At 41.5% G+C, this 62,552-nt stretch overlaps 4 protein-coding genes across 4 annotated transcripts; 2 read left to right on the top strand and 2 right to left on the bottom strand.

Moving 5' to 3' along the window:
- Positions 1-4,476: 4,476 nt before the first annotated feature.
- tcimb (transcriptional and immune response regulator b) lies at positions 4,477-5,409 on the top strand (the record flags this gene model as incomplete). Its single annotated transcript, XM_080847830.1, has 1 exon — positions 4,477-5,409. The coding sequence occupies one exon, from the start codon at positions 4,477-4,479 to the stop codon at positions 4,768-4,770; it is 294 nt and encodes a 97-aa protein (XP_080703956.1). The 3' UTR covers positions 4,771-5,409.
- Positions 5,410-21,962: 16,553 nt separating this feature from the next.
- On the bottom strand, positions 21,963-41,220 carry zmat4b (zinc finger, matrin-type 4b; the record flags this gene model as incomplete). Its single annotated transcript, XM_080847782.1, has 6 exons — positions 21,963-22,063; positions 24,496-24,720; positions 30,545-30,701; positions 34,353-34,439; positions 37,504-37,605; positions 41,134-41,220. The coding sequence occupies 6 exons, from the start codon at positions 41,218-41,220 to the stop codon at positions 21,963-21,965; spliced, it is 759 nt and encodes a 252-aa protein (XP_080703908.1).
- A 6,417-nt stretch (positions 41,221-47,637) lies between these two features.
- Positions 47,638-53,577, bottom strand: sfrp1b (secreted frizzled-related protein 1b). Its single transcript, XM_080846913.1, has 3 exons — positions 52,934-53,577; positions 51,501-51,581; positions 47,638-48,599 (listed from the first exon to the last, which is right to left on the bottom strand). Exons 1-3 carry the CDS (start codon positions 53,445-53,447, stop codon positions 48,280-48,282), a joined length of 915 nt encoding a protein of 304 aa, XP_080703039.1. The 5' UTR covers positions 53,448-53,577; the 3' UTR covers positions 47,638-48,279.
- A 4,095-nt stretch (positions 53,578-57,672) lies between these two features.
- golga7 (golgin A7) lies at positions 57,673-62,223 on the top strand. Its single transcript, XM_080847648.1, has 6 exons — positions 57,673-57,698; positions 58,652-58,777; positions 58,955-59,107; positions 59,340-59,441; positions 60,571-60,639; positions 61,117-62,223. The coding sequence occupies exons 1-5, from the start codon at positions 57,690-57,692 to the stop codon at positions 60,613-60,615; spliced, it is 435 nt and encodes a 144-aa protein (XP_080703774.1). The 5' UTR covers positions 57,673-57,689; the 3' UTR covers positions 60,616-60,639; positions 61,117-62,223.
- Positions 62,224-62,552: the final 329 nt, after the last annotated feature.

Raw genomic sequence — 62,552 nt, 5'->3', positions numbered from 1 at the left:
CTGCAACAATATTGGAATGAATGCGGTTACATAGCCAGCTTTACTTAATGTTTATTGTAAGATAGGCCTATATGTTAGACTTAATGCAGTTCTCTCTCAACAGTGATATCTGGCTTGTTATATGTTTTATCCATATAAGGAGGGGGCAGCTAAACTCGAAGACTCTCAGAAAATATCTAAAGTGTAGCTCACTAAACTAGAAATATATTGAAATGCCATGAGATGTAGGCCTACCACTAACCATTTCACATTTACAGACATAAACCTATAGACATGACACAAAACATCTTCCAAAGACTTTATTATCTCAGCTGCATTATTCAGTAGCACAAAGTAGTCTATTACATTCATATTTACTTCATGAAAATCTCTGCTGTCATTTTGCCAATCTGGCTGGCTGAGGTAATCAAGTGATTAGAGAAGGCTACAAAGTGGAATACTAAGCAGTTTGTAGCGGGAAATATTGAGAGTGAAATGTAACAAATTATACTGTATAATTACCAATGTCACAAATAGCTTAGCGGTAATATGAATAGCTTAAATGGGATGGCTACATTAGCCAGCTAGTTAGGAGAATCTCCGCTCTCTTTCTCTTATACCATCCTGTTCTGCAGCGAAGGCACATCACGTAATAACGTTATCATTTCTCAAAATAGTTAAATACAAATATATAGCTTTTAAGATAAAAATATGTTCAATAAGGCTTAAAGAATTAAATCAGGTGTGTAGATGAAGTTCAGCAACAGCATTTCTAGTGTTTATATCCATGATTGTATGCTGGTCGTCGCTGGCTGTCAACGGCCGTTACAGGAGAATACAGAGCTTCGCCTTAGTGGGTGACGTCACAATGGCTCAACCTTCCACCATGTTAGTCAATGAGAGAAAAAGGTGATGAAAAAGAGGAATAAAAAAGGAGTGGCAAGGAGTACCGCCACGAAAAGTCATAGCGGCTTGCACCGGATCGAGCCGGACATTTCGGTGTTTGAATGGCGTCTCTATCTCAAACGGGCGAGGAGTAGTTAGCTGCAAGAAAAACGGGGAGAATAAATAAATAAAGAAAACTTGACGATAACAATACTGTGCTTCCCTTCGGGCAAGCACACTAATAAGGGAAATGTAAGCTGTCTTATCCTGCCAAGAGGAAACACAGGTTGAGAACAGCATAATTAGTGTAATGCTGCTTATGCTTTAACCTTTAGAAAACAGTAAAATTATTATCCATAACATTGATTTATCTCATTCACAAAATTTGCAGCATAATGCCAAAAAAAGACAGACTCAAGAAGCAGAAGGACAGGGAACTGCAGCAAGCAGCTCAGAGTAGCCGCTCCCTTTTAACTTGGAACAGGCCATCAACGAGCCAATCAAATGAGGGAGAATCAGTTACCCAACTAACATATAAGTTGAAAATATCCTTCTGTTTTTTTTTTAATTTATTATTATTATTTTTAATTTCACAAATAATTTTGGTGATGGGTGCCCTTTTTTTTTTTTTGAGCACCTGCCCCCCAAAATGTCTGTGCACGTGCCTGTGTGTAGATATATAAACAAAAGGTATTACATGTACATTAGTACAGTGACATGCTAGCAAGTTATTCTCTTTCTCTCTCTCTCTTCTCAGGATACAGCCGGGAAGGCTGGCCAGCAGCATGGGTGAGAGAATACCAGGATTGACTCTCTGTTCCACGACTGAGGACAGGAGAGAATACCAGGATTGACTCTCTGTTCCACACCCGAGGATGGGAGAGAATACAAGGATTGACTCTCTGTTCCACGACTAAGGACGGGAGAGAATACCAGGATTGACTCTCTGTTCCACACCCGAGGATGGGAAAGAATTAGCCTGACGATGTCATACTCACAATTCTAGTCAGAATATGAGTCTGAGTCTGCTCCATTGAGCTGTGATTATGGGGCGTGTTTCAACTAACCAGGAAAGAAAATGCCTCTTCGCTCTATTGGATACCTAGAACCAATCAGAGCAACGTAGTATGACTATCTGATACATTAAACTTTTACCGGATCCCGTAGGAAGGACGGCAAAAACATCTTTTCAATCAACAAATGCCTTAATCGCGTTTCTCTGTTCCTCTTTCAAAATGAATGCGCCATCAATATCTGTGAGATATGCTTGATTACGTTATAATTAGCAGTGAGGCTAGCTAGCTACTATGTGTTTCAATGGATTTTTGGTGTAAGCCTTAGCAATAACCTAAAAATAATGGTCTAGAGAGCTTTAGTGAAGACCAACAATATTCTGCAACATTCGTGTTTCACATACATAACTAACCAAGTCAATTTAGACATTAAAGAAGTCGTGTAGATAGCTTAATTCACATAAAATATTTCCCACTAACAGGCTCACGAGACGCCGCCATCTTTATTGGATTTCGAATCTACCGCTTGATCATCTATCCATCATCGTATAAAGCCCGCCCTGGCATTTTGATTGGCTGTACTGTTTTCGACCAGGAAAAAATTCTCCCCAACGGTCGCAGAGCCAGACTGAACTTCCCTACCAAATTTTTTTGTGGGCGGGGTTCAGGCTGGTATCCAGGCTAGGAAAGAATACCAGGATTGACTCTCTGTCCCACGACTGAGGACGGGAGAGAATACCAGGATTGACTCTCTGTTCCACACCCGAGGATGGGAAGAACAGGTGTGTGCTAAATGCTTTCAGCAGGACAGAAGACCAAGACTGAGGCCACGGGTTACGGCATAGTTCCCAGACACGAGCTGTCATAACCTACGTAGTTGCCTAAGATTTATGTTAGACAGGGTGCAGGATGATATGACTTTACTTGAATGGATTTCATTACTTTTTATTAAGGAGTTCTGTCAAAGGAATTCATGAGGTGAAAGTCCACTTCCACAGCCTTACTGTCGTCAAGGCTCAGGCGTGTTCCTCCCCTGTGACAGTTTGAGAGTGATAGGACAGGCTTAGGACAGGCGCTCCCCAAAGCTCATTTCCCAGCAACTAGAGAAAAACAACTATTGCGCTAGAGAGTGGAGGGATGTACACATGGGAATTCCATTCTTTTGGAACATTTTTGTGGCTTATGGAGAAGCTGACAAAATGTGTCCCAGAATCCCTCATCAGAACCTTCCTATCAGGACCTTCCATTAAAAGGTTCTGATGAGAGGAGAATTCTACCATTTAAGTCGTTCTGCTATGTGATGTATAGCCTTTAGTCCCAGACAGAAAAGTTGCCTGAGAGAGATAATGTATGAATCAAAGATAGTGAGTGTCTGACTGAAGTAGCCTTGCCCTGGAATACCAGTTCCAGAATGATGGCTATCACTCACTCAAGGGTGGAACACCACAGAGCTCGGGTGGAGCTCTGTAATCACACCCCATATCTTTACCTCCTTATGTTATCACCCCTGTCAGAGACAGATGTCCATCTAAAACTCATCCACACATGGAGAGATGATGTACCCTGCTTAGGGTTCAAGATTGAAACGCAGACTGTGATTATAAAACTATGTTATAAAAATATGTTTAATAAGTACAATCCAATGAACTTAGTTTTAATTTAAATCAGTGATGGAAAGTGTTTTTGTTGTTTGTGTCTTGCAGTGATTTCTTACTGTCTCTCTTTTTACTGGCATGCACAAATTTTAAAATCTCAGACAGACCAAAAACAGTTTTCGCAAGTTAACTTGCCACAAATGTAAGTGTTTTCTTTTTCCTATGATGATAACATGTTAAGATGTTTACACAAAAACATGTTAAGGTGTAACCACAAAAAGCTCATGAGCATCCAACTGTAACCCAGTCAGTATTTACATAACTGTCCCTGAAAAGAGGCAGGGCCTTCAAATATTTACTGCTGCTGAAATATTCAAAGGCTCATGAGGAGTGTGGAGCTCATCGTCAGATTTGCAACACCTTGATGAAACACCTCTTAACACATTTTGGGATAAAAGTAGGAAGAAGTCAAGCTATTTAAGGACTTATTATTTATCTAGGACTTATAATTATCTACAATTGTTTGTGCTTTTATAGTATAAACCTATTTTGCGTAAAGTATGTTTTATTTCACTTTTGTGGGAAACTGTTATAAGAAATGAATGATGAATGATGAAAATGAAAAAGCATGCCATTTGTTATTCAGTTAATTCTAAGTTGAATCACATAGTTCTAAAAACAAGAAAGGGATACCCTGATGGTATCTGAGTAGACCATAGGTAAATCCTACACCGTAAGTTGCTTATCAAGCACTGTTAGTTGCTTGATTTCACATTGCGTCAGCAGTGAAATGCCATGGACCGATATGGGCGGTCCCGGCAGAGGACCGCCGCTACTTGCGTCTGCTGCAACATGATGTCACAGCGTGACAAACTTTTTAGTGCGTGACATCCCTCTCAGTGCCGTATAAAGACGGAGGAACGCAAAAACAGATTACAAACCGCCTGCTGTCTGTTAAGAGGGTAGGCCTACTCGACGACTAACGTTACCTAAGCCATCCGAAAATGTCTTGCTCTTTTGAGAACATCCATTGTGTCAGTCCTTCCATCAATGGATACAAATTTGACACTGCCAATCGCAAGAAAGCGGTTGCCAACATATTCGAAAATGTCAACCAAGATGTCCTGCTCAAACTTTTTGTGAGGACCGGGGACATCAAAGCGATGGAGAGAGTGAGGAGCATCTTTGGCTTCTACCAAGACCCCGAGGGAAAAGCTAAAGCGCTGATGGCGCTTCAAGAGGAAAGGAAGTTCTTCCATATCACAGGGCTGACAAGGCAGTCCATGAAGTTTCATTGACTTTCGCATGCTGTTTCTGCCTCAGATTGAGTAAACAGCCTAAAGCTTTATGCTCCGGTGTGGATGCCGATAACTGCCTTGCAGTGACAGGGAATGATGCTGCCGCGCCACGGTTTGGCTGCAATGGTTGATGTATGTGTAACCCTCTCTCTCCAGTTAGTCAACGGCCCGCTGAAACTCTGCGTTGTGTTTTGGTGATCTATGTTGGCGGGTGGTTGGGCGTCCAAAGTATTTGACACGGGAGACGAGGAGGAGGTTTCGTAATGGTGGCGAGATGTATTGTATTCCGCACAGCAGCTATCTCCTTCATCTAGCACACTCACGGACTCATTCAACGCATCTCCAACATCAGAACTCCTGAAAACTTACGGGTCACCCCGAGGTACAAAACACACCAGCGCAAACAAATTAACAATTACAAAAAACGGCTTCACTACCTTATCTATAATCGAGTTGCTCCTCAGTGAAAACAGATCTGTCAAGGAGTCCAGAGAAAACAGGATGGATGCAGCTCCGAATTCAGATATGCATGCGACGTGAAAGACTGCTTTTGTCCGCCGAAGTGCCGCTTCAATAGCTGGACTGCTAGTTGCCCATTACTTTTGAGATACTGTAAAGGCACTTCTATGTCGACGTGATTTGTGGAACTGCTCGAGCTGACAACGGCTGTAGCTGACCACGGAGTTGAAAAATATGCACTTTCAACAGAGCTGTGTGAAATGAATGAGTTTTGGCGAAGTTCTTCTATTAAATTAAAATTTTACATACCCACTTTTGCTCTGTGTTGTTTTGTTAAGAAGTTACTGTGACATTATTTTAGACATACAAGTGAATACATTTTGCTCTAAATATATTCAGAATGTGGGTCAGAGGCTATGAGCTTGGGGACGATTTTGTACCTACATGTTGGCACAGAGACACATCAGTGTCGAGGGTCAGTTCAGTGCAGGGTTCACACACAGGGTTCAGGATTTCTCCGGGATGCAATGCGAAACCAGATAAGCAACCCTTGAGCACATGGTTTCTACACACTGCACCACTTTAGACTGTGATGACAATGGTTAAGGCTGCAGTTGTATTGAAGGATGTTTGAGCTCCAAAAAGACCTAGGCTAGCCTACTCACTCTCACATATCAACATTCTATGGGCTAAGACTAAGAGCTTTTTTAAATATGTGAGTGACCACCTCCAGATGAACTTCTGGTGGAGGTTGTGTTGGGGGTAAACACCCCCATAGCATCACTCCATATGCTATTATATGAATCACAATAAACAAGAAGTCTTGACGCATAGCACCTCTAGTCTGTTTTGGAACATGGACGCTATATTAATACTTATGCCTGGATATCAATGCTTCCGCCAGTAAGTTTGGAGTTCTTCAGAGTAGAACATATTAAAATTTGATTAGTTCACACATGCCTCAGTCAGTTTGGCCCAATTTTGTGCTGACTACGCAGAGATAAGGACTTATTTACGCTGAGAGGGACACCCCACTCTTATCTAAGACGCAGCATGTCGTACTAGTTTGAGCTGGTTTTGGCTGTTTCAAGGACATTCCACTCACACACATACTCCAGCTCACCACAAAAAAAAACACAGAGATTAAGAGACATGTCTTTTATCAGAATTTCATATCATTCCAAACATCAAAATTTGAGGTTATCCAGTTATTTACTTGTATCATGTATCATATAGGATAACGGCCGACGAGCTGTCCAGTTCTACGCAGTTAATGGACTTCTGCGGAGCAAAGGCCGTTATCCCGCTTATCTCCCGTTTACAACAACCACATTTTTTTTTTTTATTATTATTATTATTATTTAGAATTTCCTTCATCTTTAGGAAATTTAATATGCATAATAACCTGATGAATTCTTGATTTGAAGCCTAGTGCTCCCGTTAGAGAAAGTAGTGCGTGGAACTGGACCTTTAGTTTCCCCCGGCGTTGCTGCAAAGTGACACTCATGAGCTCACCTCTGTAAAGTAAACAGACACACGGACACAGGTATTGTTCATAAGATTTTACTATTTACAGTTGAACTCCACGTTTCTGTTGATGATGAAGTTGGACAGAGCAACAGGGAGGTCAAGTTTAGTAATTTTGGTCGAAGGCTCACAATCGAGCCGGCTAGTTAGCCGTGTGAGCTACCATCTGTTTCAATGGGGTTTTTTTTTCTAAGCGCTAACAGCCGCCTACAAATAATATTCGAGACTTTAAGTTAAGAATTACAATACTCTGCAACATTCGTGTAGAACATAAACAACTAACCGAGTCAATTTAGACATATAAAAAGTCGTGTAGATAGCTTAATTGACATAAAACATTGCCCACTAACTTGTCCCAACACGCCGCCATCTTGGTTCAAATTATCCTAGCTGTCAAAAAACAAACGTTACGTTGGTTGTCAATGGTAACCATTCAAGAGCATTGATATGGAACGGCGATTTAACTTTTCTACTGGGACTACGTCCAAGGTGTGCGGTTCCACGAACTTAATGTACACCCCATTAGCCAATCAGAAAACAGTATTTCGTTCCAGAGGGAGATAATGTATTTTTAATGTAATTTTTCTCTATCTTAGTCTGCCGCTTTAATTTCACACTCTAGAGAATTCAACTCCCCACTTGACGTCAAACGGCATTTGCTACATCAACAAAGTTCTTTGTGATTGAACTTTTATCTGTCCACCCTCTAATTACTGCACCATTGTTTCCAACAGGAAGACCCTGCATATGCTGGAATCATAGGAACCATCTCACACCCTCTTGCTGCCAGGGGACAGGCACATGCACTTTGAAGCCACCCATCAACATGGCAATGGGGTCCCTGGTCACTCTATTTGTTTAGGGCCTGTCACCATGGAGATTGTAGTTTTGAACCTGAGTCAGACCAAAGCAAATGTTTCCTGCTGCAGGAAATCCCGTGTGATTGTAATTCAGACTGGTTTAACCAAAGCGCTTGGCAAAAAATTAAACCCCAACCGCCGTTACTCAGACTTTCATAGGGAATTTAGTCACATGACCTAGAGGAATAACTGGCTTTTCGGGTAAGGGGAATTTGTTCCCCTTTCTTAACATTGATCGAAATATTCTTCAAGGATAGGTGATTTCCTCTCTCATGATTTGCTTTCAAGTGGACTTGAGAAGAGATTGGCAGTATTGCTCCAGTTGTATTTTCTCTCATCACCTCGTCACTCTATTTGTTTAAGGCCTGTCACCGTGGAGATTGTAGTTTTGAACCTGAGTCAGACCAAAGCTAATGTTTCCTCCTCAGGAAATCCCTTGTGATTCTAGTTCAGACTGGTCTAACTAAAGCACTTGGCAAAAAATTAAACCCTAACCGCCGGTTGAGTCACATTCTCTGCTGCTCAGACTTTCATAGGGACTTTAGTCACATGACACATCCAGGTCTCCATAACAACAGCCTGTTTCACCAGATGAAGTATTGACTTTTCGGGTAAGGGGAATTTGACCCCCTTTTTTTAACATTGATCAAAATATTCTTCAAGGATAGGTGAGATCCTCTCTCAAGATTTGCTTTCAAGTGGACTTGAGAAGAGATTGACCTAATGGTTGGTAGGATTGCTCCAGTTGTATTTTTTCTCAGTGATTACATTGTGTCCTGAACATTTGTAGTATTTGAAGTGAAAAATAAGTCAGTTCTGTGTGGGGAGACATGAGTGAGATCTAACACTGTCCTCTTAAATGCCATGGGAGATCATGACATGTTGTTAGTAGTATAAACACTCAAGAGCAATGGCCTATACTGTAGCTATGACTTCCACAGAATTCCCTTAATGTCTGTGAAGTACTGTCCCAGCGTGGAATCCTGGGAGTCTGCCAGTGTTGTGTGGGAGTTTCCTGGCCAGTGGGATTATGCTTAGAACTACATTACCCAACCTGGTAGCAGTTTCCATCAGTCTTTCTCACAACCATCAGTTATACGTTTTTTTTGCCATTTCTTACTGCTCAGAAGCAGCATTGTTCCTGCTGTTCTACTGATCACTCCTTTTTCCTTCATTATCGCATAGAATGAACACCCTTTGGACCAGCCCTTGGCTACATACAATTCCTTTGAGCTACAAAATGTTTAAAAGCTAATTTTTAACACTATATTCCCACTTCCAGTACTGGCAAAATATATAATAAATAATACATTTACTGTTTACATAGTATATTCTGTATTCGGCTGAACTGCCAGTAGTATAATGTGTGGTAGGTCACCTTATGTTGAAGAGGGTAATTGACTCCAAGCCACACTTCCCCTTTCCCTGTGCTGAATTAGTTCTGAGTGTTTCAGGATATCCCCTTAGTAAGAAAGACTTCCTCTTGTAACAAAAAAAGGGCGTTAGTGGCTGATGCAGTAATCCGTCTTTATTCCAGTAAAGAGCAGTAATGAAGCACGTGGAACATGTTCTGGATTCAATTGTGTAGGTATGAACTCCAAGCATCTCAAACTCTAGACATATAAACTGCTACCTTCTGGGCTCTTCATGTAAATTAATTAGGCTTCTAATGCAGTTAGGTCTGGCCACCTTTTGTTGTTCTGTATGATAATAAGTTCCTCTGACCCTTTTTGCCTGAGATTGTTCTCACTAGTCTATCCCCATTACCATACCATATTTGGATGGAGCTCCTCACACCTCAGTTTGCCTCCTGACCTCAGGTCTGAGCGATATCAGGGTGTGGACCTATATTTTGCTACCATGGTAAGATAACCATTTGGAATGTGGTGACCACATGGTTGATGTTCACAGTCATAGACCTATATAGACCTCTAAATATGTCTATGGTCAGAGTAGCTGCTTTGTCATATGCTTAGACAGGATACACTGTAAATCCTTACACTTCCCAGATCAAAGGTTGTGTCTCACAAGAATCAAACTAGCTGATGTTAAGAATTGTACACTGGTGTTATGCAACTGGCCTTTATGGTACAGGACGATACTGTAGTACACGGAACCGATAGTTAGTGACCTCAGTAAAGTCAGCTTAAGAGTTGACTGAGTTCAGCAACATACCGCCCACAGGAAAATATGTAAACACCAAAACTAGCAGTAGAAACATGGCATGAAGCCTTAGGGGTTACTGGTATTGCATATACAAACTTTAAACATTTTATATTTTAAAAATGTTTTTTGTAGATTAAACACACTGTCATGGCTAAATAGGCAGAAATGTATTCTGAATGTATTAAAAGTATAAATGCAGATCTCTGTCTTTTTTTCTTTCTCTCTCTCTCTCTCTCTCTCTCTCTCTCTCTCTCTCTCTCTCTATCATTAAACAAGTTTTGTTTTTGGTATCATGAATAGTTCCTTTGTTGTTGCTTAAAACAACCTTATCTCAAAGTCACAAGCAGGCAAATAACATCTAGACTGTCACAGTGAAGCTATCAGAGGCTCCGACTACAGACAGCGGAGTAACTGGAGCTGATAAGAAAGATTTATATCTGCCTTAGACACTTGTCTTCTTATCTAGACAAAAGTGTGACCCGTATCAGACATCAGATACTTCAGGCCCACGAGTACATTTGCAGCAGCCCACCTCTACTGTCTGTGCAACAGAGTCATTCAATCTTTCAAAAGAGTTTTCAGGGAACAGACTGTACAAAGACTTTGCAACAGATAAGGGTCACTTGGCAGGGAACCTCAGTACAAAAGTTGTTAGTTCACCACAGCCAGGGCAAAGCACCGAGAATGAAAACGACAACTCCCTCCTGTGGTCAATGTGAGTTGAAATGTAACTGGAAGAAGTTATAAATATAAATATCATTGCCTTAATGCCACTGCCACCCAATGGTCAAAATCTGTAGTGCAGATAATCTTTGTGACGATGCCTAGGGGAACGTCACAGAACGTTCACTTTTCAACTCTGTGAACACAAACAAAGACTAGGAAATATAGTGAGAAAGCATTGAACAGATATAGGCTTTTTTGAGCACGTAAAGTGGAATATGTAGTTTTGCGGATTATGCGGATTCATTGTTTTAGATGCTTTTATGTCAAATGACAGGGAGACATTTTTACCAGAGAAATGCAAAAGGCAAATATTATAGCAAACATACAATGCACAAAAATATTGGTAAATGCAGTATTATCTTGCATTCAGAACCAGCTTGTGTTGATTTGTCAATTAAAGAATATTTGTTCTTTTGATAAATAAAGCTACATGTACCTTTACCTCCATTCAATGTAAACTACCATCGGAACTCCTTCACATTGTTCTCTCTGACTGCACTTCGACTAACCCTAGATTGCAACATGCTGCACTGGACACAAACAGAGTTAATCTACGTCCTGTGGTCTCATCGGTTGTGAAGGCTAGTGAGGAAACCACCCCGCCCACCTCTCCTTGGCAGGTGTCTTTACAGTTATCAAACAGGATCAGCAGCGCACACACACACATCACTTATGTGAAGGCATGAATTTTTAATGTCCACATGTGCACCGCTGACAGACTTGCTGTAATGTGGTCAGGCTGGGTGGGGGGGGGTTGGAGGAGAGTGTCAGCTGCCCTTTGCTGGGAGGCAGCCTTATCTCCTGCTCACAGCCTCATGTGCGGCGGGCCAGTGTGGGGACAGGAATCGCGGTGGGGAGAAAGAGTCACTCAGCAATGCTGCTTACTGGTCACTTCAGTGCTTAGAGAGAGAAAAAAATGAAAGCCTGTCAATTACCTCTACAAGTTCTTCTGCTCTGTTTTTGATAAGACTTGTCAAGAGGGTGCAGTTCGTTCAAAACCCCTTTGAGCGTCCACATATGCTTTCATTTTTTTATGCTGAGGTATATACGTAGACTAGGCAGGACAAATATTTCATCTTATTATCATTATTATTATTATTGCTGTTGTTGTGGTGTGAATATTCAAGATGCCAATTTGATGCATGTAGACATACAGTACACACACATTTATATATCTACAGTATACAGATTTGTGTGAGTGTGTCGCACCAAACAAACAAGACAGGGATGGATGTTTGTTGTCAAAACACCACTGGCAAATATGCTCAAGCAAGTCACAGCTCGTCCCCCTGACCTCTCTGTCAAGGCAGGCTGTGGCCCTTCACCCTGCTGTGAACTTGAGCATGACTGCATGTTATCCCACAGGGCACTGGAGCATGACTGCACGTTCACCCACAGGGTGCATCTTGTTAGCAAGGTCTCATCCTCCTGAGGAGCCCACGGGGCCGTCTGCAGCAGCTCACTCCATCTGCGCTTCTGGACGGAAAAACGGAAACCTGAAGGCCAAGCAATTCCTTGTGTGCATCATAGGGCCATCAGTCCCCAGGGCTCTGATGACTGTACACATCTCTTATACGTCAATGATCACACACCCATACAAACACACACACACACACACACACACACACACACACACACACAATATTCTGGAATCTACTGTGCACCCAGCATGCAGATGTGAAGAGAGAGACATTTGTTTCCACTTTCATAAAGTCATATTGTTGTGTTCATAATTATATACAGAACTAAGAATGCGTGATTCCTCCCTGGTACAGTATGTAATCGACTGATGAGAATCAGATCAGAGAGCCTTCAGATATCAGCAGCTCATGGAAATGGATGATTACAGTCAGATGCATTGGCAATTAGGTATCTTACATTAGGCTTGATCATTTACATATTTATTTACGGTATGTGGCAGATGTTATTTTTTTCTAAAGTGAATAGTGATTATTGAGGTAGAATGCTACACAAACCAAGATGACAGAACCAAACAGGAATAATTCACAAGTGCATTAGACATACAAAGAAATAGCAACACATATGCCTTTGTAAACAACAGACACTTTAAAGTACACAGGTTAGAGATGACAACAAATATATATCTCTAAGTATCGGTATGATGGTTGTAGGGTACCCTGTTGTGGAATAATATTCAGGCTGGGTTGTTGGGTGCATGTGACAGTGAGAGGTTTGGCCGCTAAGGGAAGTCCCCAATCAATAACACAAGGCATTTAACATTTCCTGAGTGTAACTAAACTGAATATGGAGGAACTGGACCATCAAATGGAGCTGAGTACTTGACTATTTGACCGCAGAGGAACCACAACAGAGAGGAGTCTGGATGGAACTTCATGCCACACGGTGGTAAGAACAGTAGGCAATATTCCTCTGCTGTATTGTGTGGGACGGGCCCTGGGTCTGTCTGAGGGGCCCATGAGAGCAGGGGTACTGTCTGTTAATATGATATAGGCCCGAGCCATGGCAAAGATTCCATATCTGTGCATACAACAAGCTGACCGTGGCCTTGACCTTTTCTGTGTACTTGTGGTTCACATGCCAAATGTCAAGCCACTCTCTCTGCAGGACGTGAACCAGGCCTTGTACACAAGAAACATAAAACCATTAAGCAGGTGATTAAAACCCGAGACATATCAAGTGTAATGTTATTGTCTCTCGGCAGGGTGCCTGGATAGGGATTAGTGGGCGTTTGAGCCAGTGCAGTTGTGATCAGGATGATACCCATCCTTGGCAGGATCACACTACGCGCAGACTGCACTGGCAGAAAGCTCTTGTTTATCTCTATCAGTGTGGAAGATCTTAGGCTAGTCTTGCGATATTACAAATATATCCCTGAAGATTACAGGGCCATCAGGAGGTTAGCAATGAACAGCGCAGTCACAAAACTATTGAAGTATGTAATAGTGCCTATAAACCTGATCTGTTTACTGACAGAAACGACACCTCTGGTTGGGTTAGATAGTGTGCAACTTCCTATTACAAAATGTGGGCTTGACCCCACTGTTTTGAAAAATTCTCTAAACTGGCTTCAAATCTCTGCAGTTATGAAGAGAGTGGATGACCTTGCGATGCATTTATGCAACTGAGACATTATTGTCAAATCCTGTTGAAGTTTTAGTTACAACAAAGACCAGACACTGCCCTGCTAAGGGACAGAAATGACCTATGTGGCTGACTTTGGGGTGTGCTCTGTCTTGGTCCTGCTAGATTATCTTGCCTAATTAGATACTATTGATCTTAATCAATGGCTGGAATTCGCTGAAAAGAAACACCGGCAAATGCCCTGTTGGCAACCTACGGGTAATGGAATGTTCCGACACAACTGGGTAAAGTGATGAGCCAAGGAATCTGCAACAATACAACCAATCATGTGATATTTGAACCAACTGCACATGGGGAGGGTCTGTGAACCAAGAAGGTGCTGGAGAACGCTTCACTTGATGTCTTCACACACACCACACACTGCTGTGTTCTAAACAGAAAACAACACCTATTTTGCTGTTATCTTTATCTTTATTTATTTTATTTATTTACAGAATTTATTTTTTAATTACTGATTCAAATTCAATCAAAGTTGTTTCCCAACTCTTATGTAAACCAATATTCTACAATTGGTGACAGTTGACTATATTAGTGACTTTCTGAGATTTCTTCAACCTGGTTTCTGCAGCATAACATTGCTGGTGAAGGGATCATTTAGCATTTAGTGTATTTGAAATGTATCATTATAATTACACTTTTTACTTAGTAATAGCAGAAGCAGTCATTATGAGCCTACTACTATTCTTACTATTCATAACCCTAGAGAAAAATGGGGACATGTGAATGTTGCCATGCCATTCAAAGTGCAAATTGGTGTGTACGTATTTGTGTGTGTGTGTGTGTGTGTGTGTGTGTGTGTGTGTGTGTGTGTGTGTGTGTGTGTGTGTGTGTGTGTGTGTGTGTGTGTGTGTGTGTGTGTGTGTGTGTGTGTGTGTGTGTGTGTGTGTGTGTGTGTGTGTGTGTGTGTGTGTGTGTGTGTGTGTGTGTACAAATGCATGTGCCATTCTAATCTGCCTCTCCTTTCCTAAACAAATGCATCCACTTGAGTCCATCCATCCTGAATGAATGCATGAGTCAGACACTTCCAGTTAAATGCAGCCCTCCGTGACAAAGCATAGCCAAAGCCATCCACTTCACCCAGTACGTGAGAGAAGCTGTGAGTTTTTGCCCAGCTGCTACCACGGTTAGAGCCGCAAAAACAAATCACCCAACATGGCTATGCAGCAGGACATCCTAGCAGGGGATTGCATACTGATGACCCTCCGACAGAAATCAGGCAATAGCCTCAAACACAAATACAATTAGCCACTGCCAGACATTTAGATGCTTGTGTGAATTAAACATGCACAGGGGCCTTGGATGTCTTGATTAGAAAAAAAAGTTCAGTGATTTTATATTTGTTTTGGCACTCAGGAGCAAATATACTGCAAATTGAAAAGACAGTGGAATGGAAACACCTGAGACAGTCTGCTACGCTGCTCTCATGCTCTGTGTTGATGCAATTAGAGTCATTAAGGCCATAACAACAACAGTCGTAACACAGTGGGTTGTGTGGGAGTTACTGCTGCTCTATCATGCCTATATGTGTAGCCTTCAAGTGGGTCCCTCCAAGCTACTGGGAAAAGCAATCGCATCAATGGAAATGTGCTGAAGTCAGCTGTGCTTTAGTGCCTTAGCGATCACATTCCTGGAAGTTATTTGCAATCTAATTGTATTGTTCTCCTGGCATGGAAAGACAACTATCTGACAGGCCTATTTCAAAGGCCAACAATAAGGCTTTAAGACCAGATCACAGGACACAACAGGCTAATACATTCTATTTCTCGATCAGATCATGGCACTCTGTTTGTTTCTCACTTTTACAAAAATACTCTCTCACCCTTTTGACTGTTACATTAGTCATACGCTGAGACAGTGAATGCGTCATCAGCTCCTCTTGCGGTGACGCCGTCGAGCGTATTTGCATTGGGCCTGCACAATCACAGTGGGACTAAAATATGCAAGACAAGGTGCTGATAGAAGGTGCCAAATTACAAATTACATTAACCACTGCCTACTAAGCATGCCCTCTGCTGAAGATGCTGCCTATGAGGGTGACATGATAGAACACTGGGGTGCCTGGTTAGGATCGCTGTGTCGTTGATTTCAAATGCGTTTGACCTGAAACTGTTTAAGATATCTGAGTTAGTTCTAAGAGTCTATTGTTTGGTAAAAAAAAACATTAAAATATAATGTGTAATGTGTAAATATACTCTTAAAATCCATGCTGATGTACATATACTCTTAAAATCGAGGAACATTTTTTGTATCACTGTTGACAGTCTAGCAAGAATTTACAGTATATATGCATGTGATACATTTTATTGAAGTGTGTCTCAAGGACTTTGCCATGACTGAAGTGCTGAGTCACTGTGTGACTTCTGAATTCATTTTTCATTTCTAATTGAGAGAAAAAAGGGGCTTCTTTTTGTACTTCCTAGACTCTTTCTTCTCTCCTCCATCTGGGACTTGAAAAGCATCTGTGAGTTATTGCTGGCTGGGTATACACTGCCTGATAAATAACTTGATATTGAGGTCACATGTGTTGTTCATAATGGCAATACTTTGGATTCAATGGCATGAGCTGAAATGAGAGCAGTTTTGTGTAAGCCAGCACTCAATATACAGTACCAAGGAGTCAGAGGTCTGGACAAAGCTACTCCAAGGAGGGTTTGCTTCATTTTGACTTATTTAGACCAAGAACGCTCCTTCCAGCAGTCCCACCGGCCTCCCCACATATGTTAAGCACTGGTTGGCAGCTGTTCCCTTTTTTCTGTGTTCCAAAATCATATTCACTGGGTGTAGGCTAGGTTACTGTGGTAACCAGGCCATCTGATGAGGTACTCCATCACACTCCCTCTCTGTCAAATGTATCTTACACATATCTTACACTTTTAATCACATTACATATACATATGCTTTGTGATATTAGACACAAGTTCAATAATCTTGTAAAATGTAATCTTGGCTCTGAACTCTCTTTGAGGTTATACAAATATATCCGATAAAGTAATGTATTAATTGTGGTAATGTACAGTATATGCAGTGGTCAAAACACCTGATAAATGACTGTAGTCAGATGTTTTTATTATTATTATTATTTTAATCTAACAAACTGTATTCACACCAAAACCTCGAGACATACTGGTATATCCATCAAAATCTCTAAATTATGAAGAAGTGTTAGGAACTGATAGAGCAGTTTATGGGCTGGCCCATTCTGTTTGATGTGCACCAGGCTGCAACAGCCTCTGCCTCTAATGAAGCACATGACAAATAATCTAAAATCTCTACAAACGCCTGCCAAGTGACAGTGTGAATGTGTTGGGTTGTTTTGTGGCTATTAAAACATTTTAAACACAAGAAAAGGGATTCCCTCACATTTGGTTGTCCCAATCTTTTATTTCCAAAGATGTTCTTCAAAAGAGGCAAGACAACATGGTACATAGTCAAAAAAAAAACATAACAGAGGGACTATGGGTTTTTCAACTTTGTTGAATGATGCTTTCTCTTCGACCTAGCATTAGTTGTAGCACCAAATGACATTTACTTCTGGATTTGACTATTACCTGTACCATGGTCCCCCCCCCCCCCCCCCCCCCCCCCAAATTCCCAAACAGATTTTAGTTCTATCTAATAAAGCTGAGAAGCGCATGAAGGCGATTTAAAAGTCATTCACTGAGCTAATACAGTAATTTACCAGCATCCTGTAAGGCCAGCAGACAGAACATATATACAGTATCAGAGCACAGTCCAAGTCAATTACTGAGGCAAAGTATATCATTATATTACTAAGAATTGAGTTGAGAAAAATAAAATCTGTCAGAATAGGACATAGACACAGTGTTCTAGTCCATAAATATAATCTAGTCAGATAAATTAATATAAATGACTGGAATTTCAAACACAGGCTGTAGACTATACAATAGAAGGGAATTCTTCACATTTCCTTGTTAAACAGACATGATTAAACAGCAACTGAATGCCCTTTTCGCTGTCATTGTATGTGATCAATCAGACATCCCTGAGACAAAGAACACATCTGTCACATCAAAATGAAATCAAATGAGAGAAAACATGAATAATTTACATCCGCAAGAGCAAGCACAAAACCCTTCAGGACTGAAATCCAACCAAAACTAATGAATATTATCACATTTAACATAGTATGTACCCTTCAGGGTTAACAAAAGGTGACCATAGAGATAATACGAGCAGTTCATGGTATGGATGTAGCTATCAAAGCTCACACATTAAACATAAACCTTATTCAAACATAGACACAGCACATACCAGTCCCAAGAGCAGCATTTCCTTTTTTAAAGAAAAGAAGCCTCACAAGATGGTTCTGATGCAATGTCCCGGGTACTTTACATATTTGCTACCAACACAGTCTGTATGAAATATGGTTCGCTCCGCAGGATCTCTGCTTGTCTTCACAAAAATCACCCCAGCACTGATCCCATGAAGACGGCGCCAGTGCCACGAGGAATGTTAGTCAAAGTGTGTGTCTTTAGTCACATCTATGGTTTGACATCCGCCAGCAGCCTTTAGTTCTGCCATGAAGTGTTGACATCAGTATCTCAGGATGGTTAAAGGTTTTTTTTCCACAAGGCAAAGAACACCTGAAGTTTTTTTTCTTTTTGTAGGGAAACACAGTGATGGAAGAGGAGAGATCAACACAGGAGGAGACTTAGAGTGAGAACTGGGCAGGCAACAGCTGAGGCAGCCTGACAGGAAATCCAACACTTGGTGAGAATCTGAAATTCACTGGTTCTTCAAGCTGGGAGGATGACAGAGATAGAGAGAGAGAGAGAGAGAGAGAGAGAGAAACATGTTACTCCTTTCTTAGTACACAAGGGTGAGAATGACAAAAGTAATAATGATTAACACCTTTGTGACCAACCCCTTTATTCTGCAGACAGTGAGAGTTATGAAAAAATTCAGTTCAGTTCATTTGAATTCAGTTGTATTTCTAAAGGGCCAAAACAATAACATTGTCTCTAGGCACTTTACAGAGCCCAGGGCCTGAACCCCCTTAGAGCACAATGGCGACAGGGGCAAGGATGAACTCCCTGTTAATCAAAAAGGAACCACAGCACATATAGGGGGGCATCTGCTTGACAGAGATAGAAAAAGAAAGGGAGGGGGAAGAAGGGGAGGGGAATCAATCAGAAACCAAGCAGAAGAAATCATGCATGAATCATGATGAACATGCCAGCATACATGTGGAACATGTACACAGAATACATGGGATAAATGTACAACCGAAGAGGGCACACGTCAACCAACTACTCATTGAGCTCCACTGGCTGCCTGTAGCTGCTCGCATTAAGTTCGAGTCAATTATGCTTGCTTACAGAGTGATTGCTGGTTCTGCTCCCACCTACTTAAATGCTCTTGTAAGGGGATATTTTACCCCCAGGATGCTGCGCTCGTCTAATGAGCGTCGTTTAGCACTGCCGTCTGTGCAAGTACGACAATCCAGACTATTCTTATTCGTAGTTCCACGTTGGTGGAACGAGCTGCCTAGCACTACCAGAGCAGGGGCGTCCCTCTCTACCTTTAAGAAGCTCTTGAAGACCCAACTCTTCAGAGAGCACCTCCTTTCCTAATTTGCACCACTATTACTTAACTTGCACTTACAGCAGTTACATTCCTGCACTTTTTTTCTATTTCTTATGTTAAATAATAGTATTTATTGTTATACTAGGTCTCTATTGCTCGTAGAACTTTTCTCTCTCTCTGTCTCTCGCTCTGGACAAAAGCGTCTGCTAAATGACTCAATGTAAATGTAAATGCAAACATAATACATCAAACATAATATGGTATATACGCGTATATGATGCATACAAAATTGGTAGTGGAAAAGGTGTGGTATTCAAGTATTAGGGAACAGCTAAGTGATATTCAGTGTGCTTGTGAGGGTAACTATGTCGATATTGGCAATTATTTACATTGCAAGAAAAAACTATTATTAAAACATGAAAACACGATGCATTTATGATTATCAACAACAAAATGGGCATGTTTAGTGAACAGTAATGACTCAGACAGGCTATGTTGGTGGGCAGGCTGGGTCACTTGCTGTGATAGATGAGTCCACTGTGTGCCTGTTGTCTGACATGCTAATAATAGGGCTTGCAGCAGGTCACACCCTGACCACAGCAGATCAATAGAGAGCTTCCCCCATGGCGCAAATGATCCATCTCAGAAATGGCATGTTTTTCCTAATGATGATAAATAATACATTACAGGCCTCAGATCTGTGTTCTGCAACCCCCTTCTGAAAGCGTGTGTGGTGTCCTCTAATAAACACACATCTCTAATAATAATGTGGTTATACTGCACACACCTCAGTGGGGTCATTTGGGGGTTGGGGTTATTGGATGTGACGGGCCCATTAGTGAAGTATTGATAACTTACCTCACCAGAGCCCATGCCGTGATTTTCACGTATTGATTCCATAAGGCACAACACACGCTCACTCACAAATACGAGTGTATTGTTGTTTACATGCATGATCTCGTGCATGCACCAGAGTGCTATGCGGAAATGGGTCAACAGGGTCAATGCTTTAGTTTTTTTTTGTATCCCTGGTTGCATGACTAAAGAAGCATGACCTTTTGAAGGCCCCAGAATGAAACCCCTAAATAGCTGGGCAGCCTTCAGGAAGCAGATCAGACTTGATCTCTCGTGACACGACCTCGGCCACCCTCCTTCTCCGATGTGTATGCACAACACACTCACACAGGGCAGAGAAGCTGCTGAAAATTACAAGCCATTAATACAGATGGGGCTTGGATGAGTATGTGTGTGTGTGTGTGTGTGTGTGTGTGTGTGTGTGTGTGTGTGTGTGTGTGTGTGTGTGTGTGTGTGTGCGTGTGCCTGTGCCTGTGTATCAATTAATGCCTATTGCTGTTTTTCCATACAGGCTCAGCTGAGCCCGTCAACCAAGCACAGCCTAAATTCGCATTTCCATACATCAGGGTCTCGCTTGAGGGTGTGTCTTTAAGTAAGGGATAATGTATAGTTAAAATAACCCCCGACAGGACGAACAGGACCCCAACACACAGCGGATGTGGAGGTGTCCCAACAAAATATTTCAAAACATTTGACGAAATGAGACAAAAGAACTCCACAACGCTACGCTAATGTTAGTTTCCTCTGTTTCTGTTGCAATATATGTACACAAAGGAAACATTGCTTAGTTTCAAGGCTAGCACTTCTTTTCTTAGATAGTCTGAAGTTTAAAATTGATTCTAAGCCCAAATCCTTGTTAACATTAATGTTTCTAATTCTATGTGGGCTAGCTTGACAGCTTGCTAGTTCTCCAATATTAACAATTTGGTGGATTTTGGAGGCGGAATGGTGCAGTTTGACTTACCCTTGTAAAGGCTCCATGGCTTGGAACATGGAAAAAGCCCATATTAGTGCAAGTGTGTGTGTGTGTGTGTGTGTGTGTGTGTGTGTATGTGTGTGTGTGTGTGTGTGTGTGTGTGTGCCCACAACATGAAGAAGTGTGATTGTGTAAGAGCCCGTGACTAAAACACACTAAGGAGGCCTGTGCATACGCTGGCATGGCGTGAGGGCAACAGCTGATTTGCATGTTTGCTGCTCCCGGTTTTAACCCACAGTACTAGGGGCATCTGAATATCACCGAGCATGAATCTGTGCATCTCTGCAACCCATGCAGGAAATCCTCTCTCTGCACTCTGAAAGCTGAACCTGTGAGGGAGGTAGGAGGGGGAAGTGGTGTTGGTGGGGGTGGTGGGGGCAGAGGAGGTCTCACGGAACGGACCCAGAGCAGCCCATGGGAATTCCAGTGTGGCCAAGCAGAAGCACGCCTGCCACACGAAATGGCTGGGCCTGTCGCCCGGGTCCCTGCCCACCCGTGCAAAAGTCATCAGAAGCGACGGGGTTGAAGTAATGCTGCCACGTGCTCTGCAAAAGCTCAGACAAGCCGGCCAAATTTGTTAGGCCGCTCACACTCTGACTCTCCTTGCGAAAGCCCGCTGCGTTCACACCTCCCTCTCACCTCCGCTGCACTCTCTCACTCTACACATCAAGGGTACAGGTTGTCTTTGTTTATTTAACACAAAGTTCTCTTCTCAATTTCATCCTTTCACGTGAGAATATTCTACAATAAAACAATGGCATTGTTGGTATTGGACTGTGTTCTATGACACCCTTGTGTACCCTGGCACACCTTTGTATGCCTTGGTAACATTCTTTTGTTTTCTAGTGGTACATGTTATCCACACACTGAGGGTGAATGGCCCCTATAGGTTGACTATGTGAAGTGTGCTAGCGGCAGTGAGTCGACTGAGCGTGTCAGGGTTAGGGGTATACTCACTTATTCTGGTGTTTGGAGCCCTGCAGGTGTGCGTGGTACTGGGCCACTGAGTTGAGGGTGACATGGCAGACATCACATGTGTGGCTTCGCTTCAGGCCTGAGGAGAGAATATACACACAAACACACACACATCCACACACACACACACACACACACACACACACACACACACACACACACACACACACACGCAGTAACACACACACACACACACACACACACACACACACACACACACACACACACACACACAGACACACACACACACACACACACACACACACACACACACACACACACACACACATACACACACACACACACACACACACACACACATACACACACACATACACACACACACACACACACACACATACACACACACACACACACACACACACATACGTTGCACAGGCAGGGATTACAAGGATGCACCATACATAATATAATCTATCAAACAAGCTCAAGTAGAAGCAATATACAGATGCAGCTGTGCCAAATCAATAGTTTTCCCTGTCAGTATATGGGCTGGCGGATATACTATGTTCAAAGAGTATATATGCGGTACGCAGTGCCCATACACACACACTCACACACACTCACTCACGCACACAGAGACACACATGGGAACGTAACCATAACCTCATAATAAAGACTCTAATGCCTCGGGAACCTGAAACATACACAATGCACCCACACCAACACAACGTTGATCTAGTCTTTTGGAACGGAACGGAACAGAACAGAACTGAAGGTGACTCATGTGTTGCTTGCATACATGCGTGCTGAGTCCTTCGTGCAGTGAGATTAGCTGCAGGGCGATGGGACGGCATGGCGTTAAACGCATCCTTCACATCTGTTACACAGGAGCACGTCTGCTGCCTACTGGCGCGCTAATCACTTCACGCAAAGGGGCCGTTCACACTGCACACTTACACATACCACCGCACCATGTTAAAACCCATGGTACAATAAACAATGTAAAACCTCCATCCTCATGCAGTGTCTGATGGGTTCTATCTAGCGTTAACTATACCGAAATAAATGCTCAAAAGCACAAATAGTTGAATCAATGAAGCCTGTCCTTCATCTTGGGTTGTGAATCACCTGTGATCACCTGTGATAAGACCTTGTGTGAGGTACATTATTGTGTAAGAAGCCCCACCTGAGCCAAGGAAAGCGGTTCAATCTGTGTTCACATAACAAATGGGCACTCTGAGGATCATCAATAAAGTTTCACCTGGATCCATCACTAATCAGCACAATAAGCTGCCCTTATCACTAATGGTCCAATTTCTTGCCAAGTGATTAACTGGCCAATTTGTAGCAATTTCTCTCCCTCCTCTCCCCTCCCTCTTATCTCTTTCCTGCCCTCTATCTGAGTGCTCCCATCCCTCTCTCCCTCTCCTTCTCTCTGTTGCTTTTTTACTGCTTTCTTCCCATCCATGCAAAAAGGGCCCCAAACAATCACAGTTTTGTTCATTTTGATTTTTAATTTGGCTTCAATAATGGATCAGCTACACCCTTCCTATCTGTGCACATATGAGGATAAATACTGCAGTGGCTTCAGTCACACACATTTACACGGCATGGAGACTGCTCCAGTTCGGTGCATGTTTTTGGACACCAATAAAGTGGGTCAGTTTCATGTGTGTCAATTCCAAGTGGGGTTTTTTTTTTGGTCAAAATAAATACAGCTGAGCAGTGTGAGCGCTGAGCAGATTAGTAATCATGGGGGAGCGGAACACAAGCCAGGCTTATTTCAACCATCCTGAGAGCAAGAGGAAAGAGGGAGATGAACAGAGAGACAGACAGAGTGGGGGAGAACGAGAGAGACAGACAGATCAGATAGACAGAGGGGGGGGGAGAGAGACAGACAGACAGATCAGATAGACAGAGGGGGGGGGAGAGAGAGACCCTACAGAAAGGGAGTAATGCTGAGAGCCTAGCAATGAGCAATGAGTCACTGGTGAGTCAGAGCCTCGCGCGGTGGCTACATTCACTGCTCATATCACACACACACACACACCACACACACACACACACACACACACACACACACAGCCACTAATGTTCCCTCAGCATGAGCCTGCACCCCTGTCCTTCTGGGCACCTGCCAATTCGTGGAGCTGCTCTGTTTTCCTGACCTTTTTTTTGGTCCAGCCTTTGGTCAATAGTATTCAGGTGGTGCAGATAAGCGTGAGCGCTTCGCCTCGCGGTTAATTACCTCCTGATAATTGCCACGCAGGGAAGTCTCATTTGATCTCTGCTAAATAATGTAAAGTCTTAATGAAATGGCTGCCTTTGTGTGAGCTTTCATGTGTGACTAAAAAGCCTGCACAAGACTTTCCTTCACAAGCAGTGCTGTACAAATTAAACAGCATTTACAATTACCTAAATCTATACTTCGGTCGCTGGGTAGTGACACACGCATGATAACAAAGGTGACTACTCTAAATAATAGCACAAGGGCTCTCCCACAAACATACCCCGCTCCATTTCCATACAGTCTTCCAGTCTGCTCACCATTCAGCTCGTCCGGCTCCAGGCTCTCCCCAAGCTGTTCCAGTAGCTGGGCCCGTGCCGCGTTCTTCTTGTGCTTCTTGCCGTCGTAGTGCTGCTGGGCCATGCCGGGGTTGTTGAACCAGGCCTTGCACAGCTGGCAGTAGCGATGGGACACGCGGCTCTGCCTGGAGGGCACCGGTGGGGGGATCTCCCCAGCTGCCACCTGCTCTGCGCCGGCCGTTACCTCTGCAGAGAGAGAGAGAGAGAGAGAGAGAAGAATCACCTCTTCAGAGAGGGGTCCTGACAGGGAGGGAGAGATACCACTGTAAGATTCAAATGTTGATGCTCTGGCAAGGTTAGGGTTAAGTTTTGATTCTTGGTTACATTATGAGAGATGCACGTGGATATGATGACCACATGCATCTGGATCGGCTATCAGGTCCAGTCTAAGTGATCAGCACTGTGATGAGGAAATGCTCCCCTTATTGTGGCAATCAATATTTGTGTGATTGCTTAAAAAGAGCAATGTAGTGGGCAAATATAGATGGTATGACAGTATATAAATAAAAGAGTCATGACAGGAGGAGATAATTGGACCCGGATGTTTTTCTTGGCAAATTTACCTCACGTGTCAGAGCACTGTCAGAGGAGAGACGCGAGGGTCTGAAAGCCTTTTGTCACTGTGAGCATGTTCTGGTCCACGGTGCACAAATGAGACCTACAGTAAACGCCCCCCTGGGGGGGCAGCATTTAATGAGATGCATTGGGAGAGTGGTGATGCTAATGTGATGAATAGGTTTCCCCAGCAGAGACATGAGGCGATGTGTCTGCAGGTTTCAGGTCCAGGACACACACGTCTGTTAGCAAGATAAATGGGCATCTCATTTCTGGGACACTACAGACAAGCTCCCTCGCTGTTTGTCACTTTAATTACCGTGCATTCCAGCCATTACAACAGACATCAAATGCTACAATGGCCCTGTTGCCTTATAAATGTGATAGACTAAGTGATAGACATTAACTGCAGTCTCAAATGAAAGCAAGAATAAGGGATGAGTCACCAGCTTGATTTTTGTGTTTGAGGGAAAGAAAACTGAATTGCCAAGGATGTGCACTCGTCTCGTTGAGCTTATTAATTGCACTCAAATGAAAATCACCAGCCATTGTGTGACACTCATTTCTTGTGTCTGATAAAAAAAGGCTGTACAAATTTCACATCCCCTCTTTGTCATCACAGTTCAAACGGATTGGAAGGAAACAGCTGCTGTAATCAGAAGTGCATTTGCAGCTTTTTACACAAAGGCATCCGACGGCTAACTGGGATTGGATTTTCCTCAGGGGCTTTCAATTTGCTAATACCCTGCACAAGTGTTAATACAATAACCAGGGGCCAGATTGTCTTATTCAAAGCACTATAAGCCTAAAAACTACTATTTATATTACCCAAAAATTAATATCAGTTTGATTATCATTTTCATTAATATCATCTTTGGGGTCCTGAGGCATTATGTATAATGATCAACATTCATATCAGTTATGATTAAAGGCAATTAGAGATACCGAGGCTCACAAGCCATATGTGTGTACTCAAGATTACAACAGCGATCCATATAACAGGGAACTAGTAAGTGGTTCATTACTGGTGGGCATTTTGCTGATGTAAAGTTATAGAAAAGGAACCCTATGAAAAATGTTGTCTATACTAGAGGCATTATTTTGCATGAAATAGCATACAACCACCCAAAACATTCTGTTTTCTTTCATAGCTGTCTAATGAAATCAAGCATTCAGCCAGGAGGTAGCAGTTGTGCATGTGCACTGTGTAATGTTTTCTGTAGAGATACCTTTTGTGGTTTTTGTTTGAACACATGGGGTCATGTTCATTCTGGGGTTTTTTTTCAGTAAAAGCTCACAAACAGTGACACCTGCTGCAGTCAGATCTGAAATATTCATGGCGTTCTGAATAACTACCAGGCAGTCAGTGCTTTGTAAAACAAGTGAGCAGATTTTGAGACCAGACTTCACACAGCGAGAGGCGAGAGGACAAATCTGTCTGAGGGAGTCCTCAACAGGGGGTCCGTGCTTGGCCATGGAGACAGAGAAAGAGAGAGAGAGAGAGAGAGAGAGAGAGAGAGAGAAGGAGAAAGAGAGAGAGAGAGTGAGAGAGAGTGAGAGAGAGAGAGAGAGAGAGAGAAAAGGAGAGAGAGAGAGAGAGAGAGAATAATGACAGCGGTCTGAGTAAAAAAACAAATCAATGACACTGTCCCTCTGGAATGGTTCACTGCACACTGTGACTGTGAGTAGCCAGTGTGCTAAACCGCTATCTTCTTTTAGACTGAAATTCCCCTGGCAGCTGTAAAACACGGAGATTCCAAGACTGGATGCAAATACATCACAGGATTTTTCCAGGCCCAAGTCATCCATGCCAAGGTCAGCTCACAAGCAAAACACTGTTCTGAGACCTCAAAATGATAACCTCTATGAGGAAACAAATCAAATTGAATGAATTGCCACCCCAGTAAAAACATAATGGAAAGACGTTGTTTTTGGGTTAAGGCCGGACCAGCCAGCAGAGTTGCACTGTGTCGGCAGAAACATCAGCTGTGATGGATTATTAAAGCCCCCGGCTCAAGGTTTCACTACTGGTTTTGGCCAAAGTACACATAAAGAACAAATATATCACCCACGACTGGCAAGAAGACTGGCACAGTGGAAAAAAATGTGGCCATGGCCATTTTGTTCTTTGGTCTGCACCTTCTTTCACGTCTTTGGCTGACAACCTTACTTTTAAAAGTAAACAGAAGTTTGTAGAATGTTCTGCTATGTCAATTCTTTTGACATAACTCTGTATGAGTCCCCTGTGTGAGGCCTACAACCTTGGCCTATAACCTTGGCCTAACAACTCATGCCAAAATGGTTATTGTCAAATTTGTAGTGACTGTTAATGCTGTCTGGCTTTTTCTCATTTTATCTTCAAGCAGACATAAACAGAAAATAGCCTCTTGCAACATTAATGGACACTTAATTCAACCTACCATTATTGTTATCTTGGTGAGAAATATGCTTTTGAGTTTAAGAAAGCTTTCAGAAATGAATAGAGGGCTAAAGTAAAGGGCTTTTACTGAATGTCAGACCCCATTCTAGTAGCATCAGGCAAGTCTCACCATATTCACAGAGTTATCTCAAGGTGATGTTCTACAACCCTCCATGGCAGAGCGTATAAATGGGCAGACAATGGGGAAACATTTCAGCAATATAGCACGAGTGGGAGTGGGGTAGGTAAGGGATAATCCCACGGGTGGTGTTCGGCCGTAGCCACCGAGGCCGCAGGCCAAGTGGCGTAGGCAACAACACCCGTGGGATTATCCCTTACCTACCCCACTCCCACGAGTGCTATATTGCTTTTATAAAACAATTCTACCGTCAACAAATTAACATTTCAACACAAAGTTATTGATTAAAAATGGTTTATTTCGCCATTGTTTCTCCGCAACAAAAAATAGTTCCATTGTCAACGTCTTGGTTTGGAATTTTAAGAATTTTGAATTAACGGTTTATCATCGCGGAGTGATTTATTATTAGCTGTGAAAAGTCCCGTAACTGTTGGTATGTTGACGAATAACCTATAGCATGGAACGTCTCTCTTCCAATCAGAAACAGCTAAATTACGCGAAAGAACCCAATTGTTTTATAATTAAAGACATTCCTCTTCAAACTCAAGCACAAGCACAAGGGGTTCCCATTTCAGATCCCAAAACAGTCTGAGGACAGAGAAGATTTCAGTCTTTGTGTTTTGGACTAAGAATTGTGAGGCAGTCTGCACAAACACACACACATACACACACACCCACACACACACACACACACACACACACACACACACACACACACACACACACACACACACAGCCACATACACACTCATATAAATACACACACAATCCCAAAGATGATGACCCTACTCTTAGCTCATAGTGACCCATCAGTGCACTCTGGGGACCGGGCCTTCTGCACTCCGCTCCCCTCTCATCCCCGGAGGGCTAAAGCAGAGCTCTCTCTCCTGCTCTAACCCAGTCATTCCTTCCTTCTTTTTGGGGTCAATTCTTACCGCAGGCCATCCTGCTCGTGAACACTGATGCGTGCTGAGTAAGTGACTCAGTGTTGCTCCTGCTTGGGCTGAGCCTGTTACCTAAACCCAGCCATGTGCTCCACACCACTGGGACGAGGCCAGGGTTCAGAGAGCTACCCTGCTTTTACACAGGGTAAGCAAATGAGCTTGAGATAATTTAAAAGGGCATCCCACCAAAATGTCCCCTCCTGTTTACTTCACGACTTAAAATGGAATAGCTTTGCGTTTACTACGGCTAAAAATAATGCGTGAAAATGAAACTAAAAATACTATTCTTTTACGATTGTATTTCCATGGCTAACTTAAAATTTGCCATTTGCAATAAAAGCTCCAGGATAGCACCTTCATTTCTATTTTAATCCCTTTATTCCGTCGTTGTGTTATCTGTAGTAAATAGGAACAGGTGTAACAGTCTCACTGAGTTGCTTCAAGGTCATATGCAGGTAATTGGCCCACAATGTTCCCTTTGAGAATTGTATCGGTATGCACCTTCAACAAGACATTCTTGCATCACACAAGCAAAAATCCCTTCGAACTCTAACACATTGCCAGTGTCTGCATTGTGGGTGCGTACACACAAAGGTGTGAGAGTGATGCAAAGGGCACAGTTGATCTCCTCTTCCAGGCCAGAGCTCTCCTGTGCAGCCGGCATGGGTGGCGGAGAGGAGAGGAGCTGGGTATTACAGCAGAGCCTGAAGTCATGTGTCCTCACATGCGCCTCTCTCGGGTGAGTGAGCATCAGGTGTGCAGTCAGGGCCACTCTGTCAGAAGGCTTCGCATATGGGCCTCTCAGTCCCCACGCAGCCTCCTCCACTCCCCCAGCCCCGCCCAGGGGGGCCCCCACCGAGACGAGCTCCGACACTCACAGCTCCAACTGGGGGGCTTAAGGCCTCAATATACTTCTGCATCCTTCTCTGCCCTCGAAAATAAATGGGCGGGTGGTCGGATTCAGAAGGATTTGATCGTACTTACAGGCCCTTTACACTTCTACGACGGCTGTGGGTGTCGAAAGTAATCTACCACGGCAATACAATTATAAGGACGGCAACAGCGCTTTAAAACGACGTTTTACATTATTCAAAGGTGAAAGATTAAAGGCAAGAGAATCGCCAGGTGTAGGCTACCTTCTCATTATGTGTGTGTGTGTTGTCAGTGTTTGTAATACAATGGTGTTGGCTGTAAATAAACTCCACTTCGCGTTTTTGACAATAAAATAAATTGTCCCATTTCCCATGAGGCTTTGCTCCAACTATTCTACATTAAGAAACAAATTAAATCGCTGGCCAATTTATATTTGTGGTCATGAAAGTTATGTAACGTCTCAATAAATGAAATAGATCAAGATATGAGGCTAAACAAAAATCAGTAGGCTGGATTAATGATAGTGAGTTTCGACACACACCGTGAGTGAGATATAGAGAGACAACAAATGTTATATATAGTGTTTGGAATCAGCTGGATTAAGCTGTTGGAGAACTTGGCGATTGCTTTCTTTTATGAGAGACATTCGGTGAGACTCGGTGGGTGATGATGTCGTTGGGAAATAATGTCGTTAGTGGACCAATCACAGCCAAGGGGGTATCCGACTCTCTCCGACTCTCTACGAAAAGTTAGAAAAAAGCGTTCCTCTCCGACCAGCTCTCTGAGGGCTCGTATGGGCGTTAACACCTGGGTGAAGGTGTTGCCAAGGCGTGCCAAAGTGTCCCTCTACGACCGAATCGGAGAAGTAAAAATCGGCCTTTATGGGACAAAAAGGCCACTGCGGATCCACTTTAACCAACTCAGATTGATCTCCCTGTCAGACTGTATTTCTCGATTCATTTTTTCCTTCTTTCTTTTCTTCTTTCTTTCTCTCACTCTCTACCTGTGTGTGTGTGTGTGTGTGTGTGCGTGTGTGTGTGTGTGTGTGTGTGTGTGTGTTGAGGGTTCGAAGAGTCACACCTTTGGAGATGATGGCTGGGGGCTCCCCTAGGAGCAGTCTTAGCCTCTTGGCGTGGATCTTGCCCTGGTAGTGGGACTCTGCCACCACAGCGGAGGTGAAGGACATGTTGCACAGAGTACAGCACTTGTTCTTATCCACATCGCCCTCTTCACTGCCCTGCAGGAGCACGCATGAACACACACACACACACACACACACACACACACACACACACACACACACACACACACACACAAACATACATACACATACATACACACAAAATAAGACGCCAGCATAATCAATCACATCCATAAGGCATACGCACATTTGGCCCAATAGAGACATGAGTATGTTGTTTTATATATAAATAATATCTACCCTGTGCAGTTTGTAAGTAAAAATGAAAATAGGATCCATGGCTGTGATGATTGTCGTGGGGCATGGAAGGTGGTTATTATTCATCCCAACAAATGTATGCCTCGCCACGTCAATGCATATAGGTCATGGTGTGGAAATGTAATTTCCACACTTCTAAAAACAGAAAGCCTAGCTCTTTCCAACCCCTAACTGTGTGACACGCTTATAACACGGATGTGGTCGATCTTCTCTTCATCCTTTCTTCCTTCTTTTTTTCAAAGGAAAAGAGGGATGATTACGCATGCACCTTTAGGGTGCCCCCCCAAAATGCACTACAACCAAAGGACAAAGAATACAGCATTTTTTTTGTAAGCTTTTGAAGGAGTCAGCCTGTTCCTGCTTTCAGCAGTGTTGCTTATTAAGAGCATGATGACAGGATGAAAATGGGGCAGAGGTCACGTTAACCTTCATAGACCCCATGGCTTTCCTCACATAATGGTCAGAAGTCAATATGACCTGTTTAAATGAGTCAATAGTTGCCTGTGGCCTGCCTGCGCACTAAGCCCTTGGTGAGCTCCTGAGTACTGTGTACACGTATGGATGAGCATAGTTTAACTTCTGCTCAGCTGGTTGAGCAGACACTGCCAGGGTTAAATATCCCTGCAGCACACACAACATATGTGCCCATTCATTGTTTCGTAAGATGACTCTATTAAACACATTATTCTATGAATAAAACCATTCTATTCTATGAATTATTCAATGACTAAAACCGTGTGAGAGTTCATATCTAAGAAGCAATAGGCCAAAAGCACGTAATGTATTTCTCCCACATGCATCTCTTTAGCTGCCAGGCATTCATCCGTGTCCACTCCCACTCGGGACGCGATAGTCCTGTCCGTAATGTCATTTTCTCTTCTCCCTATGGCAAAGCCTACGCTAGTTTACATCGCTCCACTGCCTGACTCTCACCTTGGATACCAAACAGTGCATGAGTTGTTGGTAAACATTTGATGATATCCTACATCCCCCAACCCCCATGGGTTTTCACATTCATGGCCAGGTTCACATCTCAAGTATTCATAGGTTGAGCGAAGACTGTAATTATCTTGGGAATATAAGGCCCTCATAACACGCACTGTAGCATTTCAATAATTCCCCAGCCTCCAAGCAAACATATGCGTATACTATATATGAATTAAACTATGTACAGTATATAGGTCCAAACCTCTGAGATTTAAATATAACATATTACATTTCTCTTCTCCAAGGATGATATACTGATAAATGCACTGAAATACAACAGCATATCTTTGAGCACAGCTAGATTAATTCCATTCAAGTTGTAATAAAAAGTGTTTTCAAGCGTTTATCCTGGATATTTGTAAGAGTGCCTCACGTGAGCAGCAGTAAATTAAGCATATTGCTATGTTGTACAGGCATGTGACCTTGACAGACTCTCAGTGGATGTAATTCACTGATGTAGGGGAGTCAGGGCAGTAGGCAACTCTGCAGTGCGCCCTCTTCAGTCATCAAAGTTCGTGGCATGCACCCTCTTCAGTCATCAAAGTTCTAGCAGGCGCCCTCTTCAGTCATCAAAGTTCGTGGCATGCACCCTCTTCAGTCATCAAAGTTCTAGCAGGCGCCCTCTTCAGTCATCAAAGTTCGTGGCATGCACCCTCTTCAGTCATAAGAGTTCGTGGCATGCACCCTCTTCAGTCATAAGAGTTCGTGGCATGCACCCTCTTCAGTCATAAGAGTTCGTGGCATGCACCAGCCTTCATGGAGAGACCGATTGACTCCTACTGCTTGCACCACTGCTTTGATCCCAGCCTAACAGTGATTACAATGGGGCAGTGACCTGAATTAGGAGCAAGGATAAGTGAGGTGACAAATGCCTGTCTAATAAGGAAGCTCAACATAACAACATAATATCATGCATGGATGGACCTTAAGATGACTAGCTCATCCTTGCCATTGCATGATTATGGATTATTATCACTATTGGTTTACAAGAATATTACTATTGTGTCTACTCTGATCCTTAAGAGGACAGGAGAGTGAAATGATTAGATTTCCCAAAGTAAATAATCATTTCACTAAGTGAATCTTTTACTAACTAAAGCAACAAGCCCTGTCTCAGTGTTTCAGCCCATTTAACATTTTAAGACCTTTCTTGGATAGGTGTGTCTCTTTTTTGCGTTATTGAGCGGACTACTGTTTCCAGGGGGGATTGAATGTGACCCATTAAAGTGAGTTCAATTTGACAATAAAAATAACCCTGGTTGCCCACAGGACAGGAGTGATTTAGGCAATGCCCGTTAAAATGAGTCTGGTGCTGCCGGTATAATTTAATCAGCCAGAAAGCCTCCCTCCTTCAACCTCACCACCTCCGGCTCCAGATGGTTCCAGGTTCCATTTGCCAGCGCCGGAGGAGGGGTTTCATACGTCCTCAGGGACTCATGCACTGTGTCCCCAAATCATCCTGTGTGCTTGGCGAGCTGTCACAGAGTGGGTGGGCAAGGAGAGGCCAGTCCTATTCTGCATCCACAAATGGCCCAGAAGGGAGACATTTTCACTTTTCTACCTCTCGACACTCACTCACCGCCTGTAACAATCACTGCCATCCCTTAGCAGCCGGCTTCCCTTTCTGTTCACATCTGACTGACAATAGATGTGTACATTTAGCCCGAGGCCCGAAGCAATGTCCATGTGATTGCAAAATAATCGGAGCCATGGCTCCAAAAACACAATGGAAGTGGGGGAGTTTTGAATGGATCAATACTCTGTGGGCGTGAAATTACTGCCTGGACAGTTGCTATGGGATCCTGAGAAAAGCTTGTGAAGCAAAAGATGTGAAATATAAGATTTCAAAACACCATGGGGGGACACTTGATGTATTAATCTCTGGGTTCACCATGTAGAAAGCATGCCTATGTTCATATGCTAAAACGGAGTCCTCCAGTCCTACTTGTTCAGTATTGGACACAGATGACCACACACACAGCATAAGCAGCATGTGCGTATGCTGTTAGTCAGTGTGAACTTGTGTCACTGGTATAAGCCACATAAAGTGGAAAGTAATTACATTTTCAGTGGCACCCTGAACTCTTCGCTATATATTGTTCCCAAGGGAGTCTTCTGAACGCAAATAAATAGTAAACCATTATTGGCTGTATCTGTGCCAGCTAAGTGTATGGTATGGTACGGTAAATGGTTTTGATGTAAGGTCATAGACGAAAGCATTATGCAGTAACCCACATTAATAAACCATACACTTTCATCGCTTATGGTTTGTAAATCTAAATGGCAATGGTTTATTAACGTTATCTAATGGATAGACTGATTAAGACGTCCTTAATTCAAAGCATCAGTGATTAATATGACTGTGAATTCCTGTTGGGTGAAATGGCTGGTTACAGTATGTGAATGAGGATTACACTTAACATCTGGGACAAGTGAGGTTACCTCTGTCCGGAGCTTCTTGGCCGGGCAGCCTCCATCAACAGGATGCAGCATGTAGTACAGGCGCACTTTGTTTGCATGTTTTCTGCTCTGGGAAACGAAGACAAGAGATTCGGATGTGCAACATTGGTTGTGCCACAGTCATTCTAAATATTTCATAATAATAAAATAATAAAGATGTACACGAATGCAAGTCTGAGATGATATTTGTGGAGAAACAATACAGAACCTATTTGAGGGGAACTATTTCTCATTATCATGGTTTTCATCACTAAAACAAAAGGAATTGTTTAAAGCCTACTGTCATCATTTCTGAAAGCCTTTCGGGCATCTTCAGTTTTATGCTGACCCCTGAGCAATAATACTGGGATTTATTGATTGCTACGCTGCTCTCTGAGATGCATGACCTAGACAAGCCATGTACCACGGTGGTTATTTATATTAAGACATCTTTGTTACAGCGCAACCAGAGCAGGCATTTTCAGCTGGTGTATTACATTTTCACAATGGTGGCGCCATGAAGTCTGCACCATTTCAGCTCGTTTATAAAGCAGAGGGGTGGTAATGATACAGTCAGACATTTACATGCTATGATTAAACACATTTAATTGTGTTTCTAACTTGGAGAGTGATTGGAGAAGAGGGAAAAATGCCTTCATCTCATTAGCAATGTAGAGTCAGTTTGACATTAGTCTTATTCTGTAGTCAGCTGTTTTCTATTTGTGAGGTAATACTGATGTGGCAGTTCAATGAAATTCATCTACATCTAAATTAATTAGGCATACATTTACAGTTTTGTGGTTGGAGTAAATATGTTGTGTTAATGCAATTTCCAGCCAGGCTGTCACCCTACTAGTGCAACAGACAGACTTCATCACATTCCTATTTGCTGTCTTCATTTGAGTTACTGCTGGATTGCACCCAAATTGCTCATCCAGTTTTGCATTTCTGCATAGTACATGAGGTATAAGATGTCCTCTGCTGGCCTTCTTTTTCCTAGTAACTTCTTACTTATCTTCCTTTGTAAATGTATTTGTCCTCCCAAGTGATTACAAGACCTTTTTAATGTGTGTGTGTGTGTGTGTGTGTGTGTGTGTGTGTGTGTGTGTGTGTGTGTGTGTGTGTATGTGTGTGTGTATGTGTGCTTGTGCGTGTGCGTGTGCGTGTGCGTGTGCGTGTGCGTGTGCGTGTATGTGTGTGTGAGTGTGAGTGTGTGTGTGTGTGTGTGTGTGTGTGTGTGTGTGTGTGTGTGTGTGTGTGTGTGTGTGTGTGTGTGTGTGTGTGTGTGTGTGTGTCTGTGTGTGTGTGTGTAGGTGTGTGTGTGTGTGTGTGAGTGTGTGTGTGAGTGTGTGTGTGTGTGTGTGTGTGTGTGTGTGTGTGTGTGTGTGTAGGTGAGCAAGTGTGTGTGTGTGTCGCTACCTCACCTCTCGGTGGGATACTTCAAAGAAGAACAGCAGTGGACTAATTGATCCCAATCTGCTGCTACCTCTTCACGCTGGGATCTGTGCCTCACAGCGGAGCAGTCCTCTAGTATTACTGTCACCTGCCTCCCCTTAATCTATTCTGTTTGATTAACACCGGCCACTTATCATTCAGGCCCACTGTCTGGCTGGCTGAGAGCCTATCAAATGGGAACCTTTAATGCAGCTTTTGGTGAACACACTCACTGGAGGATGACTACACTCTGCTCACTTGATAGGTGACAAATGCCATGACCAACTCTGGACTGAAGGGCGAGCCCTATGTGCAGACTGGCATCCTCACGGTGGGAAGCCAGGACGAGGTCTGCTCTTACTTGATGCATGGCATGGCCATCCCTGTTGTTGCTTCTACCCCAAATGTAGGTGAATTTTGGAACACACTAGTTTGACCTCTGTAATGCAGAGGGGGAAACAAAAACAAAAAGTATGTCCTTAAAGTTGTGTACTGTTGTGTTAAAGTTTGTTTGAATAGGCAGTCTGTTCAAATGAAAGCCAGTAATATAAACTTTGATGGAGGAAGAGGGTGATTCACATTTGATGAAGGTTTAGAGACCTCTTTCTGGTCCTGAAAATACTGTTATCCCCAGAAGCCTATAACGAGATGTGTTCATACTTTGCATGAAAGCCAATATGAGTTGTTTTTGTGATTATGTGACAAACTGAAATTATTTGGGAACAGAAATGGGGGAATAATGAATGGTGATTCTTGAACAATACATGAAAAGAAATGTCCTGCATTGTGAACATGGAAGAAAGATCTCTGTAATAATAAAGGAATTATAGCTTTTCTTCTTTTCATAATCATTCACCAATTTGTTTTCTGTTTATAAGGTTTAACACCCTAGTTTGTAGAAAACTGAGTGTAGCCAAGGTAATGCCTGAACAAAAAAACTGAGAAACTAGCTTTTCAATGACATGTAATTCAAAACAAACAATGATTGTTGAATGAATCAAACCGTGTAATATTATTATGGAAATAATTATTAGCAAGAGCCTAATTTTACACACAATATGCTTCTGCTTACACACACCAGCTAAGCGCAGAAAGGTCACATGAACTCCAAGCAATTGAGTTGCATGTGAGTCTCTCATTGCCTTAATGTGCATAATGTACAAATATGCAAATGTTTTGTACAAGCCCATGCTGGTCACTTGACATTACTCTAGTTACTTGTCAAATTCGAATTAATTGCAGCTAATACACTGATGCATTGAACACTGTGTAATGGGTAAGTCTGAAACACACCATCTCTCTTTAGTAACTTCATCTATCTAGCTGACAACCCATAAGAGGCGAACAAAGCTACATGGGTCATTGCATCTCTAAAATTGCCTTTCTCTCCATAATAATTATTCTGTTTCATAAATCATCCCACTAGCAATCATACTGCATATCTGCAGTGTGATTGTGATTGCATGTAAGCACACTCACACACTCTTCCTCAAACTGTTACGTATCCCTGCCCACATATTTGCTCTAGCATGTGCATACCCACACATAACTTGTGTGGGTTTGCCTGGGATAGTATTATGTGGAACCCGTATAGCATTCAAAGTTGCATTTAGCCAACTGAGAAAGGATGAATCTATATGCCTGTCCTAATTCAGCAACGGCTACTGGCTTTGTGATTGGATGGCATGTGCTTGGGATTGTCATGCATGGCATTACTCACCTCATAGTGGGCGACCCTCTGGGACTCAGATATGAGCTGTGCACTGCAGACTCTGCAGTAGGTGTCAGTGAAGAGTGCCTGATCCACTTCAGTAGACTTCATCTTTGAACAGGGGAAAAAAAAATCGAATTGTATTTGCCAGTATTTACCAGTAAAACACATTCCTATTTTTCAAACATTGATTGAAAATGAACGTTACATAATAGCAATAGGCTGTCACAACAAAGCTCTTTGCTTTATTTTGATAATTGATGGTGTATAGAAGCTGAATAGCACTTTTTTGGATATGACCTGTAATTTGGCCAGCAGTACCTACTGAGAGTACATAACCCTCTCAGTCTTCGACTCTGCGGATTTCTAATTAGATTTGAGGAATAAGAGTCTTACGACACAGAATTTAGAGAGACAATGTTCTTGCTGCAAACACAACCTAACCATTCAATGTTGAAAAATATTGCTGTATTCTTCAACTGCAAATTGTGCACAAATGAGGTTTCAGTTCCCTCAAGTGGCAAGTGAGTGTTTGGATCTATAGAATTTTTTTGTCAGTTATTGAGAACTGGTCTTAAAGTTTCCCTGTGATTTAGGTTCCTTTATCTGCATTAAATATCATCTAGAAGTAAGTTCTGCATTATAAAGATTATGGGCTCTAATTAGAAAGTGCTAAACTGGTAATGATGAGTTGAAACCTTTATGGTGCATGTAAACATAAACTGAGCCAAGCCTTCAGACATTAATGAAAGTTAATATGACAATGCTAGCAAGATACTACTCGTAGACCACAGCCACAACTAACTGAATGAAACCTCTCCGGTTTAGAGTTAAGGCTGCATAAACAAATCGGCTACATTTTAGACTCCAAAACAAAGGGGCTGATACAGTTATAAAATATCTTCTCCATTTTTTGTGAGCCAGGTCTACCTTAACAAGAACACCTACACTAGAGTGCAGGGGCAGGAGCCTAATCTAGCCTATAATTACAGCTAGTAACAGCCTAAGGTAGGCTGCCATGTTGAACTTTGCCTAAAGAATTAGGTTAACAGTTTCCGCATGCAGACGATGTAATACACCAAGTTAATCAGCAAGCTAGCTTACCAGCAACCTCTTGAACAAAAACTCATATTTTGTTCCTAAAGCTGAAAAGTTACAAAGCATTATTTCAACAGAACATGGCAAATAGCAAATTATGACTAGCCTTTTTTCACCGGTATCCAGTCCAATCTTCACTGCCTAAGCATACAATGCTGTTGAGCCTTTAATAAAGGCAAAGTCCCTAAGTAGCACTTCAAATAAGTCCGAAATAAATGCAGAAGCTCTATACCACAACTGACGTGTGCCACCGTATTTTGTGACACTGACAAATGATCTTGTCTGCAAGCTGCTGAATTCCCTGACATTGGGATTTATCATAGGAGTGAGCCTAGAGGAAGAGGAATAATGATACTGACAAGATGAAAGATAAATTTGTCGCTGTGGTGTATCAAAGCTCCAGCGCTCTGTTTCTCATGCTGTGGGGGGAAAAGATACCTCTGAGGAACCTAGGCTTGTTTCACTCATTCTCAGGAGAAAATACCAAGTCCCCCTTTGAGTTGCTTATGTGCAATGATCTAAGGATTCCAAAGGGGCCTTAGCTTGCATCGTAGTCTAGTCACACCTTCAACACAAACACCGCTTCTGATCTGATCAAAATATATCAGCAAACACGTGGCTTCATGAATGCATTCAAATACAAACTAATACTATCTTGCGCAGTGAACATGTTTTTTTGGTTCTCTCTTGAGAAATTATTCATTCACTGTCAAGACTGTAAAGATGTGACTTACACTGTAAAGATGTCATGGGACGTGTTATGGTGCTCCAGATTTTGCTTGGGAGGAACAGATCTAAAGTAAAAACATTCTCTGCTTGGGGCACAGTTGTGATTCAAGGGCACAGCAGTCAGAAATATGAATAGTGATAAAAAGCTTTTGCATCTCATACAGAAAAGGGAACTCTGGGACTCTTTTCAGATGTTTTTATATTCACTCAAGGGTAACTTCAACCCACTAAAACGTAAGGACCTAATCATTTTTTTAAATGTAATTACTGTTAAACAATTGTTTGAAAAAAAAAATTGGTCTTACACTAAAAGATAAGCCACCAATGAGAAAAACATAGTCATTCCTCTGAAATCAAACAAAGCCCATGTTTCTTATCATAACATGGCCTCCAAGTTGTGTTCCCTCAGCAACCTCAAGCTGTTAATGAATTCACATCATATGAAGTGCAGACTGTATTGATAGCAATGGTGTATAGGGACTGAGAGAGGCATTGTGAGTGAAGTTAAAGCGCTGAAAAAGGTCAAACAGTGAAGGCCTCTGGCTGGTCCATAACCATAACATATGGTGTGAGAACAAAGAGACAGCTCTGAGACTGCAGGCCAAATCAATAATCATTTTAACTAAGTATGATTGATCTGATAGTGCCATTTATGCAGCTGGAGATGTCCTCTTGACTCTTGGGAGTGATTCAAACTCCAATTCCACCCAATAGCATTATGAGATATAGGACAGTATGCGCTGAGCCATTTTGATCAAGCAGAGGTAATCATATGAAGTGTGATCGGGGTAAAAGGAGGTGTATGTTGGAGAGTGATCATATGGGAGGAAGAGGGTTCTGTGGAGACAGACCGTATCGAAATGTATCAGTTCCAGGTCTCTGCTGTCAGTCAAGTTAATCAAATCAGTGGCTGCTCAGAGATCCATCATGGTGCAACGTTTCACCGTGAAGGAGAAATGCCTACTATGATCATCCATGGCACTGAAACAAGTATTGATCTCATGGAGCTAAGGTCAAGTTGTCGGAGATGCAGATAAATTCATTATTTAATGATCTTGACGGAGAAGGGTAAACGGAGAGACAGATAAATTAGTAAGATGGAACAAATGACATACAGACCCTAGGCGCATCTTTATATGAAGATGTAGACCAAATTGGCTCATAGAAATGCAACTGTCCACTGGCCACCTAAGTGAAGACATATTTTTATACCCGATGTTTTACCAAATGCACCTGTAAAAAGCCACATGACAACTTTCGTTGAGTACAAGGTTTGATCAATAATATTTCAGATTTTGGAATTATGCTTGTTCGGCTAAAGATGCTATACAATATGCAACAAGCCAATGCCATTTTGATTAGGCGTTCGTTATCATCAGTACTGTCATTTGGAGAAGTAAAAACTTAAATAAAAAAAGTTAAGAAAAACTATCTCTGCCTTCCAGTAACTTCACAGCAAACAAACCTGAATAGCAGTCTGCAGTGCTTGATGTAGCGAGAAACTGATCTCAAAACAAAGACAGCAGAAAAAAGGCGAAGGCACAAGTTATAGCAGAGGTGAGGATAAACGTGTTTGGCAACCGTCTCCATACAGTCTTAAACGACACAATAATATCACGCATGATTTAATATAGGCTATAATAATATAATGACCACCGACCCACACATGCCGACTGTCTAGAACTATTAACTGCAGACGATATTAATACGTAGATATTAATAAACAGGACATCATCTTGAAATCAAGTTACTAAATAAAAGATACTACCTAAAAACATTGCGGTACCCTCAGATTGCGCACAGGGACCATACCTGTAGTTCAAAACTGTATCCTTCGTACAGCTGGTTGGGATAAACTGTCAGATGATGCTGCACCTGAAGAGAAACCGTACAGTCCATTGGCATGAAAATAGGCGGCGTGCAGTTGGAGACTGCATCAACAACACACGCCGAGCGACGGCTATAAGAGAAGGGTGGGCGATGAAGGAAGATGCTCTCCGCCCCACATAATCCCCATTGGCTGGCAGTCTCTACTACGGAGCTGGGTGAAATTGGTACCTTTCCCCTTGCTGTGAAATGTCAACGCCCTCGCCCCACAGCCAAGTTGTAAATTATGAAGAGCCAATAGATTTAGAGGAGTCAGAACCGGCAGCTCTCTCCCGGACTGCGAATGTCAAAAGGTGTCTTTTACTGTGTAAATAATTAACAACTGCTGGATCTTGTTTGATTGCGAAAGTGTTAGTGGAGGGTCACTGATGTCATTTGGATTTGTAATCCAATTGACCCATCACCTTTTTTTGCCATTTTGCCATATGCCATTTAGTCATCACAAAGGACACAAGAGGGAGACCTGTGCTCCTTTCGTTACGAATTCATTTAGGCGATCATTGAATTAATCTGTCACTGCACGCAAAAGCTATCTTAAATTAATTCACACGGTGGTAATAGACTGTCGAGATCTTAAGATATGTTGTGTGAACCAGGCGGCTTTCCACCATTTGGAGGTGGCAAAACCACCTCCATGCGTTTTGGTGTTACGGAGGCCTGGCACGATTGTTGGTAATAGTCACAGGGCAGACTCTGCACCATCTCAAGCCTACGCTCTGTTGCTGTGGTCATTCTAATGGGTGAATCACTCATACAGATCTGGAGAAGTAAATAAATATTTGTCTGCATGACCACAATGTTACCATTACATTGGTGTGTTTGGTGCCGCATGAGAAACATGAAGGGAGTCTATATGGCTTAAAGGAGTATCAGTAGTGGGATGATGTTTTAGATATTTTCAGCCTAGTAATCCATTTAGTTCTGTGTCTGAGTGGTTTCCAATATGGCCAACAGAACTGCAGTTTCAACCAGCTCCTCTTCTGTCAGCAGTCATTTGCATGTTTCAGTTGGCTCCAGTGGTGTCCATGAGGAGAATAATTCATGGATTTCTCTAAATATGTATTAGTCCTAGGGAAAGCTTAACCTCAGTTGTTGCTCAAAGAAATATACAGCTAAAGTAAATTGATAATGTAAGATTAATAAGATGGTGTGTAGCCAATACAATTAACTGTTAATTGCTTATCAATTGTACAGAAGGCCTGTAATGTAGTCACATTTATTTCATTCATTTTGAACCTAAACATTTGCAACCTAAAGCTATTAATGCATGTACTACAGCTGTTTTGTTATATGCTAAATAGACTGTGCAGGTCAAAATATTAAATGAAAAATCCTTAAGTATGGCATATTTAATGCAGTGCAACATTGACAGTAGAGGGCATTGTCTTGAAAATAGTCCCATCTACTGACTAATCAGTCTAACTGCATGTTTTGGGCCATCCTGAAACCAGAGCCTAATCATATAATCATGTTTGGCATATTCAGGCAATTAAAATATTATGTTTGATATTTATCATAAATAATAGTAATTAATCATAATTAGTTTGATGAGTTGCAAGTGTTGTGTTTCTGTAGGCTAGAACCGTTTTGGTGTATAGCATGTAAATGCTGTAACATTAAGTCTTTCAGAAAAGAATGACAGATACAGCTCCAATTCAGGCTCTTAATATGCCCTTAGTGAGCATCTTACCAAAACAAATGTTCTGTGTAGTGAAGGAAGTGGAAAATCAAGAGAAATTCAGAGAAGTCTTGACAAGTGTTGTTCCAGAGAATACCAGTAGAGGGGGATTCATACATACTGGTATCTCTATAGTGTTATATGAGGGTTTGGAGCAGACACTAGTTCACTCCTTTCTTTTCAAATAAATTAATTTGGTGAAGCACACGAAACAGCAGAGGTTGACTCTTTTTTTCAGTCCATAACTGAGCCCTTTAAGGTATGTTGTACAAGCCTGGCTTTGATACTCCTGAGATGGATTTCTGCTTCTTGATTTCTGTTCTTTTTGGCAGAGCAGAATCATTCCTCCTGGTAGTGAATGAAACGATCCTAGCATTCCAAACCAAAATTCAGTTAAAACCAGATTTTATCATCAGGGACTCAGCGAGGCCAAAAAATGAAGCAGAGTAGCGGGAATAAGGAGGAAAGACATAAATTATTTTGGAAAATTTGTCATCATGGAAAGCAGGATTTCTCCCTTGCTAGATTCAACAAATCAAGGAGACTAAAATAGACAAGGTAAAAGCCAGAATGCTTTTAGCATTTGTATGGCTTTCACAAAGCATTTGTGTTGTTTAGCAAGCTCACAATAAAGCCAAACATTCTTAAGATTATGACTCACTGTTACAGCGAAACATTACTTGAACATCAGATGAACACCAAAAAAAAGAAAAATGTCATTACAGCTTTAAAACTGTTCAAGCGTCACTAGGCAGAGGGTCGCCAACCTCTGTTGCACCCCTAGTCTTTAATACAGCTGTCGGATTTACAGTCCGGCCCGGCCATGCCAAGTGTTCTCCAGCTCTCTCCAACCTCGCAGTAGGGTTCACTGACATATCTCATGAGTGGTTATGGCAAACCACAGCCACATCAGTGGGTGTCTGCTGCTGCTGTCCCAGCCAAAAACATGATCTAAGCTTCTCCTCGCTCCTTTGCCAGTCCAATTTTCTTTCTGATACAATATAAATTGAGGAAGTGGCCGTGCTGCGTTCACTTAATATATTCATTTCTCCCAAACTCTTGCGGTTTCTCTGCAGGAGATGATGGAGTGACGACAAAGTTGGCTGGCATGTAGAGGCAAAAATAAATAAATAAAATGGAGTCATAAGAAAAATGCTTGAGAGTGTTCCTGCTGTTTGGTCAACCGTTTTTAATGTTCTTCTGCAACCACATGCCACCCCACTCATACCATGATGGATTTAATAAAAAATGACTTTTTATTGGGTACTGAAATGAAATGCTAAATAAAACAACATATGGATATGTTGTCAACTCAACACCCCTTGTCTTACTGCTTGGTTTTAGAATTTCATACACACAAGAGTGTACCCTCATAAAACCCTCCTCTGACCACCAGTGAGACATGCGGAAGTGGAAGTGACAGGGAGCAGATAGAAACCTGAGTCATCCTCTAAGCCCAACAGACGGAAAGCGATCCGCGCCAGTTGATATGAACAGATCCTGGCACCGACAACTGTTTTCTTCATCTCACACTCTTGTACTGTCATCGGGGATGCGTGTACATGCAAGCAGAGTCAGCAGAATGCCTTGTCTTTTTGATTCCTCATATCGACTTATGTGCAAACGTATCTGTACTATGTCTCTTGTTTCTGTCAGTGATCAAGATCACTGTTAAATACTGGAGGAGCATGTCGAGAGGCCTCAAACTTGCCATGTCAGATCTGCAGTCCCCACTTGGAAGAGCACTTCTAACTCAGCTGGCTGTGGACACATCCTGTGAGACCATCACATTATTTATGGACGCTTAAGGAGAGCTGGAGGCTGAGAAGTTAGGCACTCTCACTCATCACAGACAGAAGGTATGCAGAGGCTATGCCAACAGCTGGGCCTCATAATCAGCCCATGCTGTCTGGCAATCAGTGATAGCCTCATATTGACACTGCTAAACTATTGACTTAAAGCAAGCATTGGGGAGTTTTGGTCTAAAACTATCAATCTACCTAAAAAGCATGCAAAACCTTGCAAACACGACCAACAGCCCAGTTGTCACTGATAAAACCTTGCTTACATGCTTACTGTCTTTCTTTGGTGACAATGTTGGCAATGTCGTGCTTTGAAGACTTTACTAACATTTCCGCGGAGTGTTCCGACCCGAACAACAAAACTACCTGGAATAAACTGGCATTTCATTTTGTGCAAGTTCTACTTACAGACAAGACCATTTATGAACATATTCAGGTTTAATTAGTGCTTGAAAATGTGAATTCCTGTTAATTAAGTACAGCTGCAACAGTGTTGGACTGCTTTGCTTTTATTGAAAGACTACTGTGAATAGCATTGCAAATTTCTATCAGAGGAATGACTATAACCCGCGCCCATGTTTAGAAGTGTATTTCTGAAGTTCCTCCTTTCTGTTTTAATGGTAGTGCTCGGTAAGAAGTCTGCTGACAGAGTCCAACCTCACAAACAAGCGTGTACAAGCACACAGTCTGTCTCGTTTCTCCTCCCTAACCATTCAGTGAAAATAATCTCACTCCTTATGTCAACACCACTGCTGTTATTTTGATGCTATCTGTTGAAGTAAGCATGTAAACGGGACCGGGGCCAAAGAAAATGCCACGTTGATGATAAAAGTGATAGCAGTGTCCCGTTTCTAATCAGCCTCACAAGCCCTGCTTACAGTAGCATGTAATCCTCCTATCCTCATTTAATGACCGAGCACATTCCTGGCTTTGTAAACAACAATGTTTCAGACTGGGAATACTAAAAGTGGAAGAACCCAATTCAGGTTCAGTCTCCACCATATTTGAAAGTAATTCTTTCCAATTTAGTGTCAGCTCTGCCAAGGTACATTCAGGTATGCACAGGTCACAGTTGTCATGGCTACCATCCAAAAGTAAAGTACCCTTGTCCAAGATTGAGCCAGAGTTCATGAATCTGACAAGCCTGTCAATGGGTGTTTTCTTAGCTACACTGATAGGTCCCAGTCAGCCAGAACAGTTAGCCATGCATACTCCACATTTTCACAAACAGACCATCACACCACAAACGCATTTGGTTGTTTTGAATTTATTAATATTTATTTCACTCTTAAAAGCCCAATCCATACGTGTCATGTACATCCACTGCTGTGCTGTGTGCTGCTGAGTATAAACTTCACAAACCTCTCTTCTACATCTAGTCATGGCTATCGGCAATTATCAGTGGACTGGTACGTCATACCCATCGTGCTGATTTTACCTAGATTTTTATCACTGCACTTTCACCTCGCCATTTTCCGGTGGCTTCAATAAGATCTTTTTAGAGTTAATTTGCATTGTATTGCACAGTAACCATGGATATGTATTTACATATATTTTATAATTCCATGGGTGTAGCACACCCAGAAGTATTTGACACCATAGATGTTCTGGAATCATAGCTGTCTTGCCTCACCATGCTTTCTCAATTGTACTTTCTTGTCACAGCTTCCTGACAGGTCCTGAACATGGAGGGACTATTGCACAATAGGCTTAGCTGCACTGCGCAATGATGCAAAATTACAGTACATCTGCTTGTAATCCTACAAGGCCAAACAAAGCCATGTGCTTTGAGAGAGGTTTCTCTGGAACATGAGCTCAGCTGAAGACCTTTTTTTCTCAGCAATTTCTACAATTACTCTATGTGATGTTCGATCCCGATGTACTTGTGCTTAAGCTCAGATGTCTGCACAATAAGAGCCATACACTAATGCTGGATCTTTAATCCTCCAAAAACACGCACTGATACTTAAGCCCACTGGGGCTGCCCACATAAAATATAACAGCCCTGTGCAAGGTGAAGTTAGTCATCACCAAAATGGCGGGTCTTAAGCAGCCTGGGGTGTGAGGGAAAATTCCATCCTCTCGCCTCATCCAAAACAAATAATGAGATCTGCAGTTTCTGTACACAAGATGCCAGTTCTCCAAGAGCTTCGGTCACAAACAGCATGCACACACGGTTCAAACGCCAGGCTCACAGTCCTGACTGTGCTCCAGGCATTACTTACTCACAGCTCAATCCTGGGGCATTTCACGTCACTGTTGACAAGACAAAGGCACCGCAGATGCTCGTGAGACCATCGATCTGTCAGGAAACTGGAAGGAACGTGCAGGCCTGACAGCTCAATTTGGGCTGTCTCAGTGGCTCGCTTCAGACTGGGTGGAAACACAATGTTTGTCATTAAATGATTGAGAATATTTGTGTGTCACCCGCGGAGCCCCAGTGATTTGGGAAATCGTTCCAGCATGCCCTCTGACCGTGTGAACATTTTAACAGTAAGAGACCATTTTTTAATCAAATCTTGATGTCATACTTGAACACAGTGTGGACAGGCTCATCTTTGTGTGAACCGAGTTAACTCTGCATTCCCATCCTCTATCCATCTGGCGGCAGCTATGCCAGATAACTGTCTGAGTGTCATGCTAACACACCTTCAGGCTCCTCAGAGGTTTCACTTGCCATTCGCTTGACTCATTACTTGAAGTACTCCTAACACTTATGTGATGCTCCAGCTTGTTCCAACCACCTCGTTAAAGGCCTTCTGCTTGCTTGAAGCAGGGAATATTTCAATAGCTAGACTTCTTTTTTAATTGAATACTTTTTCAGTGATCACAAGCACAGAGACAATCAAAGACCACACATATCCCCTGGGAACATAACAAATATGAGAAGGGGTGGTTGTGTTCTGGAAATAACAACACATTGGTGGGTCACTGGCGTTTGTGTGATAACTCAACTCCATATTTTTAATGAAACTGTATGGGCATCTGAAACAAATGAGGAATCTCCGTCATACACTGCATTACCACAAGAGCCAGGGTAAATGGACACACAGAACTCCAGTCAGTGAGGGACTGCTTAAAAACAGCTGTTCAAACAAATACATGACCAGATGGCGAATATACCCAGGAGATTAAAAGCATTTTGTACTAAAAATATGTAAACTGTATAGAAGTATGTACATAATGTGGTCATTTGATATTATATTGTTTACAGATTTAAATGAACCATATCATGCCATTGTTTTATAGATTAAATGAGTGTAAGATGAAATTGACTTGATAAATGAACAAAACATTGCTATGATATATGAATATTCACACTTCCAACATAATTTATGATTATATATATCAGTATATATACTGTAATTCATCCATTACCAGTGTTAACATGAAACAACATCTGCAACATTCTTTGTTAACACAATCCACTTGGGCAAATGAGTGAAATAAAATCCTGATGAAATCAATACACTGTATATTAATGTGAATTCAACCATACATCTTTATGTGTATAATAAAACAAACTATTAAAAAAGCAAACTAGTTTGCTCCGTTTCTCAAAGTAATGGTGCAAGACATGACACTACACCATTAGAAGATGGCTTCAAAAGCAGGGCACTTGTGGCTTTTCAGTTTCTTCAAGGCCTTCCTGAACTTGCCAGATTTGTCCCATTTGTGGATGCCGGTCAGGAGGTACTGTTTGCCTACTTTGCGACCCATAATCAAGTAGTTGGTCCCCAGGTTGTCCAGCTGCTGGCAAGGACAGTCTGCTCCATTCTTCAGGATCAGCACAAGCTTTTTCAAGTCATTCTTGTTAAAACTGCCAAGCTTCACAATCTTTTTCCTCTTCTGTAGAATTACTTTTCGGTCTGCATTCTCCTTCTTCACCTCCTTAATCTTGGTCTTAATGGCTAAAACAGAACAATAAAATCTTGAAACAGCTCAAACAAGCAAGCAAAGATATATGACAATGATACTTGCAATAAACTGTAATCCTTATCATCAACAGCACCAAAGGAAAGGCCAGGCAAAAGAAAGACAAAAAAGTCATGAAAATGCCTTTGAAGAATAATTTCCAAGAAGCCCTTGAAAACCAGATTTGTAGTTTGTGGCTGAAGTTTTGGCAACAATAAATGCCTCATTTACGGACCCACGGCTTTACACAACACTTGAAAGGTGTGTTTTCTTTTCAGTCTGTAATTCCTTAATGTACGCCACGAATTGGAGCACGGCTCAGCTGCTTTTGATAAATGCATTTTATGTTCCAAGGCGCTTTTCCCCTGGTTTATGTTTTTCAGATGCTGTTCTCTGTTAATTGTGTCAAGTGAAGACATGTGATGCACTCCACTACTGTCCACTGGGGTTTGTGAGGATAAGATTCTTGGGCGAGTTTCAAAAATCCTAAACGCTGTTCTAAAATCGTGCTCAGGACAAGGGGCCATACTATCACTCTCAATATTTCGCCATATATACACACACCCTGCGTATGGGTTTGCAAACAATAAGACTGCATGTTGTGACACTTTGAAGAGGAACAGCGGAGGTCCACACATTCACTTGTGTTCCAAGCTCTGACTGTGCATGGGAGGCTCATCCAAAGCTCTAATATACTCACGTAAATATAAACACACAGACCGCTATGCATACAAGAGTGTGTAATATACTGGGTACAAACAGACTGTTTGGAAAGGTTAAAAATGTAATTTGTTCATTCTAGACTATTCAAGGAATCCTCGTCAGTAAATTACAAAATTAGGCCCTGAAAAGGTAGGGCCATGTAGCATGTTCAGAAGACAAGTTTAGTACGTTTAGATTTGGATGATTGTTTAAGTGCTACAAGTTGTTCCATTTCTCCCATACGCACACTTTGTTTATGCCTTTTATTTTGCACCAACTAGCAGGCATGCTGTTGAAACAGCCTAAGCATACATTTCTAGTACTGTCAAAATAATTTTGACAGGTTTCCATGTTTCATGAGCAAACCAACCATGCCTCAATCTGATCTAGGGGAATAAAATGAATTAATTATTCACTGCTTGTCTCTTGAAACCTTTTTTAACAGCGGTATGAGAGTGAAATTAACATAAAACTTTGAATGGTCTCTGACATCTGCAATCACTTCAAACAACAGTTAAATCAACAAGAAGACAACAATTATCTCCTATTGATTGTTGAGCAATGCTGGTACCATGCTGAAAGTTGTGGCTTAAATCACTCTCTGGTGGTTGGCAAAAGGTCCTTGCAGTGTTTGTGTTTTATCATGTACAATAAAAGGTCCCATGAAACTGTTGCCATCAGCAACCATACTTCCTGTATTTGCCAAGCTCCAGAGATTTAAAAGAAGGGACTGATTATGACGAAGTATCAACAACATCAATGTGTCCTGATTACAGGCAGCACAAGAAGAGAATAGTTCTGGGTTTGGAGGGCACAAAAATGTAGAAATGTCCTATCCACAAAAAAACCCAGCAGAGAGATCATTCACCGAGCCTATTCTGTAGTTATGGCAAAGCAAGAAGTAATCTATTCCTCGTGAAGGAAAAAAAAAAGAAAAGAAATGAGAGAAGAGAAGTGGTTCCTGGTGGTTTGGCCGATTGCATTTGAAAAAACCACCAGCAGCAAGATGACAAAAAGAAGGTCCTCAAAAATAAACAGAGCTAGCCGCACTCTGGCCCTTGTTTACTCCGGCACTCTCCCTACTCACACATTGTTACGCATCAGCCACACATGTCAGCTGGATCCACATTGTCTGTGAGGATGTGTATTTATAACATGTGCTAGAATACTGGCACAATATTGCAATATTACACAATACAACACAACAAGATTATTATTGAAAGCAAATGTTAAAAAGCCATAAACTTGGCAATCTGCGCAAGTCATCATGATGGGATGCTGTCGATGGAATTTTGATAAGTGAAGGTATTACTGACCATATGACCGAGTTCTTCCATTGTTGTCAATGCCAAATCTGATTAAATGAATATCTCTAAAGTGGCTGAAGCTTCTCCAGCTTATTTTGTGAATGACTCTAACATTTAATTATTGTTGCTGAGAGACCATTTCCCTTGCAGTCCCATTTTCTGGTATCTGTTTTCAAGCCAGCTGTTTTTGTTCCTCTTAACTACTGTGACAAAGATGTCACTTGTGCACACAATCAGTCAGAGTTCTCCAGCACACATATTTTCCAAATCTGTGTTTTCCTGATATATGGTGTGCAGTCTATACAATGCACAGCGACTTGCATCACAGCCCACACTGCTGATGTTTGTGTTTTTGTTGAAACTCAATTAAAAACCCACAACACACAAGTTTCAAAACTTGTCATACGCTTGACAGTAAGACCTTCCAGACTTGTGTGTAGTGGAACATGCCTCAGAGAAGGCTTCATGTTTGGTCTTTGTATAGTGCAATACACACACTCTTTAAGTAATCTGCTTTGCATGGCTCTCCAAATATTGTCATTTTTCTTTTGGTCGTAATTCATTTAATAGATGTGGTTCCTAGGCCCAGTGTGAGTGGACTCTTTATAGAGATGTCTTATTCAACAGCATGAATACTGTCTTTGCCTTAGATCTAGAGATATTCTGGAGTTGTTTTGCTAATGTGGGAACACTATTTATTGCTGATCAATTACTGTGTAATTACAGTACTATTGCTCAGTCCAAATATTTGCCTAATCAGTTTGACAGATCTCAAAATTGAACACAGTGCAAGTTCTACTCAAGGAATGTGACAATGTGGGTCACGTTAAAATAATATAAAATAAATACCTGACAACACATAATAACATATATCACAAGGGTCCTCACCAAATTCACTAGCACACATATGCTCCAGTACAGCATCTATGCTCTGCTCATTATCACAAGGTGGGCATACAGGAGAGGGGCCTGTAAAACAGAAATGAACCACAATTAACACAATTACAAAAATGTTTACCCTCAGCACACACAAAGTAAACTCTAGACACATGGAGTATAGTAGTGCATCCATGTAAATAGTTTTTCATGCATCAGTGTAAAATAAACATGATCAAGATTTATGGCTTATACTATCAAAACACCCCACCACGAATACTCATATACACATTAAACATAATTGCAGCAGTTTACAGTGACAGGCTCAAAAGAAATCATTAATCACTGTCAGCATTGTGTGGTGGAAATTGCAAAATCCTGGCAGGAAATCTGCGTGGGGGTGGGGTGGACAGATCTTAGTTCCTTAGTTAGGATCAAATCAGACACACAACTGGCTATTCCAAAAACTTATTTTAAAAACACATTCAGTTTAACACAGATCAACCTTGTGACACAGTTCTCAAAACTACAATCAGTTAAAAATGTTAAAAAGACTTTTACACATAAAGAATGGTCCCTGGCGATGACTCCTGAAAGAGATTTAAACTTTCAACGTGAAACAGTGAAGCACTGCTCATTTACAAGACATGATAAAAGGGCATACGAAAGTATTAAATGCATATTTACAGATGTGTGTGACAAAAAAAATGAAATGAGTAATTGAGGGTGCATTTTTAAACTGCCTACAACAACATATCTAGATGCACTCTTTCACCTGTGGAGTTTAGTCCACAAGTCCGAGATTCAGAGTCGATTAAATGTTTGTCTTACTTGGCTTTAGTGGCATACCATATATGTTTTCATGTTTAAATGAGGATTTCCTGTCACGAAAAATAGCTTGGTCTGCAGCTGAATGCCCAAACAGGACCATTTTGAGAGAGGTCCACCGTTACTTTTGGAACAGATCCAGCACACAAGGTTAATTACCCCTGAAACATTCCTGTACAGATATCCCATTTATAGGATGATACCTCTTCAAAGCACTAGTACACAACAGTGGTGTGTTGCACTGGTCCACTTTATTTGGATCAAAACTCATGTTTTTAGAAATATGCATAGGCTCTTCATTACCCTCAGCAAATGTTCTTACAACATTGTTAAGCCTGGCATAAATCCATGTAACTGCCTTTTACCGTTGGTTTATCTTCAAAAATAACTTTTTGAACGTTTTTGAGTCCCTGTTGGAACAACATATTTCTTTCTAGGTCTTATTCAATTAGTTACTGCAGTTTCTCCTATATTTTTGTATTGGTTATGCTACTACCCAGCTCCTATGATGTCACTGAACAATTCGCATGTGAAACTAAATAACTGTGTAATTAAGAGAATCCTTTACATATTCAACAGTATAAATGACCGTGTAAAACTGGCTTCAACACACTTACCAGACATAGGTGACTCTGAGGTACTGGTTACATTCATGGCAATACACACATCACCCACAGGGAATTTGCTGCAGGTAAGCATCTCTGGCCAGGGAAAGCCAAAAGACTCCATGATGGGAGTGCAACTGTCACGGACCGCCTCGCACAGCCAGCGGCACGGGTAAACGGGTCGGTCCATGCATACCGGGGCAAAGAGGGAGCAGAGGAACACCTGGGTACCCGGATGGCAAGCTTTGTGAACCAGAGGCACCCAGCTGCCAGCTTGTTGCTTGATCTCGGCCATGGTCTCGTGGTCCAATAAGTTGGGCAGCAGCATCTGTTGGTAGCCTACATTGTGGCATAGTCTAAGTTCTTCTGGAATGTCAATACACTGCTGGGCTTTCCCGTAGCTGTGTCCCCCGTTCCAGCTCAGGTACTCGTATTCGGATGCCTCACACACAGAAGCGACTAAGACCAGAAGAGTCCAAATCGGTGAGGAAATTCTCCAGAAGCTCGCCCGGGAAAAGTTTTCCATTGTTTCGTTGATCAACAGGATCTATGCAACGACAAAGTAACAAATCCGTTCGTGCTCGATTAGAGACAACTTCAACTTCCCTGCTGCTGGTGCTCGGACAAGATAAGCAGACTTCCTCCTCCTAGCCAGTGATTTTGCGCTGAACTGAGTGGTGACACTGCCTGCCCAGCGCATTTAGCTGCCCTGGCCAATGGAAGAGCAAATATGTCTCAGTGCGCTCAAATTGCTCAATAGCGGGTCGACTCCCAGCGCAAAGTGGATCCTGCATTACATTTACTACAAAAAATTATAATTTGGGTAACTAGGAAGCATATACTGCATGTTTAAAGTGTTTTGTGTCTTAGAGATTTTTAGAGAGGTAGGAGAAAGTAAAAATGGAGAAACACACCAACAAGACAGCAATGACTTTCGTAAGGGGCGCCAAGTGTAACAAACCTTTTTTTGTTAATAGAATGCTTTCAATTATGGATTTGTTTTTAATTACTTTGTCGATAAAGTCAGAACTGCATTCAGTCTTTTGTCAACAAAATAAAAAGCACATCAAACAATTTGGTGCAGGACATCCGTTTTGTTTTCTGTGAAAGAATGTTCTATCTTCAATATTTTTGGGACACAATGCTAAGGCGTTTGGGTATTTCTTGGACAAAACGCATTAAGATGGATTTTAATGTATGCATTTCTTAGTACAGAAGGCATTCTGCTTACACATGGAGCCCCATACTTTTACACATTTAGAATCACAGTTTGAGCATTCAATGTAATGTTATTGGTTATAGACTATGTGTAATATGCAAAATAACATTTGATGTTACATTGGTTATAGAACAAGAAATAGGTTAAACATAAACATGTATCCAGTATTTCAACACTGTGCAGGGGTTAGTTTTATTATTTGGTATAACTTAGTGAGTCTGTCTCAGTGAAACTACACAGTGGGTTGTCTGAAGCTCCCCTGCCAAAAGCAGTCCTCAGCAGTCCTCCTGTCAGGCCCTGTGTTGCCTGTTGTGTGTCTAGTCTCTAATAAAACTGTCTGTTCGAAATGAGGAATAATCGACAGGAGGACCTCCACTTCGAAACCTTTCTGTAATCCCATGGTGAAAATAACCACAACTGGAAAATAAATGATATGAAGAACACATGTTGCATGACATGCTCTCCATATCTCCTCCAAACAGTGATCACTCACACAAAAGCTTGTTGAGTAGATTTGTGTTTCCATGACATACACGATTTCTGTCAATCTTTTCTGTTCAGTTTGTCTGGTATTCTGCTACTGCTGTGCTGTCATTTCAGAAATATAGTGAAACAATGAATGTACATTCAATAAATCCAGGAGCCCATGCATTCCAGGAGGAAAGTAAGAATATGGTCAAACTTCTCTTCTGTGTGGTCATGCAGCAGTGTGTGCGCAGAAATATATTTCTTCATCTTCTCAAATGTATTCAATTGTGTTCTGTGTCACTTTAATAGGAGTTTTCCTGATCTTAATCTAATGCCACATTGAAACAGTGCTTGCTGTGAAACGTGTGGGTTCCTGTGGCTTGGCCATGAGTTTGATGCAGATGGTAGATTGACCCACAACAATGCAGTTGGGAGCTCATATTCTCACAGTTACTCCCGCCCCCCTTTCTCTCTCTCTCTCTCTCTCTCTCTCTCTCTCGCCCACCAGAACAAGCCACAAGAAACACTCATCCTATTTCCACTTCAGAGAACTGTATATGTTCTACGATAGTGCTTATGGAAATTATACCTGCTGTGAGCACTAGGGGTCCATGCTCCTCTGGTCTGAGCCTTATGAGCTGATGGTTAGTTCGGCCTAACACTTTCATTGCAGAATGAACTGCCCAATACCTCTATTTAAACCTATGATATACAGCTAATAATGACATAAGCCAGAGAAATGCTAATTGTTTTAATGTACAAGAAAGGGAATATACTGAGAGCAAGACATTCTCTTTGGTAGGTCTTTTACCAAATACTTAATTAATAAACATATGAGGAGGTTTTTCCTCAAACTCTTTAGGATTTCTGCCTATATGTTTAATTTGATGAAACGCTGCAGATGTTTTTGGGAAGGCGCCCAGATGCTGCATGATTATAGGCCCACTATGAAACAATAAAAAAATGAAGTTTAATCATAGGATGAGGATCTGCAACAACAGCCCCTGGAGGTCACATCCATAGTGATACTAGATCAATAAGGCAATTAGCAGGGCCATACATGAAAATAAATGGTTTGTTTTCAGGTGCAAACACCAGTCTGTATAGAATGCACAAATAAAGGGGTAGCCCCTGATTCAGCACCCAAGGTTGACTATAGGAGTTTTCTGCCAAAAAATCAAGTGGAAAATAGTTTGAATCCTGTCAGATCTAAGTGTTCTTACAAACACAAAGAAAGAAGGGCGTGGAGAATTATAAGGATTTTTGAGCTGTAGGAATTTGGATCCATGGTATGCATGAAGCTGCATATCAGAAACTACAAAACAATATCAATTCAACCGCAGCAAAAGCAACAACTAATACATCCCTGAGTTGGATGAAATGCACTAAGCCATAAAGATGTTTTGTGTTAAGAAAATTGCTTGAAGATGGGCAAGGGAACAAACGCTAACCATTAATTTTCATCATGCACCATTGTGATTCAAACAGACCATGAAGATGTGAAAGTACAGTTCAATATGTGTGGTTCATTTTTCAAGCCAAATATGAAGAATACAAAGTGTTTGTTGTAGATGGGAAACTTAGCTGTAATTAACACACTTGAATGTAAATAGCAAACTAAATCGCAAAAAACTAAAGTAATGTTTAGGTGCCACATGCTTAAAGAATTATAGTGTGCCTTTAATATTTTTCTTTATTCTTGCTTTTTTTTAAAGGTAAAGTCCTGAAAATGAGTTTGCTTCAATAACTTGAATACAGAGAATGTTGCTTTGAATTACTTAATTGAATACTGCTGTGTCTGTACTGCACTGTTAGGATCCATAATTGATAGTGTTCGGCAAGTCAATATTATCCTAAGGCTTTATTCTCTACGTACTGTCCCTGTATGACCTACATTCAATACAAACATCTTTCCTGAAATATGAAGGTGGATTCTGATAACTGAAAATTTGATAAGAAGATACAAGACATGGGCACCACAACACTTTGACGGCTATTGACTAATTTATAGATGGTAACAATAATATGGGACAGTGAGGTGAATTCAACATTTAAAAAAGGGAAGGGAAGTCTGTTGAACACACTTGTGTGAACAGTACAGAGGCTTTAACTTGGCTGTTGACTTTGGACCTAATTAGAAAGGATTCGTGCAGTGGGATAAATTCCTCTTTTATTCCTTGTGGAGGTCTACGGCCCACATTTGGAGCTCCATCAGTTGGGATGAACTGAAACCTTGGGGACTGCTAATGAGCACCATTTGGTTTTCTCATTAGGAACACATGTGAGTGAGCAGAGAGGCAATGCACCATTACATCAGTGTTCAAACCTAACTGAACTGATGGATTTGTTCATAGTCCATACAGCTCCATTAATTTCAACCACTTGGTCTCTGCATTGCGTATGGGTCATGTACACTGTCATAAATCATATCTGCCAAAACTGCTGTATGTAATGGGAAATGTGGATGATTGTGTGTGAGTGGTTATCTGAGAGCAGCCTTTGTCATCATCCACATTCTGAAAACTATATTTATTTACCATAATAAAGTCATTCCTCAAGAGGTCAGGCCATTTTAATTTGGTATGCAATAATATCTCTGGAAGAAATCCGAAGGCATTTTCTGTTTTTCAGATCTTGACTCATAAACTGTCATAAACTAAAGAGAAAACTAAACTAAAGGGAAAAACATCACTGTTATGCAACACAACCTCATTATTTTAGGGAATATTTTGATCATTCAGATTTTAGATACTCGATTACCTTCATGCAGTGGAATCTGACAGTCCAACAACTCAAATGAAGTAATAATAGGTATTATAATTTTGGGAGCATGCCGCTTTTACACAAGTAAAATGTACACAAATTAATATTAAAAATGTTTTAAATGTGGTTAAACTGGCTAATATAATATTACATTTATAATACAAATAGAATTACAGTATATAAAATAGATTGTCTAATAGTATTATTCATGTATCAGCCTGTATTGTCGCCTACCTCCAGGGAAGCTTTATTATGAAAATATTGTTTCTACCCGGACGTTTTACATGTAGTCCTACAGCTAGGAGGAAGACGTCTACCATGGCGGAGGTAAAGCGATTAAACTGTATAAATATAGCTATGTTTACCGTACCTAGTTGCATTTGTATATTTTAAAACAATAGTTGTTCGCTGTGTATTTCATACTGCCACTTACGGTTGACAACTTTTGGCTTCGAGATATCTCCTGGAAATTAAGCTAACTTTAACGTTAGCTAACTATCGTATATCAATAACGTTAGCTATCGCTAGGTGTCCTGTGTAACGTTAGCTGGTCAGTTAGTTGGCTCACTTTATCCACAGTTATCGTTGGCCTGTTCGCATTTACTGGTTGATCAGACTTAAGTGGTAGGTTAATTAACTGCGTGTTTTGTAATATGTAGTGTCCAATACGTAAGAAATATGTTAGGGTGGGGGCATTACGATTGTATTTAAGAAGGGATTGTATTTTAGCTAATAGTAAACCGAAGCAAGCTATCGCTAGCTAGCTAATGCTGCATTATTGTGAGATGATAAACAATCTAGTCCTTCCTGCTAGTAAGTGAACGTAAGCAAGTTAATGTTTGATGTGGATAAAATATGAGTAACGACAACTTCTTCGACGGACTGTTCTAAGTCAGCAGATTGGTTTGAATGCGTTGTCTTGTTAAGTGACAATGTGTATTACAAAATGTATTGTTTAACTAACGCTTGACAAGTAAATGACAGTTATTGTTACCCAATCGTCATCGATTCTAGCGAAAGCATTTATCGGTGTCGTGTGTAATTGTTTGGATTACAAATATTTTTCATTCAATTCAATTGTATTTTATATAACAATAACATTGTCTCAAAGGGCTTTACAGAGCCAGGGCCTGAACCCTTTTCACTTAACGTCAGCCCTTATTGTGGTCAGACATGTTGTTTGCTTACCACACTGTTTCTTAATTCAAAATAGCATTCCTACATATACAACAATGAAACACTATACGATACCTATACGCTGTGTTGCTTCCTCTATCCAGACGCACAGCTTGCAGGACCTGCGGCAACAAGCAGCGATAGCCTCCAAAGTGTTTGTTCAGAGAGATTACACTTCAGGCACAATATGCAAGTTCCAGACCAAGTTTCCATCAGAGCTTGAGACCAGGGTTTGACTTTCACTTAACACTTTGAATATGTACAATTTTATAAACGTTGGTCTGACTGCTCCTCGGGTCAATTGTCATTTAAAATAGTTTTCAATCCTCTGTGTTAATGATTGTGTTAATGATGTAAACGTGTCTTAAACCTCTGCTGTGAATGTGCTGGCTCTTCTCCTCTCTCAGATTGATAAGCAACAATTCGAGGAGACCGTCCAGACTCTCAACAACCTCTATGCTGAGGCTGAGAAGCTGGGTGGCAAGTCCTATCTGGAGGGTTGTTTGGCCTGCCTCACAGCCTACACTATTTTCCTCTGCATGGAGACTCATTATGAGAAGGTGGGGTAACTCTTCCCGCTACACCACCAAACTAATATATTCTTGAATACTTTATTACCTCATGTGATCGTCATCGTCATTAACATTTTGGTTAGACTTGTTTGTGTCAATGTTTGACTGAACAATTTAACCATCCTTTGACAAACAAGATTCAGCAAGCAAAAATTGTTAAATAAATATGTTGTGGTATAATGCTGTTCCTTTACATGGTGTATTTGGTATGTTTCCCCAGGTGCTGAAAAAGATAGCCAAGTACATCCAAGAACAGAATGAGAAGGTCTTTGCACCACTGGGACTGCTCCTCACTGACCCCATTGAGAGAGGACTCCGGGTCGTATCCTTTTCTGACAGAGCTTCTGGAGTGACACAACAGCATTCCAGCATTGTATAAGTTCAATGGCCACAGCTTTATGTAGCCATATTGCCATTTCATGTTGTGGTCCGACCTCAGTTAATGAACCTCGCCCAAGCTGGCAGCAATGGGCAGTCAGAGAACAAAAAAAAAAAAAAGTGAAAGACTACAACTGTTTGAGCATGTGAGACAGAAAACATCCAGACAGTATCAGACCATGGACTGGCTTGAGCCTCAAATAACCCATCATGTCAACACCCTCTCCTGTATCATACCACTGAGCACCGATTTGGTTGCTCCTTGATTCACCATGGAAAGCTAGCTAGCAAGCAAACAAAGGTTTGCTGTGCATTGTTTCAGAGTAGTGGCTCACTTATTTCAACTTGGTTTCTCTTCCCTCTGACATTCTTGTTGGTAGAAATGCGGCAGCATTTACTAGCATGCCTAAAAAAGAAGGAGAAACTGACTCTGTCAGTTGCAGGTAATGAATTAAAGGCCTGGCTCTTTAAAAGGGAGACAAACACAATGTCTCAGACCGAGCCGTAAACAGTCCCAGCCAATCAACACAGTGCTTGAGGAGCACAGAAGGGAGGGGTGTGATTTGATTGGCTGTTGAGCTCAAACGTCATCCTTTCGTGAAACCCAAATCACAGACTGCATCTTTAATCAAGATAATTTTCTGTCTGTAAATCACAGAGCATTCCACCCACACTTGAATCCCCTAAATCAAGTTTTCTAGTGGCCAAAATAGTGTTCAGGAGCCCTTTGAGATCGAGTCAAATGTCTTGTGAAACTAATCATGGAATGTGAACTGTCAGAGATGCTTACTGCTGAGTTTAAGTGCAAGGCAATGTCTTTTCTCCCTTTGATTTCTAGAGATAATATCCTACGCTGGCACATTAACCTGCTAAAGAATGTCTATGTCCTGTTTCACTTGTTTAGCAAGTCAGTGATAAAATGTCTGCACTCCTGACACCCCCACCTTTTACAGCTGAGCACAGCACAGAACAGTACATGGACCCTGATGGCTAAAGTATGGTGGGTGCTGGATTGTGTATATGAATTGAATTGTTATGGAGTTTCTTGCTATCTTTAACTCATTCATTACCAGGTTGAAATCACCATCTATGAGGACAGAAGCATTGGCTCCAGATAAAAGAAAAAAGAACTATCACCAAAGGTAAGCAAGGTCCTAGAGACTGTTTTCTCCTTGTTTCATTACAACCACTAGGTCAGATTCTGTAATACTTCTTCCACAATCACAAAGCATAATTCTTCTGAGATCATTGTTGGGCCTGTCACACACACTTATCCAGTCTTGGAGGAACGGACGTGTTTGAGGATTAGGAAGTAGGTCATTATTTTTATATTTCCTGTATCCTCAGAAGTGGTTTGGAATGTCTGCGTCTTGGATTTATATGGCCTTCACATTTCATTTGTTCGGAAACATGCTAGTAATTAAATATGGACATGTCGTAGCCATTTTTCGCCTCCATTGTGAGAAGGGAACTGAGTTTAGCTGGCTACTGAGGGTTCCGTTTAGTAAGCTACATTAGCCGCAAGTAAATGGTATTCAGAAGCCATTATTCTTGTAAGGATATCTATTTTTTTAAGATTTTAAATGCATAATAGGTTTTCTCCTTTTCTTTCCTTCTAGTCACCCTGGAGTACATCCCTTTGGTTGGCCTTCTGACTCTTCAGGCCTGGCTCCTGACCCTCCTCTCAACACAAACTCTATGGTCCAGTCTTTCTACTTCCTGTATACTTTTTCTCTTGTGAAATCTGGACTTTTCTTTCCACTCGGGAGGCAAATGATACTGTATTCTGGAAGTGACTTGAGTACTCTCTGACCACCGCCCCTCCTTTTATTTACACGTTGATATACATAATGAACGTTTTATATTTGTACAATGATGTATTTACTTTAAATTTACTTTGAAGTTGCAAAATGTTTTTGTGCCATGTTTTATTTTTACTTCGATATAGTTTATCCAAGACCCCACACTCCCCACCCTTCCTCACATGCTGTGTACGTACTTGTCTGGAGCAGAATTTCCATATTGAGTGCACTCCCCTTATTACTCACAGGGCAGAACCAGCCTCCAAGGTGTGATTGTTCAGAGTTACTTAATTCTGGAAAACAAGTAAATGATCTTATGTGAAATTGCCAGAATGTGTAAAATGTTCTTTAATATGTATCTGCATAATCTGTACACATTTATAGTGACCGGACAGGTCCTTGCTGTGCACGTACCTGACTGTACAGTAAACACACAGTAGCTGGTAGCCATTTTCATTGACTCTTGAATGATGTTGTTTATCTTTATCATTCAGTGCAGTTAAGAGTTCTCTCCCAACATGAGATTATAGTGATCCTCATATGCTCCTAAAACCCATGACACTATGTTTTGAAACGTATGTTCAACACACTCAACATCAAAGACTCTTTGACCTGTGTTACAGAATGAAATTCTTACTTCCCGTGCCCTTAGTGTGGTCCTTTCTCTATCATGAATAGTGTCTCACAAAAGCACCATTAAAACCTTAAAGTATCTATTACTTTTAGTGTCTCTCATTTGATTTATGACGGCTATTAATTTGCTTTTTGTCTTTTTTTCCCTCATTTGTTATTTTGCTTTTTTTTTCCTTTGCAATTGTGTCCTGTATTATAACAAACATGTCTTTTCTGAGAAAATGTTCTCAACACAATTATTTAAACCATGGATCTGTAATGTATCGTAATAAACAGAATGTTTTGAAGTAGGAGGACTGGTGGATGTATTTTTTGTACAATTATTGTTTTGCCACCATCACTGACCTCATATACCTAACAAAATAAAGGCACAAAAAAAAACATTTACCAGAGATTATAATTGATAGGGGCCACATTTTTATGTTAAGTAATTCCGGTAAAGACTGTAATAATAGGAGTTTTATAAGGGCCAGTTAAAATAACTTGATACATTCCTTGTGTCAAAAGCATCAGAATAGGAGTTCCTGGGTGTCAAAGCAGTAAACATTAAAAGAAAAAAATTCCTTCAGTGAGTCAGCCTCTTTACCAGCAAACCGCCCCACTTCCTTCCCACTGCACTG

The sequence above is a fragment of the Sprattus sprattus genome, assembly GCF_963457725.1.
Source record: "Sprattus sprattus genome assembly, chromosome: 11".
Classification (NCBI taxonomy): Eukaryota; Metazoa; Chordata; class Actinopteri; order Clupeiformes; family Clupeidae; genus Sprattus; species Sprattus sprattus.
Note: the sequence above shows the minus strand (reverse complement) of the source record. Positions and strands in the feature narration are given on the sequence as shown.

What these genes read in the sequence shown, in the direction of transcription:
- golga7 (XM_080847648.1), top strand. An exon ending in CATCAGAGCTTGAGACCAGG is followed by an intron (nt 58,778 to 58,954) that starts GTTTGACTTTCA and finishes CTCCTCTCTCAG; the next exon opens with ATTGATAAGCAACAATTCGA. An exon ending in TGGAGACTCATTATGAGAAG is followed by an intron (nt 59,108 to 59,339) that starts GTGGGGTAACTC and finishes ATGTTTCCCCAG; the next exon opens with GTGCTGAAAAAGATAGCCAA.
- sfrp1b (XM_080846913.1), bottom strand. Translation starts at nt 53,447, where the DNA reads ATGGAAAACTTTTCCCGGGCGAGCTTCTGGAGAATTTCCTCACCGATT. An exon ending in CTCAGAGTCACCTATGTCTG is followed by an intron (nt 51,582 to 52,933) that starts GTAAGTGTGTTG and finishes TCTGTTTTACAG; the next exon opens with GCCCCTCTCCTGTATGCCCA. An exon ending in TATGTGTGCTAGTGAATTTG is followed by an intron (nt 48,600 to 51,500) that starts GTGAGGACCCTT and finishes GTTCTGTTTTAG; the next exon opens with CCATTAAGACCAAGATTAAG.